Consider the following 53,680-nt stretch of genomic DNA (forward strand, 5'->3'; position numbering starts at 1 on the left):
TGAGTCACGTGATTGTGTCATGTAATTTCTGGAAGGAGTAGTGTTTTGAGAACAAAATCAGTTTTGATCCCCTGACCCCATGATGACCTTTGACCCCAGTTTTGTCATGTAACATGTTGGGGCTGCCTGGGCTACTGACTTTTGAGAAAGTTTGGTTGCAACTTCCGTCAAAATACTTAGAAGCATTAGGGGGCTACGCAACATCACGTTTGTAGTAACTACTGACTGACCGACCGACCCACCGACTGACCGACCGACCCACCGACCGCCCGACCAACCGACCCGACCGGACACTGAATGACTGACTGACTCCCTCACACACTCACTATAACGGACTAACAGAGACATTGTTTGAGCTGCTATCCCATCTTATTTTACCCTTCCATGAGCAATGACGGATTGGTTAAATGGATTTGACCAAATACAATGTATTGGGAATTTTTTATCCATCTTCAAGGGCAGGGGCGTCATCGCTTGTCAAAAGTGGGAGGGGGGGACATACCTTGATCAGAAATAATGCAAGCGCGAAAAAAATCGGATTCTAGATGCTCATGTGGTGTGATCTGAGGCAATTTCTGACCACTTTAACCAATATTTTCTAAGCAAAAGATAATGATTTAAACATCATTTTCGAGGTTGAGTCATTGAATAAGCTATTATATTCTCAGCTAAAGCGTGGGGTTCGGGCCCGCTTAAGGGCCCCGAAAAATCGGATTCTAGATGCTCATGTGGTATGATCTGAGGCAATTTCTGATCACTTTAACCAATATTTTCTAAGCAAAAGATACTGATTTAAACATCATTTTCGAGGTTGAAGTCATTGATAAGCTATTATATTCTTAAGCTAAAGGCGTGGGGTTCGGGGCCTGAGTGGCAAAAAGTGGGGGGGGGGGGACATGTCCCCCCTGTCCCCCCCCCCGTATTGACGCCCATGTTCAAGGTAACTCACGTTGAAGCCAAGACAATCAATTACTCATTTTTTTGCTACAACTTCAGTGGCTATATTTTGTTAAAATGACCCCGTGTCGGGGTTCAGACCGTGTAACATTCCTGCATGGGGAAATCACTGACTAGGTTCATTAAAATAATTTGTTAAGTTGAACAAAGAAATTGCCTGGAGCGGGTTTTGAACCAGGTTCCGTGACGTACTGAGCCATCCAGCCAGGCCTATGTTGGCGGTTCTCCAATTTCAATGTCTTTGTTAGTCAAGGGGCCTACATATTCCTTTTTAGAAAAAAATGTGCTCTGTATTTTTGCTAAATGGTTTCCGATAACATGCACATAATATACAATGTACATCAAATGCGCATGTAAAGAGTGTATTTGCAGACCCTTTCCTGCTAGTGGAAGGTCTTAAACGTTAGGCGTCTTTTGGGCGAGACTTGAATTCCCAACTAACTTTACTTCGTGTACTAGTCATGGATTCTTATTCCTCCATGGTGTAGTAGAGTAACAGTACAGTACAGTTCTTGCATGTTTAGCCAGGCCCGTAAAATCAGTTGGCAGGCAATATTAAGTTTCTTTTCAATGAGGTATTGAAAGAAAATCCATTGTTTTATGCCTGTTTTCCAAGCATGTAGAAAAAGGCAGTATTTTGGTCTCCATACTGCACGAGCAAACGCATTACAAAATAGTGCGACTCAGCATGACTCAGCACTTTAAAAAGATGGCTCCCACGGCCGTCAAAGGCCAGATCTGCGATGCTCCAATATTCACATTTGTTGATATTGGTCTATCTAAATGTGCCATATTTAGTGCTGTTGTCATAAAATGCACAATAGGTTTGTTATGCCGACCACTAGACAGCCGATTTGAGTGATGCAAAATTGCTAAAGCGAGCCCAATTTTCAAGACAGAAAGCTTATCTACCACTCCAATGTATTGCTTGTGGTCTCATGCAGTTTTTAAATTACAAAAAAGTGTGTATCTTAAGAATAAGTATCATTCGAACTCATTTCTGTCCCCAAATAGGGCAAAGAGACAGGATTGGGGGGGGGGGTGTCCTCGATGCAATATACCCCCAGAGAACACGAATGCGGATAAATTTGGGACCAATATATTTTTTCTTGTGTACCCATCCTATCAAGATGGTAAAAAGTTGCAACAGGTCACGCTGGGACCATTTTCGAGAGAGCAGTGGCCATGGGCGTCGCCAGGATTTTTTTCCGGGGGGGGGGGCAAAGCAAATTTTAACCCAAACTTTCTTAACTTTTTCAACATATACAATTTATGATTTTCCGACGACCGTGGGAGGGAACACCCCCCCCCCCAATCAAATTAACAGAAATATGGCTTTTCGCATCTCTTTTTCCTCCCCCCCCCCCTTTTTCATTTTCCGGGGGGGGGGGGGAGAAGCGCCCCCCCCCCCCCCCCCCCCCCCCCCCCCCGCCTCGTGACGGGCATGGCAGTGGCCCAAAATACCATTTTAGCCGTTTCTCAAAAAATAAGCCCCCAAAATAACAGGAAGGCAAAAGTACCGGCTGTGCAACTTAAGAGCACTATTTCAGATGTCCCAATGTAGGCCTATCCAACAACAGAAAATAATTTAAGTCTAATCATACAATAATTTTGCGATTAAACGGCCTTATCCCAGGGACTACTAGCCTTCGCAGTATCGATCAAATGGAGTTAAACAAGGCTGTGTCCTTGCACCAACGCTTTTCAGTGTTAGTTGGCATGCTTCTTGCTTTTCGTGACATCAACATCGGCGTTAAGATGAGATTCAGGACTGATGGAAGAAATTTCATTCGGATGTTTCAAGTAAGTCATTGACACCACGAAGTAGTGCGCACATACAAACCAGTAAAAACGAGCCATCGGAGAAAACGGCATCTAAAGTTGAACGCTTTCTAGAACAACACTTTCCTTCAAAACTGCAGAGTATTTTTCAGTTGGGTTTCTCGTTGTGGACACTAAGTCTTGATGTATTGAATTTATTAAATTTGCTGGGTTTTTTACCCGTTTGTATATTAAATTAACAAGCAATAAGAGAAAAGGGTGAGTGCACTAGTTCGTGAAACCAAAAAATCTGCAAAACTATGAATCTTTATTTCACGAAGTAGTACGCTTCAATGTACATGTATTGTGTGTTGTTTTTATTAACTATTGCTCTGTTCACAGATTTCATAATATTTATTCCGTGTTCCCTTTTAGGATTGGATTGATAGACTTTCGAGTCATAGTGTTTAAGTTCACTTTTATTAATCCTGGCCATCTTAATTTGGGTTTTGTTCTGTTCTTGTTTTGTCCTATTCTGTAACAACCTTGCCTTTTATCGTTGCTGCCTTTATTCATACATGTAGCTCCTTGCTTTTGTTTACACTTATTTGTATTGTTTCATGATTTCTTATACTTGTAATCTTGTCTCCTCTGGAGTTACATTGTCATATTCTCTGTATATGTTTGTTGCAAATCTTGGCCGAATAAATATAATAATAATAATAATAATTACAACACTACGTGGATGCTACTTCGTGAAAACGGAGGTCAGCGCGCGCGCTCATCACGTATCACAAAAGGAGAGTGCTATACTTGGTGAAAACGTTTTGCACGTTTAGCTGTGCGCGCCATGCAAATGGTAAATGGAACTTGAGTACTACTTCGTGAAAACAAAATTGTCACTTTCGCGCAAAAGTTGCCATGGATAATTAGCGTAATTATTAAAGTAAAAGCTCTTGAAGCTTTGAAATTTAATGCAATGGTATAGGTCTTGATGAATAATGTTTAAAAAATGTTTTTTTTTTTTTTATTGAAAACCGAAAAAAAATATGGTTTTACACGTGGAGTGCTACTTCGTGGTGTCACCATTGGATATCATATCCTTCATTCTGTGGACAATTTTAAATGATACTTGGGCAGCACCCTGTCAAGAGAGGTTCACACAGACGACGGAATCGCACTCCGGATATCCAAAGCCAGCTCAGAGTTAGGAAGATTTCGTGATTCTGTGGAATAGGAGAGACATAATCTTGAAAACAAAGCTGTGTGTCTATCAAGCTGCAGTCCTATGACTTCTTAGGCCTTTCCACACTTGACAAATCTCGGTTGACGCGGGTTGACACAGGGTTGAAACTTGCAGCGTCTCACACTTAGCAAAATGTGCAACCCTGAGATTGATTTCAACCCTGGTTGATTTTCAACCCGGGTTGACTCTCTCGCCCTTTGCACGAAACAAGGGTGAAACGATTCGGGCCGGTTGAATGCGGGGTTGCAAAATCAAAAACTCACCCCTGGGTAGCCTTTATTTAGTCAAGTCCCACGCGCCTATACCCGGACCATCCGGACACGTTTGCACCCCGGATGCTGGCACGTAAAGCGGCGAAGCCGCGAGGGCCTTTACTATCTCGTCGAACTAATCATTTATTCACGTAATATAAATGAAGCAATATAAACCAATCATCTAACGGTGGTTTGCGGTTACCAGCAACAGCACGCGCGCCATGGCGCGCGTACTGTCTGGCGCCAGACGACGGCTAATTTACGTTAGTAATTCTGCATTTCCATTGGTCAATTCACAACGGGTAATGCATTATGCATTACGCAACGTGCACACAAGCATTCATTTGCACACAAATACCGCGCCGTGGAAATAGTACTTTGGTTGCCAATGGTATAGTACTTTGGTTGCTACGGGTATAGTACTTTTGGCCGTGCACAGAAAGATAGCAAAATTAGAAAGTAACATGTGACTCGCTCTCGGCCAATCAAGACACAGAATCTGTGGGTGAGGTGTTATAATCTGAATTACTACACCTCATAAATATTCATGATCAAATTGGAGCGCGTCATTGGCCGATTCTGTCGCGCGTCCGGGAAGTAAAAATGATACGCGCCCAGAATGACATCATCCCGGTGAGTATCCAGCTCACTGCCGTGCGGTAGGTTTTTTTCTGGTAGCACCAAAAATTCCCTCTGGAACCCGCCTCGTAGACATTTATTCTATGACATGTAATCTTTATGGAACCAGTCTGTTGTTGAAATCCCTCGCGTCGGGAGGTATAGTCAAGCTGACCTACACCTCGGGACCAGTAATTCCCACCACTTCCCTCAAACCATGCTGTATCTGTATACATGTACTAACAACAGGCAAAAGATCTGCTGGTTGTCAATACAAGCAACACAATATTGCCTTAAAGCAACCATGCAGCAGTGCAACATAAATGAGTAACTGGGAAAACATCATCGGAATAGCATGGCGAATATCAAGGTGCAACAAGCTTCGAAGCCCGCCTCATCAGGGAGGCTAGGCTGAAACGACAGCAACGAAAATCTCGTCAGCTAAATGCTTTCCCACGTGTCCATCCAACACCCACCCCCAGATCTCCACCCCAGATCTAGTGTGTCCACATAGTGACCGCAGCTTCCTGGCTAGAATTGGACTTATTAGCCATCAACGAACACACAACACCAACTACATGTAGTATGGAGATGTTGGCCGTCATCTTCGAGATTCGAAGGACGAACTACATATAAATTCTACAGGCCTTCGCTCGTATCCCCCGCCCTGCAAACAGGACGCTGGGATACGCTGACGAGCTTCACAGAATCTTGTGAAGGAAGTGGCCTATGACCTATGTATGAAGCATCTGGCTGCAGCTAGCTGTTCAAGACCGCAGTTAGGCAATGTGCGCAAATGCTATCCGAAAACTTCCCATAGAAATGCACACGTTCCATACCGGATGTGATTTCTGTTGCATTGCGGACCATGTGGACACAATTTGAGCGTCGCATAATGCAATCCGACCGTTCGTGATTCGAAATGGAGCCTGAGCAAGTGACGGGAATTGTAAATTTACAACACAGATAAGTTTTACAGAATTTCCTACATTATTACGCTTTTCAACGAAAAAAAAATATCTCAAAACTGGAATAAAAGAGTAATGAATCAGTCTTCAACGGCTGTTTCAAACCTTGCAGAGTCATGACCGTGATGACGCGCAGGTCACAGGTCACGCAAAATCCAACCAATTAGAGCGTGAATTCATCAGAGTATCCCAGCGTCCTGTTTGCAGGGCGGGGGGGGGGGGGGTACGAGCGAACTACAGGCCCTGTATTCGCAACCTCGGTCCCAGGTAGTCGAGCAGAATGCTCCCAACACTACCCGCTCTCTGCACCCTGGTATTGGATTATTTGCATATCCAACATTTTTGGTTACGTATGCAAATGAGGAATAGTCTGAAATTATTCAGAATAACATATCTGCCGTAAATATCAGTGTGAAATGGCCATGGTTTTCAAATGACTATAATTATGATTGTGTGCACTTTATCAATTAAAGATGTGCTTAGAGATTTAATATGCTTATTTAAGTATTTAAAGAGTTAATCATAAATTTCATTTTTTTGCAAATGTGATAAACGTAAATGACAGATATACATGTATATGTCGTATTTGAATTAATAAGAAAATTAATAGTATGTATTTAAATGTTCCTCGGTTATTTAATGGGCGCCCGCAGTATATACTACCCTAACATGTTTACTCGTTAGGAGTTAAAAAGAAGCTTTTTTCGATGTTAACATCTGTTCTTAAGGGGAAGACGGTTACAGTCAGGGATTTAAATTCATTTACATGTATCTGGGTCAGGCCAGCAGGTGAGAGATAATCAACTTTAATTCACAGCTTAATCCTCTTGGGCCCGAACCCTCCGAAACATTTTCCTTTGTAGGCCTATTAAACTTTGTATAGACTTAGAATGAACAAGTGGAATGTGCTGACCCACTATAAATTGGGTAGACATTCCCATGCCGAGTCTTCTGTTAGCCATACCACCACGGGCAGGCGGAACGCTGACATCACTGAAGAACCAGCTCTTGTATATTCAAGTCAAGCTACCTGGAGTGGACCCTTTTTGGGCGTGGCCGTTTCTTCCACGCCTTGGCTCTTCGACGTACTCAAGACTCAAGCTCTTCAACACAGTATACTATACAAATATTGAGTGGCGCGGCTCAGAGTGAAATGGGAGGAATATTATCGCAATGTAAAATCTGGACTTTTCCATTTCACGAGGCGAAGCCGAGTGAACTGGAAAAGTCCAGATTTTACTGAGCGATAATATTCCTCCCCTTTCACAATTTAAAGCCACTCAATATTTGTTTTATATAACTGATGGAAATGTATTTCTCTCTCTTCCAAACCACCCCTTCACGAAATGTTTGAACCCCACTCCGTAGCGCTGGCAATCTTTGGAACAATACGCGCTACGCGCACTCGCTGAACGCGCACACCAGCATGCTTTGCACACAACCTCGTCCCCAGGGTGTCGAGCAGTACGCGCCCACCACTACCTGCTCTCTCCCCCTGGTATTGGATCATTTGCATGTGCAAGATTTTTGCACACGTATGCAAATGAGGAACAGTCTGGTGCCTGGATACGCGTTACACATTAGCGTTTGTTTTTGTATGCGGTGTCTGGGGTAAAAACAGAGTCAATTCGTAGCAGCGCGAGCACGGCGTGAGTTACGAAAACACGATTTTTGAAATCAAACTGTTACGATCTTATCGAGACAACATGCAGTATCATATTTCATATTAATATGAGCAAATTGGAAAGGAAATTAGTATTTTCGAGAAGGCGTGGACGAATGATCGCGAAAACACGTACTGCACGTTGTGAATATATAGCACCAAGTACACGATAAAAATCCATTACTAGCCAATTGCGGTATCCAATCAGGATACAGGAAGAAAGTTTCCTATCCAGGGTTTACTATTGGAAACACGGTTGGAAATAAAATAAGCACTGGGGACGAGGTTGGCTTTGCCCAGTACCGCGTCCTGGAACGATCCTAACTGTTCAATAGTATACAAATATTGAGTGGCTCAGCGTGGAATGGGAGGAATATTATCGCAAGGTAAAATCTGGACTTTTTTATTTCACGAGGCGAAGCCGAGTGAACTGGAAAAGTCCAGATTTTACTGAGCGATAATATTCCTCCCATTTCACAATTTAAAGCCACTCAATATTCGTTTTATATAACTGACATATAGTTCCTTGTCATTTGATATATTTGAACTTTTTTTCAATACAAAACTGGAGGAAAATGTATTTCTCTCTTCCAAACCACCCTTTCACGAAAATGTTTGAACCCAACGCTGTAGCGCTGGCTCTTTGGAACAACACGCGCAACGCTGAACGCGCACACCAGCATGCATTTGCACACAAATACCGCGTCATGATCCTAACTGTTGAATAATATTTCCCATCCCCCATGGGCGGATAGTACTTTTTGAGCCGCGGCATGAATGGGAGCAATAACGAATGCCACGTGATGTGAGTTCCACCAATCAAATGACACGGATCTGTATGTCGGTTATATTATACAAATAACGAATGTTTGTGAGTGCGATGGTAAGAATAATTTCATGAGGTGACAGATTGAATGTTCTACGAGGCGAAGCCGAGTGGAATAGAACATTCAATCTGTCACCGAATGAAATTATTCTTTCCATCGCACGAACGTAAAACATTCGTTATTTGTTTTATACAACACCTGAATAAATTCTCGTCATTTGATTGGTAAATTATAAACTACAATTTATTTTGATTTTAAAGATGTTGAACTACCCCTTCACGAAAATGTTTGAACCCAACGCTGTAGCGCTGGCTCTTTGGAACAATACGCGCTACGCTGAACGCGCACACCAGCATGCATTTTGCACGCAAATACCGCGTCATGGAACAAGCGCAAAGTGAAACGGTATAACGCATGGGTATAACGCATGGTCGCACCGTGCATTATACCGAATAATAATATGTCACGTGATCTACAATTCACCAATCAGATGACGGGGATTTATTCAGGTGTTGTATAAAATATTATACAAAATAATACAACACGATTTGAGGGTGGGTTTTTTGTAAATAACTGGTCCCGAAATGTAGGTCAGCTTGACTACCTCCCGACGCGAAGCGGAGGGCTGACCTACACCGAGGGACCAGTAATTCCAACTACTTCCCAGAAATAAACCATGCTGTATTTGTTTACTACAGCTCATAAATATTTAGTAGCCTCACTGCCTTTTTGAGTGGCCTCACTGCCTTGTCGATAACGGCCTTCGTAGATTTTGAATCTTTTTAAGTACAACTTCTACAAGATATTCAAGTTCTTCGTCAGTCAATGAAGTAGTCTGGTGCCAACACTCTTTAATGTGTCTTTACTGCAGTACAACAACAGACTACATGTTCTACGAGGCGGGTTCCAGAGGGAACTTTTTTTTTTACTCTGCAGATTTCTACATACTGCACCTGCACGCATTCACACACACCACAGTGCAACTATACTCATCTTTTGAGGAGTGCACTCTATGGAAGCATAGAGCAAGGACCCAAGGAGTTCGTACTCCAAGACTTCAAAAGTAAAATGATGGTCGCCGCGCTCGAAAGCTACAATAGAAAGCACCTGGCGCCAGCTTGCTCAGTTGCTCACTACGCTAATCTCGACACAATACAGATCCGCGCTCACTAATGCCAAAAAAAGGAGTTTGCATGGCTTCGTAGACAGTACCATGGTAAATACGCATGCGCAGTTGTCATACATCGCTAAAAATGAATGATTTTGAAGTGTTTGTTCGGAGTTGGCTAATACTGGCTAACAATGTGGTCAACATCACTGAAACAATCATTTCATGAAGAACAAAATGCTCTGTACCTTTAGTGTGAAAACTTGTGAATTTTCCAAAAAAACCACAAATTTTCATCAATGATACATTGCCAATTAAAATGTCTGAAAATACATGAAAACTTATCTGAAAGAAATCCAATTTATCTCCAAATTACAGGGACAGATAACGCTTTTTAAGCACCAACAACTGCACATTGCTAACTTGAGTTCATAACTCACATCTAACAACTGCGCAGTTGTAAAAACCTATCTTGTCGTAAAATATATTTTTCAAAAAGAGCAGCGACGTGACATGACTTATTATGCAGCATATAGGGAGGTTGTTGGTTACCAACTAAAAAGGCGGCGACGATCATCGTGTTCAAAGGCCGCTGGCATTCACGCTTTGAATGGTCGAGGCTTGCGGTCACAGTGCTGTAGCTATAGACATTCCCGAGGGATTGGTATGTTATGGTCAAAATGTAATCGCCCAAGAATTCTGACTCCTTGGGTCCTTGCTCTATGATGGAAGGAAGGAAGGAAGGAATTTTTGTACTACCAGAAAAAACTACCGCACGGTAGTTTTTTTCTGGTAGTGAAATCTCTACGGAACCAGTCTGTTGTTGTAGTTCCCCTCCACTCCCGGCAGCAGTCAGAGTTCCTTTCCTACGACCAGGCATCAGCTGATCAGTAGACCACCTTAACCAGCCTCGACTCCATATGGGCGCGTGCGCGTTCCTTGCGCAAGGCATGATGGGAAACAAAATGGCGCAGCGAGATCTCGTACCCATGGAAACGAGGTAGCACCTTAACTCACTGCTTACGCTCTTCCTGGATTCAAATGACATTAATCAATCTTGGGAAGGATTCATGGACATTGTGATTGCTGTGGACATTGTGATTGCTGCTATTCGTGATGCTCTTCCCAGGAAATCAAGGAAGCGGAGAAATTGCCCCTGGGTCAGTGCCGACAAGCTTACAGCATCACGTGGTTTGTTTATCCAAAAGTCTGTCCCACAAAAAAAAAATCGTGCAATGTGTTTGAATAATTCAATCACCTCAGTGGATAAATTAATCACAGAAATGTACATGTATAGGGATGCCTTTTTCAAAAGAAAATAAGACACAATCAGGCTTTATTAAATATCACAAAGACATCTTTAATTTGTCCTCAATACGCGAGAACAATACACCAAATGACAAAATCCATTACCCAACTGAAAAACACACAACTAATTCTCGAGCAAGGACCAGTTACATGTCCTCTGGAATCCCAGATCTTCCCATTCACTATTCACTTGCACCGTCAGAGATTCCAAGCTTTTTGGGGGTCATGCAAAAGACAAGTTCAGTAAAGACACCTTCACTTCCAGTTTATTGCATTCATTTTGTTCATTTGTAGCAATTTTAAATGAACAACATCCGTTCAGACAATCATTTCAGTGGATAAATTATTCACAGAAAGCTACATGTGCATGGCTGCCTACTTCAAAAGAAAATAAAAGACAAGATTATGTCATCATGTCACGGTACGGGTCTACATAATTAATGCAGTAAATGCAATAAACATATTACTTAAGCAATAAACACAATCTGACTGAATGTCAATCCATCCTTATACAAGCCGTCCTATGGTAAACAACTGACAATCAATCCAAGATACACATACGTCATATTGTAACTGTCTCACTCCGACAAAACATCAAAATAGCAAGGCGTACAATCTACATTAAAGTTGAAACAATAAACAAGGAAATACAAGAATTTGATTTTCTAGTATCTATTTGTCAATCTAATAGAAGTATAAACTCATTTCAACTTCATATGTTTACTAATATGGGCAAAGCAATAGATCATGTTACATGTCATGTCTTTTGATGAACGAGCTTTTAATATACATGTTAACTGAATTCCTCAAGGACCAATTAGGTCACCGTGTCTTTTTTCCTAATATAGGTTTTCCCGGCTATTTTAACACTTGTATCACAAGAATTCCCTATATCGATACTTTAATTTCGTCCCCGAACATCGCCAAGCTCAATTCTCAATTTGAATTTCAAAAAGCCACCACTAGATTTAATTTAAGGTGCAGTATTATTCAAATTGTTAGCATTCCGATTCGTCCAAAATCTTTGAAATTCGTCTCGTGAAGCAACGGTGTTGAATTGAAAAAGCAAATTCGTTTCTTGTCATTCGTTTTAATGTTCTTGTCGTTACATTTCGTCTCTGGTGACATAAAACGTTACGATTCAAAATGTGCCAAATCTTTGGACTTGTTTGCGCATTAATTAGATTTTAATTTTTAACAGATATTTCCTTGTAAATGAAAGTATAGCTGTAAGTTTTGAGTTTTCTTTGAAAATTAACATTAAAATCAGAAATTAAACTTTCACAATATGCTCTTTGCTTAGCATATTGAAATTAAGCATTAAGATCAAACACCTTCGTAATGTTGCTCTTTGATATATGTATACAATGTATTAATAAAACAACAGAAATAAGGTATGTCTATCAAAGAACAACATTAAGAAGGTCTTTGAACTTAATGCTTAGTGTCCATGTCATTAGTGCACATTGTGAAATGTCAATTCCTGACTCTAATGTTAATTGTGAAACACAGAAATAAAAATTCATACCTTACAGCTAACTACTTTTATTTATACATATAAGGAAATATATGTTGAATTATCATTGTTTTAATACGCATAATTCTTCAAATAAGTTTTAAGATAGGGCGCATTTTCTAATCGTATACGATTTATTAGTCACCAGGGACGAAATATGTAGGCTAATGACAACAACATGAAAACGAATGACAAAAACGAATTTGCTTTGTCAATTCAACGCCGATTGCTTCACGAGACGAATTTCAAAGATTTTGGACGAATCGGAATGCTAACAATTTGAATTATACTGAACCTTAAATGAAATCTAGTTGTGGCTTTTTGAAATTCAAATTGAGAATTGAGCTTGGCGATGTTCGGGGACGAAATAAAAGTATCGTTATAGGGAATTCGTGTGATACAAGTTTAAAATAACCGGGAAAACCTATAACAAGTACAAAGATCAGTAATCAAATTGTAAAAAAAATGTTTAACTGTTGAAGCTGCGAATGCTCAACTCTTCAGGAAAACAATGAAATACATTTTTACCAATGAAACAACTCCGTTGGCAGCCAAACGCAATTAAAGCATTTGTTTTGTCTGTTGATGAAACAAGGTTAAAATTTGGTTCTGTGTATTTTAAAATAATTTAGTATTTGATTATTTGAACTTGAATTCAACTGAACATTCAAATATTCGAAACAAGCAAATCAAGTTTTAAAGGCGCCTTCATATACATATACAAAATGTACATTAACTGTGAGCACCAGTCGGAATCAAAAGGGCTGCCATCTGATTTTGCGTGCACCTGTCGAAAACTGAAAATGAGCTCAATAAAATATTAAGATCATGTATGTTTGAATAGATTTTTCATTCTAGTTGATATCAGCTGATATTTCATTCTTCACAGAAACTCTCAAATCATGGTTCTAATTAAGTAACTGTTTACAATAATGAGGCATTGACAATCAATAAAACCACGCAACTTTAACTATATTATAGGTTTTCCCGGCGAATTTCCGAATTTTTCTAATCAGTTTCATTATCTGCAATTCAATTTCGCGTGAGTTTTGCACATGTGGTCCAATTGCGGTTTCTTTTTCATTTGGGTTCATTCAATTTCATTTTTAGGCAGCCAAGATTTTGCTGTGAATGTTCGTTTTCGTTTTCGAGCAGCCTATTTCGTCTTGGTGCATTCAAGACTTAACTTGTAGCAGTCTTAAATTAAGTCTTTGCAACCTTTTGACGGTTGACGCATTCAAATTAGCGAACATCAGTGCGCTTAAAACGTATAACCATGCTTTTCGTTTCTTATTCGTTTATGGGCAATCGCTTTCATCGTTTGGTCATTTAAATTAGTAAGATTTTTTAATCAATTTTTTTCCCTATTTTTCTCCGAGGCTCATTCCCCCCCAAAAAAATCTTGATGACTGTAAAAATTTACAATGTTACAAATCAACTGATATGAGGGAAACAAGATGCAACGGAATAATAAATTGAAAGGGACTAAGATAATTTCTTTTTCACTGTTGATCTTTTCTACTCGTTTAAACGTTTGATCAAGGGGCTTGTTTACGTTGACGATTTCTTGACGTGTAAGACATCGAGACACGTATGTTTGGCAATGGTTGTACCGTCGGGAACACTTCTATTGCGTTATTTCTTAAATGTTTTCTTGCGTATGTCTGACCGAACACTTACCATATTCACAGGGCCCATGCAAATATTTCAATGCAAACCTTGAAAATACATCTTTGTGTCACATTTAACCTTATTTGCAAGTTTTATTTTCCATTTTGATGGGTGTTTTTGGTGCCTTCTCCGTTTTTATGCTAATGCAAAGTTTCCTATTCATTAGAAAATACGGCTATTTCAGCAAAAAAAGTTGCTAGAATTTTGGATATTTTGCTGTCATAAATTTCTTTAATTTGGTGATTATATGTGTCAGTACATGGCAGTAAGCCAATTACCAACCCTTTCCCACAAATGTTTTCAATTAGCAAATTTTGGATGAATAATTTGAAAGAAAAACCCTAAACTGAACAGTGTCTTCCTGAAATGACATCACAGTAACAGCATTAGTCCGGAAAAACATGGAAACTTTTAAATGTTTAAAGAAGTGGACATTTGCAATAAGATTAAACCAAAAAGTGTTGTCAAATGTGTAGTTTTTCTAACATTTCACAGAGTTGCGCAAAAAGAATTCATGAGAAAAATTCCTTGCACATACCCTTTAATTAAGAAAGAAAGTCAATCTACGGTTTGAAGTCATCAAATATATGATTTACGCCAAGGAATACGGACACGTATGAAGTCTTAAAAGATGTTTGACAAAATGTAAAACATGTTTGCCCATTAATGAAAACGAATGCCCGATCAATCCCTTACTAATGGTTTAGACGAAATTGAATGAACAACGCGATACTTTTAATATGAATGCATCTTTGATAGGGACGAGTGAAGCTAAAAGGCGATAGAATGCTCAGATAGGGAAATTGAATGATTCTTTTTGATATTCGAATGCCGATCTGCACGATCTTTCAATTTCAATCTAAATCGAATGAGCCAGGCGTTAAATTGAATGAAAACTTGGTGAAATTGGCCGGGAAAACCTATATTAAAATAATGTTAAGGTTGTTTATTTTATTCTTGAGACCAATCACATTTTCAAATCTTGAAATTGGAAACATGCTACATGTATTCGGATATTCAGTGGGTGATTGAATAATGGCATATATTTAGCACAACCCTATTAGATCTAAAAAATTAAGAGTCACATATGAGAACTATTTGATTAAAATGAGGAATTTACAGATTGTATGCAACAACGTAAATGCAGGATGTAACCTGCAAAATGAACAGGCAACCTTAGCACCACCGAAAAAGTTGCTCAGTCATGGCATGCGAGCAAGAACCACTGGGTTAACATTTAACAATCAACCCCAACTCTAACAGTGGAATCATTGCTATGGACAGTCATAAAATAAGCAGCTCTGTTTTTACATAATTTACAATGCTGACAAAGTCATTGACCTCGGCATGGACTGGAAGGTAACAATTTAAACACCGTGGAGTTTAATCTGAGATTCCTTGGCCAATTCACAAGACACAAGGAATTCCTTGACTTTATTTCTCTGGTCTCCTTGCAGCTGGATAACATCTCCAAAATCTTGTTCCGTTTTGTGCACATTCCCATTACAGTTGAAAAACTAAAGGACCGAAAGAATAGTATTTTTATTAAAATGTATTTAAAAAAATGTAAACTGTACCCCGTTAGTGTATGCAAATGCATTCCAAGTCTACAGTAACGTTTAGACTAGATGCAGAACAATAACTTGTTTGTTGTCTCTGATATGAACATTTAAAGAAACAGTTGGAACAGTTCATGTCAGTCCATCTTGAAGAAAACAAAATCTTAGAACATGTACACTATATAAATGCACTTTAAAGGGAATATACATCATTTGCTTTTGCTGTAATTTTCAGACATGGATGGATTAGGGGTTAGTATTTTACAGCAAATATTGTTTAACTGACCTGTTTAAAGTTGTGTTCATAGATGCTGGAAAAAAACCTAGAAAAAAAATGTTGTTCTTGTAGCCTGGTTTCCTGAACGTACTTCATATGAAACAGAGCAATTTATAGACGTCAGGGAATTGTCAGGTCAGGAACCAGACTAGCTGGCTTGCAACGTTCACGGATATGTAACCAATTGCAAACAAAATGTGGAATCACTGAATTCGGTAAGCTGGGGTGGTACTTGAAAAAAGTCAGGGTTTTTTTCCAACGATGGTCGCCTGACCATCCTTGGATATTGATATAAAACTGTCCCTTTTCTTCAAAATGGCAGCACACCAGGTGCCATGATTTCACAGGATGCTTGAGACTATTATTCAGTTCAGGTCAAGAAAGGAATTTTATTACAATTTGGCAGTTTTGTTTTTCAATGTTTGCAAATGTTGTTTATTACCTTTAAACTCTGTCTATTATAAAAGCTAAGGAAGTGTGTTCAAGTTTAGTGCAGCGAACAGTCTGTGTAACATTGGCATTTTTCAATGTACAACTTCAACTGATGGAGGCCTTGTTTAGTTGTTTGTAATCGTGATAAGAACTTTGTGTGTACCAGAAAGGAGTCACGAATAGAGACTGAACTTGGCTCTGCCCTGGAGAATTGATACCAGTCACAATAAATAGTTGATGAACATGACCATGTGTGTGTTTATAACTAATATAGGTGTCGGTAATAAACAGTGGTTGACCTTGGAAGTATGCAAGGCCAAAGCCCACACTGTTCATTAAAGGCCTTTTCACACTGTCCAAAATCTCCGGGTTGAAACCGGTTCCAACACCAAGAATTTTTTCAACCCCTTTCCCACTTCTAAAATTTTAACCCAGTTCTGACCCGGGTAGCGTGCTCTAGCCGGATCGAAATCAACCCTGGGAGGGACCAGGGTTGAAAATCTCAACCCGGATCGAAATCGCATTTTTTCCGTGTCGAAAATGATAGTGTGAACCGCCCCGAGTTGAGTCACTCGCTGCCGATCCGTGTTGAGTTGAGGCCGACATTCTACCGAACATCCGACAAGCCGTGCATATTTCCCTCCACCGTCATCGCCATCACAAACAAAGATCAGAAAACAATCGCTCCCTAATTATCATCCAATAATGTATTGGAGTATCCTTTACTGAGTCTGGGCTTGTATTAGGTCCGCAAAATGTACCCCCAAAAAATTTCCAACGTTACATACAACGAATCATCTAACGAAATGACCTGAGCCATTTTGGAAATACATGTTTTGCACACAGCTGCACTGGTGTCATACGTGGAAATCAGACTCCCATGAAAATCGGATTCCTTTACTCTCTTATTGGTCAAGCCCTCTCATATGACAGGTCCTTCTCCTAATTATCATACTTAGGCATGTGCAATACTATCAATGAGTCTGTATTTCACAGAGTAGTAAATTCACGCTGCTCACCGGCCTGTCCGTTAGCCTCCTCGTGCGTGCAGCCGCGTGCGTCCCAATGCATTATGGGATTGAGAAAATCATCACAGCGCCTCATGCCGAATTCGATCCGTGTTGAGAATTTGTAGTGTGAATACACAGGGGCCGTAGCCGGATTGTACATAACACGGTTCACGTAGCGCCCGTTCCCGTAAAGAACAGTGTGAACGTTGCGTCTCTCCGATCCGTGTCGAAAACAACTCGGGCTGAACCGGGTTGGATTCGGGTTGGTTTCAACACGGTTCGAAACACAGATAGTGTGAAAAGGCCTTTAGATCCAATTCAATGAATATGTACAAACCTTTTTCATTTTCTTGACAATGCGATGCTGTGAATAAATGGGAGAGATACCCTCGACTATCGTGATCATCTTACGGCCATTTCGCTGTTGACATCTGAAAAATATTTGAACATTTTTTTAAAGTGAAGACAACACCAACAACAAAAATTTGTTCTTTTCAATGTAAGGCAAAGATCAACTAAGAACATTTATGAATAATCATAATTTCATTCATATGAGAGCCAGTCACTTCCCTTGAGGTGATTCTTATTTCCATTTCAATCAGTGTGAAACTACTTATTCATGTTTTCATCGTGTGTGACAAGTCGCAGACATCAAATTAAAAAAACAGCGTTGCTGTTGAAACCCCTCAGCCAGAGTCAAGTTATCATCCGGAAACCATTAACCTTTAACTCAACATGGTGACCTTGACCTTTGACCCCAGAACCATTCCCAACATGCCTGTACCAGTGTTGGAGGCCTCGAGGCCGATTTTCATGGCCTCGGCCTTGGCCTCGGAGGTGCAAGGCCTCGGCCTCGGAGCCTTCCGGCCTCGGCGAATTGGTCGAGGCCGGCTCGAGGCCGCCCATTTTGATGTGTTTTCTATTCCGATTAATTTTAATTTTTTACCGTATCAAACCCTCGAGATTCTGCCGCAGTGGGTTCCGTGAAACGAACGCATATATGCAATGAACGCACGAATGAACTGGAAACGGTTGCATTGAACGTACTCACGTACGTAGCATCTTCGCCTAGCCTGCGCTTCAGCTTTCCACGTGCGTGCAAGTGTCATAACTGTTACCGCGTGCCAGACTACATAAGTCTGGCACCAATCCCATTTGCGTACAATAACATGTGGTAGTAGACTAGTCTGGTTGCAGTGTTGTAAACAATTTTCTCGTTTCGCCTCTGTACCCCGACATTTAAAAATGATTTGCGGCAAGGTGCGGCAAGCTTAATCATTTCTTTTTATAGGCCACTGTTTTAGTAAAAAACTGAACTTTCTGGGTACGATCGAGTGTACTAGTCCGTACCCTTTTTTTCTCATAAAGATATGATAAAAACAATTACGATTTATCAAGTAGATTTTATTTGTACACGGTGATTTAAATGAAAGTTCCAGCTCCCACGGTAATGTTTGGCGCAAATGGTCGATATGGAAAGCGCGATTTCAGAATTAGGTTTTTCCATCCAAGTGAATACAAAGTTCTGAATGAATGTTTTAAATAATAGGAGTCAGTATTCCTCGTGGTACCAGGATACTTTTTTTATTTTTAGAGCCATGTTGATACTAATTACATGTACATAAGCACGGCTTGAAATTGACTAATTTTGAGTGGTTACAGATATACGGCCAAAACCTCTGGACTCCCTACCTCTTGTCATGATCTTAAAATTCTTTGAAGCCATTGGATTCAAATCGGATGATCCGATAATTTCATTTTGATGAACTGAGTGATATCATGCACACACGTTCCGTGTTGCCGTGTTCAGGAGCGGGATTGGCCATTGCCAGACTTTGTCTGGTACCGCGGTATTAACAGTGATAATGCGTGGACACTTATCCCGTTGTGTGGAGCGGGATTGGAACTTTGCTTTGCCCGTGCGCGCGTAACGGCGGGCCGTCTGGCATTGTCTGGTCGCATCGCGGTGTTTGCTCGGCGCGCGCCTGGACAAGTGCGAAGGTAAGGGGGGGGGGGGGGTCGTAACTTTTTGGTTATGAGTGGTAAAAACCTGATTCAAAAATCAAGTTGTTGTTTATTTAATGGGGATTCCTATGATATTAAGCATTTTGATAGGTTTTGAAAATAAGATTTATAAAACATGCTAAAAGTAAATGATGTAAATCTTACAGAATAGAAACTCAAAATTTGGCCATTTAAATTGTTGTATCTCCAAAGGGCAAACACCTATGAGCCTGATTCAAACGCCATTGATTTTGTTGTGTAATTTGCTTTCAGTGATACAAAACTTGAGATTTCTTTCTTTCAAAAATAAAATTCGCCGGACTCCCTACAAGAGGAAACCCATTGCAAGCTGTAAATTTAAGCCAGGCACTCCAAAACTCAGTGAATTCAACTAAAAAGATGTTAAAACTCCAACATGATCTTAGCCTTGTTTTAGTGATTTATATGTTATTACGTGTTTTGATAGCTGGCCTCGGCCTCGGCCTCGGAGGTGGTGGCCTCGGCCTTGGCCTCGCGGTTGTGGCCTCAGCCTTGGCCTCGGAGGTTGTGGCCTCGGCCTTGGCCTCGGCCTCGGAGGTTGTGGCCTCGACTACAACACTGGCCTGTACCCATGGGCAACCCCCTACCTAAGTTAGACAGCAAAATCTCATTTCCAACTGAAGTTATCATCCGGAAACCATTTACCTTTAACTCACCATGGTGACCTTGACCTTTGACCTTTTGACCCCAAAACCAATCCCAACTTGCCTGTTCCCAAAGGCAACCCCATACCTAAGTTAGACACCAAAATCTCATTTCTAACTCAAGTTATCATTCGGAAACCATTTACCTTTAACTCACCACGGTGGCCTTGACCTTTGACCCCCAAACCAATCCCAACTTGCCTACTCCCAAGGGCAACCCCCTTCCAAAGTTAGACACCAAAATCTCATTTCTAACTCAAGTTATCATCTGAAAACCATTTACCTTTAATCACTACGGTGACCTTGACCTTTGACCCCAGAACCAATCCCAACATGCCTGTACCCATGGGCAACCCCCTACCTAAGTTAGACAGCAAAATCTCATTTCCAACTGAAGTTATCATCCGGAAACCATTTACCTTTAACTCACCATGGTGACCTTGACCTTTGATCTTTTGACCTCAAAACCAATCCCAACTTGCCTACTCCTAAGGGCAACCCCCTAACGAAGTTACAATCCCAAACAACATTTCTAACTCAAGTTATCATCCGGAAACTAAGCTGCCCGGACGAACGGACGGACGTTCCAGCCAGACGGAATTGTGGGGTGATAGCATTGTGTTCCCATTATCCCTTTTTCTAAAGATTCTCTTCTGGGTGATGTTTTTCTATTGTGAAAATAGTGGGGTGATGTGTCCTGAAAGGAACATCACCCCACAAGGGTGGTATTTTCAGAACGGACACTCCAGCCGGACGGACATACGGACGGACGCCATAGGCAATGACAATACCCCTCGAGCCTCTCGGCCAAGGGGTAAAAAAGGTTGAAACAAATTATGCTATTTCAACAATGCTATTAATTGAGAACTTGTGAACACAATTCTCTCAATGGCAAATATCTGTTTTCTGCTAAAGCTGAAAATCATTGGCTCAAGGTATCTGCATCTCACACATTCAGCTTTGCCTCCCCCCCCCAAAAAAAACCCCATAGCTTCCATTTTAGAAGGAAAAATTCAAATCCCATGTGGTTTGAAAATATGCAATTTTAAAGTTGTCAAAAAAACAAAAAAAACACAAGAGCAGAATGTGCTTTATGAAGCACAAATACCAGCTGGTTGTTGGAAGATTGTAACTGACTACTTGTGGACGACATCAGCTGGAAAAAAGTAGCAAAAGAACCATTTCGAATGTTTTTCATAAAATGACCCCTAGTCCACTATAGCGACCACTGGTGAACTTTGATCCAACTCTACAAGCAGCCATAGTGGGGTTCTCAACTGAGGTACAAAATAACCACCGGTGACTCAAACGGTGACCACCTGAGATAAGATTCGAGCCATGGAAGATCCTGTCCAAATTTCATTGAAATGGGCCACAGCGCTTGGCATATAAAGCATTTATAGGGCCAAACAAAAAAATACTTTTGGTTCGGGTCTCCCGCCCGACCCTATTTTTGAAAGCGATAAAATGCGACCCCACACAATTTCATTGGTTTATTGAAAAACAAATATTACGATACTGACTTCCGATCAAAATTGGTCAAAATCGTTGACAGCCAAAACAATTTATAGGCATTTATCAGTAAGTAATTTTTTTCTTTCTGGTATTATCCGAAAGAAAACATCATGGTCTAACTTCAGTGAGTTTTGCGTGTACTCTAAAAATACGTACGTTGTCATGTAATCGTCATTGCAATGCAGTCCAAAAAGTCTATAATGTTCCTCCGTATGTGTGCGTGCATCATGCATGTTCTGTGCAAGCTGTTTAAAGCAGAGTGGTATTGCATGCCAGGGGAAATCCCCACGGCAATGTCTGTGCCCACCAAGCAATTCTATTGGTTGACCGAGAGTTACACGCCACACAGACTTTCGAGCCTAGGGACAGCAGCCGCCATGCATCTGGAAACCGATTTTCGATGAAATTTTGTTTGAAACAGTGGAAGAAATCACGGAAGCAAAGTGTTCTAATGATTTCTTTTTTTACACTAAACGCTTTTAGGTTGCTAGAAGCAGGGATGTGATTGGTCTGTGACAAAAAAACCAGCAAATTGTATGCATGAAGTGCAAACTCTGGCGAGCGCGAAGCCATTACGGCATGAAGTCCGGGGCCCGCTTAAGGGCCCCGAAAAATTTTTGATTTAAGATGCTCTGTGGTGCAATCTGAGGCAATTACTGGGCACTTTCCTCTGAAATTCTGAAGCAGAATTTGTTTTAATTTTATGAAGAATTTTCCTTTATTTGTTAAAATGCACTCTTGTTCTATTAAAGTTTTTTCTGTACTCAAAGTTGAGAACCATGCTGTTCTCCCCAGGATTTTTTTAAACCTGTGGGGGAATTTTTGTTGTGATACAACAACCTGCGAAGCCACGGCGTGGGTCCGGGGCCCGCTTAAGGGCCCCAAAAAATTTTGAACTTTAGAAGCTTTCTGGTGCATTTTAGAGCATTTCAGAGGAGATCTTGTAATATTTTTGTTAAAAAAATCAAAATTGTAAACTTAAATCACTTCTGCTTCCGATAACACGCCTTTCAAAATAGCGTCGGTAGTATTGTTGGAAAAAAATTATTTCACCATTTCTATATTTGTAGTAAAGCAAGGAATCGTTTACATTTCATGTATTTTGTGCCTGGATTATTCTCATTTGCGCCACAAAAATTATCAAGACTAGCCATCAAAAGTGATTAAAACTTGCCTCACCTAATTAAAATATATCTGAGGTGGGTCATTCCACAATTATGCTTAACGTACATCACGGCCGCTAGCACCGCAAACATTCAGTCTGGCCGGTCGTACATTGCGCTGTACACACGGCCGGCCCGGCGCAGTATCAGTGTGCATTGCTGCACTGTGTACGGCCCATCCCACGTGGCCGAAAATTCTGCAGGACTGCAGAAACACGCTACGATGTTTCTCCACAGGTTCGAATTTTGCAATCTCGTCATTTCAATGGAAAACACATACACAGAAAATGAAGATCACGTTCTGTGAATTAATTTGCAGAAATCCTCTTTTTCCATCGATGGTTGTTTGGTATTTTTACTATTTTTACGATCCAACTTCGGCCGACTACGCACGGAAAACGAACCTGTGAGTACTGAGTACTTGCAGTAGTCACTGGTTCCAGTCCTTCATCATAGCATGGATTCTGTTAGCACGCGAAGGTTACCAGTGTACCATGCTGCACTCGTCTGCACACCTGACCAGCGCAACACTTGCATCTCAAGTACCGACACAGGAACTAGACCTACATAACCACAACCTCGGCCCCGAGCGAAAAATCACATAATCGCACTAATGGCAACGCATGGTCTTCAACTTCATTCTCACATTGGGTGTTCAATATGTGCGTGCAGCATACATATCGATCAACGAAGTTTATGTCCGTAAGTAAATTTCGGATATTTCGGCAAGCAAAACTAATTATGAATAATTAATTAGCACATTCTACCCCCCCCCTATTTTCTCAACGGATTCACACGATTCACGTTGGTGGACTTTTGAGGCCCAAAAAAAACGGATTTCCGGAAAAAAACGGAGTAATCACATCCCTGTAGAAGCAAGTCTTTGTTGACATTGCATCAGCAAATAGAAAAATTCATTATGCGATATTCCACCAACGGCCACGTGTGTTGTAGACTTCACATTGGATCGGACGCCGCACCGTCTTTCATGGCTTTCGTTCGGTCTTCGTGCACACAAGACTGCAATTTGCTCTAGACATTGGAGAATGTGAACATTTTCCAAAAAACAAAAAGGAAATTTCTTCCAAGATGGAAATCTCAAAATGACACTCAGAAAATCCTTTGTGAAAAACCATGGAGAAGTTGACTACGATTTTTCAATTGATATCGCCGCAAGAGGCCAACCTGACGAACCATGGAGAAGCACAAGCGTAGAGTACGTCAACATGACAGTGGTTGAACCATGTTCCTTGCTCTATGGTTGAACTTACGAACTTCTTACGATAAAAAAGGTCTCAAAAATCATCCTAAAACACTTAGATTGTGGACCACTCAAAACGTGTATCGTTCCTCACATGTATTGGCTCCAGAGAAAAAATTAAAGAAATAAAATAAAATGTCATGCCGAACCAAAGGTATATTTTTGTTTGGCCTAGGTATTCATAAGATGAATTTGTGTCAGGGTGATGTAAATCAATATTATCACTGGGGGATTCTGATGGATTCAGGATACCAGCATTTTTTGCATGACAAAATTGGTGGATTTTGGCGGATTCAGGATACTTTCTAGTAAAAGAGCCCCAGGAGTTAGGGTTAATGGATTCGCCGAATTACAAACCAACTACTGATGGAAATTTCCAGAAATGTGTCACTTGATGCATCTTTGGAAATGGCCTTCTTGTATTGTTTTCTTCAAAATGAGAGAATGCCAGAACAACTTCACTGATTATTTATTCAATTAAAATATAAACACTTGCTTGCATAAATCCACCAGATTTGTTGCATAAATTTATAGTGCCACATACCTCACATGAATTAAATTCATTGTGCCATCTTCACTGTTGTCCTGAAAGTCGTCAGCAGCTTGAGAAAAAAAAGAATGGAGACAATCAAAATGTGCTTGCCAAACATTCTGTGCAAGTAAGCACATTAGATGCCTTTAATTCGATCCCATACATGCAAATGCAAGGCAATTTGTATTGAGGCCCAGCTGGATATCACAGGATCAGTCGTGCATCCTTCTGACAATAACGCAAAAATACGCAATGAAGAATATTTACTTTATCCAATAAATGGTGCGTTGTTTTAAACTGACTACTGACAATGACTGAGGAACAGGCTTCTCCAGAGAATGTGTGATCATTATCTCTAGACTGGTTCCAACCCCCAGTCATTCAGTATAATCATCTGTGTGGGCAGGGACCAGGTAATGTCTAGACTGGTTCGTGACTTCATCCACTGTTGTTTGTATTGGGCAGGAACAAGTCGTCGTGTGACAAGGAAAAGGACGTTAACAGGCCAGGCAGGCAAAAAGCACCTTTGGAGATAACCAAGTTGAAAGTTTTTGTGCTGCCATTTCATGATTAAAAATCACGTAAGGTTAAAATTTTGACTGATGACATTCATTAATAATTAAAATAATATTGTGCATTTTTATGTCAAAATATAAATTGTGAAGTTAATTCAATTTTATGCTAACGACCTTTTACCGGGAACTTCCCAAGCCTTAAACGTACGCTTAAGCAGCATGTTAAATCCTTACGTCCTTTGGCCGGGAACAAAATTGGCTTTGCTTGATGCTTACCCACTTGAGTGGGACGTTATCACGCTTCGAACATCTGTTGTTACATTAGCATTACACGTTAACGTCCTTTTGCCAGGCACAAATAATGAAAATCCTCCTTCCGTCTTTTGTTTACTGTTAATTACATCAGAATGACGTAGCCTCTTGAAACAATATGTATATCAAATGAAAGATATTTCCAAGCTCTATCGATTATCCGAAAAATCTGAATTTGACCTTTTGACCCATTTTTCGCCCTTACGATCTTCTTCCAGGCACCCGACGAAGTCTAGATTTTATCATAAGGCCGAAAAAAAATACTTCTGCTTCCGAATCATGCCTTTCAAAAATAGGGTCGGTCGGTCAGAATTATTTTTTTTTGCCAATTTTTTGTATGCAGATTGAATGGGGTATTCAATTATATGCGAAGTTTTAGCCTGAACTATTTCCATTGCACTACGAAAGCTATACACAAAATGGCCACAAAAAGTGAATAAAATCTACCTTAATTATTGTCAATATATTTACGCTCGATAATTCGTAAAAAATCATGGAAAATTCAAGTCGTTCGCACCATATGCACAACGCTAGTCAAGACGGGAAGCTGGCCAAAACTCCGAAGTGTGTGATGCACTGTGCCAACAGACCTCCTTTTTACGGTCGAAAATTTCGGGAAACACGCTGCACTATATCACGTCAAATACGAGTAGTGCGATCTCAAAATGAACTCTTGAACACGGAAAATACATACACAGACAAGCTAGATCAATTCTGTTAATTAACTTGCAAAAATGTTCTTTCTCCATCGGTGTTTTCTTGGGATTTTTACGATGTCGAATCCGACCAGTTAACAGTGCACGTGCCTGCAATGCATAGCCATGCTAGCGCTATCGATCGCATAGCCATGACAGACTGGTTACCGCATTTTCATCATATCCACCTCGTAGCCGGCTACGAGGTCACGGTTGGTTGACCTCAATAAACATTGTCAGCGCTACTTGTATGTACTATGCGTCATGCTCCATTGCACTCCCACTTCGTAACCGCGTAGCCGCCAACAGGCTAGTTGGTTTGGACTTAGAATTTTTTCAGCAACTCCCATTCCTTTTGTGTTGCTCCGTTCTCAAGCATATTCAAGGGGACTCCCACTCCGTATCCGCGTAGCCACCAACAGGGTGGTTGGTTTGGAATTTTTTTCAGCAACTCCCATTCCTTTTGTGTTGCTTCGTTCTCAAATAATGGACCCCCACTCAGTATCCGCGTAGCTGGCATGGACTTGAATTGTTTTTTTCCAGTGATTCCAACCTCGTAAGTCGTAGCCAGAGAATTTTAGGGTGTATTTCCGAGTGGCGGGGTATTCTGCAATTACTCCGAGTAGAGGAGGGAAAGAGGAGGAAATTACCATAAAAATGATAAAGGATGCAACTTTTGGCGCTTGAAAATTAATTGAAAAAAGTGGTGATCCAGTAAGGAAATTTTAAAGGCAGTGTATATTTTGCCGGAGACGGCAAACCTTTAGTAAACGTTAGTTTGCCGGATATGCACTGAACATGCGCAGTTACTGTTTTTTTGTACTTAACATTTTCCGGTGACAAGTTTTAGTCTGGCTCCATGCCAAAATTATCGTTGTTACCTCATATTCACAAGCTGACAAGATGGGATTCAGACCATTTTATAATTTCGGACTTTATTTCCCTTTTAAAAAAAATCCTCCAGAGCCACAAATCTGAAAAAGAAAATGTAATACTCTGCAAAAAATGTTTGAGAAAAAAAAACTTTAAAATGTGGTGCGGTCGGAATCGAACGCGAGTCATACCGCTTACTAGAGCCTTTGCTTAACCATTACACCAAACGTGCTACACAACTTATGGTGGGAATTTAATACATCTTATAATTCAGCCCCTATTTTAAAGAGTACAGCGCCCTCTGTTGATATGGATTGCCGCCGGCAAACCTTTAGTAATCGTTAGTTTGCCGTCATTACCTCCGGCAAAATATCCACTATCAATTTTAAACTACAAACATTAACTAAGGCCACGAGAATGAAAGTTATAGATTTGCGTCCACCGCCCGCATGCCTGAAAAGCTACCGCACGAAAATTTTCATTATTTCAAAAAATTTCTTTATTACAAAAAATTTCATTATAAAAAAAAAAAAACTTTCCAAATCGCGCACAGCGGAAAGACGATCTATTTATCACGTAAATGCAGCTATGAAAACAGTATCATCGCTTTGCCAGTGTCACGGCGTCGTCGGGGTCACAGGTCAAATCGCTCCAACCGCACCGACCAATGGGCACATCGGATTCTCGAAATGTCTCCACGCGCACGCGTGCACGTGCGTTGATACCATGCATTGTTCTCGTGTTTTTGGACGTGCGTGCGGCGGGGCTGTACGTCCAAAAACACGAGGTCATACGTCACAGACTGTTTATGCATTTTCATGAGTTTGCGCGGGCGCGCCTGTATATTGCATACATTACAGCGCGGCCGCCATTTTGAAATCGCATGGGGGATCGCATGGGGGACGATATTTGTGGAATCTGATGACTGAAATTCGTCTTGTGGCCAGATGGATGAAAATATTGAAACCAAACAACGTTTTTTCGAAAAGGTATGAGTTGCTCTACGACTACGAACCGTAACTTTGGAAATTTGTGTCCTGGATGAAAAGATAATCGCGATCGAAAGATGTAGCAAAATCGCTACATCGGCGGCCAACAAAATTCAGTCTCTGTGGAAGCATCGGGCGTCTGGCCGTACTACAGAGCTTGCGATAGTACTGTACGGCCAGACGTAGCCCCATAAATGTGGCCTATTTACTGGACTGCCTCTGTAAACATAGGCCACACATCCACATGTACAAAAATCGTGTCGACGGAGCCAAATTTTGATTTTCACATTTAGGCTTAGTTTGTAGGGTTTTTTTGCTTTAGAAGCATACTCACCCTCTTTACAGGCTAATCAGAAAGTGCTGCCTTTTTCAGATGTCTAATTTTTGTGAAATTTCCAGATTCATTTTTACACGTTTGCGTATCAAAATTTCAACATGAAATTTCACAAAAATTAGACATCTGAAAAAGGCAGCACTTTCTGATTAGCCTGTAAAGAGGGTGAGTATGCTTCTAAAGCAAAAAAAACCTACAAACTAAGCCTAAATGTGAAAATCAAAATTTGGCTCCGTCGACACGATTTTTGTACATGTGGATGTGTGGCCTATGTTTACGGAGGCAGTCCAGTAAATAGGCCACATTTATGGGGCTAGGCCAGACGCAGTCGGGCTAACTATAGGCCTACTATGGTTGTGTAAATATACTACTCCTAGAACTATGAGGCTCCGCGTGATCATAGATCAAGAAGCCCGCAAAATTGCCTGCAGCACAAAACACTAATAAAGTACAAAAACGTCCATCAAAATGCAGCCATTTCACACAGAACCGCTGCACAGTTTGCCCCTATACTCCGTACTTTATCTCTTGACATACTCACTAACATAGGTGGATTCTGTCGGTTTTTCGGCCAAAATGATGAAAAATATGCCCTTTCCGCACTGAGCCAACCTGACACTTGAAACGTGCACGCATATGATCGAGCGATGATTTTCGGTTCGCTCGGAGCGCGCCGCGGGGGGTACGGTACAAGCGAAATGACGTGCTTGTACCGTACCCCCCGCGGCGCGCTCCGAGCGAACCGAAACTCATCGCTCGATCATATGCGTGCACGTTTCAAGTGTATATAAATATATAGCTCTACTGAGTGGAGCGTTGAATTACGGGTACCCCTCCATACAAACGCTCCACCGATTTGCCATACTTTGGTAGCACTTACACGGTCGTCATGATGGTATGCATTTTGTGCATGCCCTCGCGAGGACAAGGCCCAAAAAACCGATAAAGAAAATACAAATGAGGAAGACAGTAACCCTGGATAGATCCACACATTCATGACATTCCATAAGACCCCTCAAATTGTTTCAAACAACCGGTAATTTTGAAAAAAGAACAAAATAGTCTGAACTTACCGCTCACAATTAAATGTGTCTGCCGAGTTGCACAGTCTATTTCACTGACATGACTGATGCATAATTCATTGCGCGCGTGTGTGACGTCACTATTGAAGAAAAACAAGTTGCGCTTACTCAATAGCTGTTTCATGTAGTCATATGTGCCCCGCGCCGTCTGACTGTGGGTTTTTGGTGCGGGGCACATATCAGTACATGAAACAGTCATTGATTAAGCGCGACTTGTTTTTCTTCAATAGTGACGTCACACACGCGCGCAATGAATTATGCATCAGTCATGTCAGTGAAATAGACTGTGCAACTCGGCAGACACATTTAATTGTGAGCGGTATCGGTAAGTTCAGACTATTTTGTTCTTTTTTCAAAATTACCGGTTGTTTGAAACAATTTGAGGGGTCTTATGGAATGTCACGAATGTGTGGATCTATCCAGGGTTACTGTCTTCCTCATTTGTATTTTCTTTATCGGTTTTTTTGGGCCTTGTCCTCGCGAGGGCATGCAAGTCATGACGACCGTGTAAGTGCTACCAAAGTATGGCAAATCGGTGGAGCGTTTGTATGGAGGGGTACCCGTAATTCAACGCTCCACTCAGTAGAGCTAATAAATATACTACATTACCATGATTACATGGTGCAGCATGGGCATGATGGGTGTATCATCAATATACATATAGTATATGGGTATATGTGAAAACTCAGGCTATGCCGCTGCTTGTATTATGTAAAACACCATGGTCAATAATGAATAATGAAAAAAAGCCTCATGTGTTTTCAAAAAAGTCCGGACACAAATCTATAACTTTCATTCTCGTGGCCTAAGCGGAGTAAGCCTAAATGTGAAAATCAAAATTTGAAAAAGTTCTAGGGTGTGTTTTTTGTTCATGTTCCAAGTGTGGCCTTTATTTACGGAGGTAGTCCAGTAAATTGGCCACATTTATGGGGCTACGGATCGAGTTGACCCGAGTTGACCGGCACCTGCCAAAAAACATCTGGCGAAGTGCGATACTGTTAACAATTTTCTTACCCGACGTCTTCTTCAGGTTTTCGATACTCATCTCAACAGCCATGTTGACCTCTTTCTTTGATTAAACGATTTATAAAATAATTCGGCAGTGAAACAAATGTGGGGGATTGATGACGGTGGATATTTTTAAGGCTTAATAATATGAATGCAATGTCTACCGCCGCTAGCTCGAAATAAATTATTATGCGCAATGAACGGAAGTGAGAGGTATTGTGGGAATCGAATATTTGCTGTAATTTTGAAGGGCGCCCACTTTTGACGAGGTGAGCAAGTGCTCTTGTCATTTTTAATCATAGATCTTAGGTACCAGTACAGTATACGAGCTTATCATCCTGCACTTCAGGGTCTGTAGAAATGAACGGTCCCAGCTCTAAACCAGTCTTGGAACTTGGAAAGTGGGTCTATTTTGCAATGGAGTAAAACAGGGATCATTTTCAAAATGGCGATGGACTGGGACCATGCTGCTTTTTTAGTTTGTGGTCAACTTGAGAGGAGGGAACAATTAGCAACAGTCAACCGTCAACCGCCCCCCCCCCCCCTCAGGAAAAAAAGGACCAGAAATTGAAAGAGGGTTAATCAAGCTTTAATTTAATATGTGTCTTGAATATCTCAGAGAGTTGTGAGTATTTCCCTCGATTTTTGAAATGGGTGTATACAATTTATCATTCTACAGGGAATGTATTTACTGATCTGCAACCATATAGGCTGATTCCTGCCTGCTGGCCGGCAGCGACACTCCCTATGGGTGCCGACCAGTAAATAAATTCCCTGCAGACACCAATGATAAATTCCCCCACTGAAAAAAAGAAGTAAGGAAAATATACTCACAACTATCCAAAGTGTTCAAGACACAGGTCAACGGCCTATAAGATTATAAAGCTGCTGCCCTATGATTCGGAACGGAAGCGATAACGGAAAGAAATGTGCCACTCATGCATTTTGATGAAAAATGTGTAATAGGATGAATGTTGTGGCCCCCATTTTTTTGAATTCCTAAGTCCCACAGAGTAAGGTCATGCATTTTTTGTAGAAATGTGTGGGTTGCTTGGCAGCGTGTGTGGGCAGTTGGTAGCAGAACTTGCAGCCAACTACAAGAGTCATTGAGGAGGAACTGTTAAATTCAGTGGCCGGTGAATTCACTTGACCACTGAACTGCAACAGAGACAGGTTGTTAGTAGCACTGCAGCTCCTCTGTTTAACTGTCTCTGTTTCCTAATATTGAACCTGGCATACTTATTCATCTAGGTGAGTTTGATATTACTTTTACTCCTAGGTTAAAGTGTATATTCTTTACTCAAAGTTTAGACCGAACCGTCTCATGTTGTTGTTATTATTACTATTATGTTCATTTCATGCCGTCACTGTATGCTCAGTTCAGATTGTTGTAATAAGCTTAATGAATGAATATTAAGTTCTTATACATTCCAACTTTGGCCAATATCCACTTGAGAAGTTCTTACTGCAGTTGACATTTTTTACGGTTTTGTTGTCATTTTTTGAAGCAAGCACAATCTTCTTTTCGATGTTTGATGATTTAATTTTCACATAACTTGATTTGAGAAGTAACCATGTCCTGCTCTAGGTGAGTTTGATAATTCCATCTTATAATAGAAGTAAACATGTTTTCTGAACAAATTCCAAATTGATCGGTTCCCTAAAATTGTTTTGAGCTTTCTTTGATTTTCTTTGATTGATCTGAAAGTTTTCGTAAAGGTTTGCCATTTCTGTACCAAAGACTTGTGGCGACTCTATTCTAGACGGTGGAACTTTATTTCAAAGAAAGACGAGCTTGTAGGACTACATGTACAAAAATCATGATCTATTCTTGTCAACATCCATGACCATGAATTATCTAGTTACCTTTTGGCATTTTCCAAAAGACAATCAGTATCTTATGGTGTTCCATATGTGCCAACGGCCTCGCATGGGTTTTTTTTGGTCGCATGTTTTTTTTTGGTCGCATGGTTTTTTTTTGGTCGCATGTTTTTTTTTTGGTCGCCTTTTTTTTTTTTGGTCGCATTTTTTTTTTTTGGCGGCGCATTTTTTGGGGCGGCGCATTTTTTTTTTGGCGGATTTTTTTTTGGCGGCGCATTTTATTTTTGGCGTCGCCTTTTTTTTGTTGGCGTCGCCTTTTTTTTTTGGCTGCGCATTTTTTGGGGGGCGGCGCATTGTTGTTTTTTTGCGTCGCCTGAAGAAAAATGTAACAAGCAACTGTTTCAGCTCGGCTCAGCTTACTTCAACAAAACTAATGAAAGTAGACAAAATAATACTGAAGCTTTCAAAAAGTATTACTGTAATTGTTGCTTTACAGAAAATAGCCTGCTGAGCTAAATGTTGCAGTATTCTAATGGAAAGTGATTGTACACAGGGGCAGGTACATAAATAGTTTGCATAGTGGCTGGTTTTGAATAGTGCCCCTATTTTGAAAGATGGTACCAGCCTCCCCCCCCCCCCCCCCCCCCCCCCCCCCCACTATTTGATTTTACGGAGGCCAGGTGTGTCGGTGAAAAAACGCCAACATCAGCAGAAAATGTAGGCCCCCCCAAAAAAGTGTCCCTTTTGGTTGATGCCCCCACCCCCCTTTTTATTACGAGAGCCTTAGAATTTTGAATTCCCCCCCCCCGCACCTGAGTTACACATTTTGCAAGTGGTTACAGCTGCTTTCATGATCATTCCAACCTCTAACTCTTCTAAAGCAGGCTCTGTCTGTGGGCACAGGCGTATTAATAATTGTTTTTGGGTGTCAGAGTAGGGGGGGCGGAGTTAGCGTTATTTTTTTCAGGCATTTCTTTGGAAATGGACATATAGCCCCACTTGTGTGGCCTCCGTATTGCTGAGCTGTACGTTTAGGCCAAACGTCTGGTTTTCCAACAGTACTGAGAGTTTAGTCCAAACACTGGCGCACCCTTTTTGGGTTTTTTTGGCATACCACTTTAGGCTATATAGTTGTATTCTATGATTTCTCAGCTTTTGCCCTCCGGGTAGATTAGGTAATCTTTGTGCCAATTTTTCTGGAAATGTGGGCATCTTCCTGGAGTCCATATGCGCCAGTTTGGACTAAACTCCTCAGTAAGTTGGGAAACCAGACGTGTGGCCTAACGTACATCGCAGCAATACCGAGGCCACACAAGTGGGGCTAGAAATGGACAGAGATGTGGAGTTTGTTTACCCCCCCCCCCCAGCCACGCCTTGAACAAAAGAAATAATATTGCAACCTGAGGCTGCTTTCTTTTATTCATATATCATCTCAATGAAGGTCACTCATTGCAAAAAAAATGATGATATGACATGAATCTGGGACTGAGAAATATTTCCAATTTTGTTAGGAAATAATTAAAACAAATTCTTGACTCTCCAAACACTTTGTACATAATAACTGCTGAAGTAGCGTCACTGCAGGTTGCAGCAGTCTTTCCCATTGCGCGAGTCTGCGGTTCTGCGCGATCAGTCGATAGACGCGATATTATCAGTGGATCCATCGCATCACCGGCTGTCGATTGATCATGATGTATCAGTCGAACCCGCTGCCTCAAGCCGCATACAACAATTTTCTTTCTCATCCTACTACTGTGGACTGGACGCGATCGACCGATCGCGCAGATCTACACTGTAAACCATGTGTTTAGGTTTAGAACACCTAAATAAACACTAATTTGTGACAGTTTTTAAACATGTGATGATGTGACGCAGTTTATCCAATGAACATGTTTAATTTGAAAACATATTTGGTGTTTAAAATCAGCACACTGACGGTGTTTAATCTTTAAACGGAACAGTGTTTAAAATATATACATCAAAGGCGTTTAACATTTAAATACTACTGACGTTTAAAAAGTAAACACACAGTCAAAAAAAAACACGTCAATCTGTTGTAATTTTAAACATGTGACACGTTTATTGCCTGTGACAGATTTTAAACATGTGACGCTATTTATTATTATTTTCAAGTATTTATATTCACAGTGTGTGTTTAGTTTTCGAACAGTATTCCAAATTGCAAGTAAAACTTCAGTCACAATATTAACAACATTGAAATAAACGCATTTAGGGCACTTCACAAAGCTGTCTTCATTTTCACCTATAGGATTGTGGTGAAGGGCCTATTGAGTTCTATCGAATCATGAAAATGGACACAATAAAATACAAATGTATTTTCATGGTCACCCCTAGAGAATATTGTAGGGCTACATCACGACAGCAAAAATAATGTGACATTTATGTGAATATGCCACATGCCTATGAGTATGTTTCCAACAATCCTTTTTTTAAGACCCCAACATTAAGGCCAATTACATTTTTCACAAGTATCAAAACAAAGAAACAAAAACATAAACAAACACAAAAGGGTGAATTTGAAGTAAATGAATATATCTGTAAATAGGGCTAAAACCAATTATTTTCCAATTCAATGAGAGTTAGAAGTAAAACTGCAAATGAATTATACTTGTTTTTTAAAACCTATGAAGGTTTGCGTTATAGTTTGAAGTGGTAAAATAAGTATTGATCTTTAGCTGAGATTTCAACAATATATCCAATTAATTTATACACAAATACCTTGTAGTGAACTGCATGAATTTGCTGGAATCTGCCAGGAAAACTTTTCTCTGATTATGATTTTTTGAAAAGAACTCAAAGCACGTGAAAATACTTTGGATAATCCAAATCAAAGGCATAGTTCCCCAAGCTGGAGAAGAAGCGCATCATTGTACGTGTTGTAGTTCGAGACTTTCTTGATGGTGTCTCCACGTGTAATGTAAACTGTAGTTTTGATGCAGATACTCTGTCTGGTTCAGCAGCATTCTGTGGACATAAACAAGATTTCTGAGTGAGCCATACAAAAACTGATCAACTTTGAAAGTGAAACCATGCTCACAGTAAAAAAAATAATGGAGACCCTAAAATGACAAGTCATTAATAAAGTTTACTCCAGGAAGAATATGAAAACTGATTACAAAATTGGGTTCAAAAGTAAATTGCACAATTGTCGGCCTTTTTGGGACTCACGTCAATATTAACCTTTGTTATCAGAGATAATGTGCACAAAGACTGTAAAGTTACAGCTTGAGCTTGATCATGGATCAAATATTAAAAATAAAATCTGAAGAAAATAGGCAAGCTTTTCACAGTTTCGTACCAATAACTTTGCAGTCATGTAGGTATTTACGGAGACTTTCTATTTAAAATTGTATTTCAAATTGTATTCACCTAGAATGTTATACTTTTTCATTTCATGATGTTTTACCGCCAGAGTAAATTTACAGTGGAAGTTGAAAGGTTCTTATGCAAGATAGAATCTCAGCCAAACATCATCATTCAATGAAATTGAAGATTTGAATAATCTATTTTACAATACAAAATTACCTCATGAATAGTTAGCACTCTCCTCGTCTTCGTACCCTCGCCACGTTCAAACTTGGTGTTCTGCTGAACGTACATGTATGCAATTACATCGAGCGTCTACAGAGGACCCTATATTCAAAACATAACACATGTTCTGTAAAACGAATGGTTTTGAATCCCTGTGAAATACTGCATTGTACCAAAATTGGGGGATCATCTTTTATGTACACGCACTGCGGGTTTTTCAAAAGTTTTAAACACAGCTGATCTTTACAATCACACACTGCACTGCCAAATGACGATCAATGCCAAAAGACACTTACCTTATTTTAAAAGTCAATAGCTTCCTTCATCTGCAAGGGATTAGACACACCCTGAAAATATACAGAAAGAAAATATCAAAACAATATACGCCCATAACATCATGTGAAATGGAAATTATGGTTAAACAATTTGTACCTGACCTTACAAATACTAGAATTTTCTTTTCAAAATCATTCATGCTGGTCCCTTTCAGCTTACATAACTTAGGCAGTGGTGATAACACTAGCATGCTTTTATTGAATAGTTAAATCACGATTTAAAAAAAAAATCCACTTCACTGAATTTTCCAAGATTACAAAGATTTTGACACTGCGTGTTTGCAATTGTAATTTGCCCCATAGGCTTATAGCCTCATATTAAGTATACACTCGACATAGACCACCCCATAATGTGGCTCAAATACAGAACTTCCTTCATAATATTGTGAGCTGCACAGCAGTTATACTGTATAACAGCATCGTCATCCAAGAAAAATAATATGAGGAAATCAAAATCAGGGTTGTTTTTTCCCCTTCATATTCATGTTTTATCACACGATCCTTTTGGCCAATAATTGCTCCCATTAATTCATCTCATCTCATATTTCTAAATCTATCATATTGTATATCGGGATTAATTAAATCAAACAACACAAAAGACAAAACTTACCACCTGTGTGGGAGCTTCCAGAACTGGTTCAAACTACAACCGTCGTACTGCATGCACAGAATACGTTGCATCTGAGTACTCTTGCTGACTTGGCAATATGCATACCAAACTTGACCTCTAGCCTAGGTCATGACCAACTGTTAGTACCTTCTGTGAGACTACATCATACATGTATATTGTTTCATTACCCGATGCAAATTTTGTTACCACGAATGACGATACTAATTCTCGCCATTACATTATTCTATTAGTGTGCCCAGATTATTGTCAGAAAAAAGGCGGTTGTCTTTGTGCCGCGTAATTAACTGGCCCGATTATGCCGCGCCAGCACGCAATCAGATTTAATCCTATTGGTTAAGACCTAACATCACGTGGTCATATTTAAACATCGTGACGTGTACCGTGTTTATTAGGTGTTGAACACAAACAGCTAAATTAATAACTTGAGTTATTATTAGTGTCCTAATTAATTAATAAGCCTTTTTTAACAAGGTGTTATTCTTTGGGAATAAACAAAATGCTAACTAGTGAAATTGAACAGTTAAAACATTTTCTAAAACCGATCTCATAATAAACACCCTATAGCACTGTTGACATTAAACGCTAACTGTTTTGTTTAAAAACACATGATGTGTTTTATTTTGTCACATAGTGTTTAAATCTAAAACACTGCGTTTATTTTATAAACGTGTCACGTGTTCTCGCGTTTTACAGTGTACCGATCCCGCTAGTCCCTACATAACATGAATTACACTTTACAGATCCGGGAGGGAGTATATTTCAGCAGATATATAAAACTATTAAACACTTATTCCACAGCACTTTTCCCCAACAGACTATGAATATATCGTTTTTCCTAATCATTATATTTAAGTCGGATCACAAACAAACCTAAATATCTGCAGGATCTAGGGCACTGGCGTACGGTCCCACCGCTGTGGCTGCAGTGTACCGGGGCACGCCGTATTCCTTCAACGCAGGCGCGGTTCTACGGGTGGGCTAGGGGCTAGGCTGTAGCCCCCCCCCCCCCCATTTTTTTTTTGTCTAGCCCCCCAAAAATAAATTCCGTAAAAAAAAAAATGCATTAGCAAAAAGAAGGATTGTGATGTACATGCGAACAGTCTCCCCCTAAAGAAGAAATAGCCGTGACAAGGGTGCATCAGGTATCACAAGTCCTAAGTTCCCCCCAACATTATTCTTAATTAATGAAATAGAAATGCACGATTTCAACAATATCCCAAATGCAAATGACAGAGGACACTCTTCTGCCCATCTTGTGAGAATATGATAGAAATCCAATCACGCATACCAACACGAAGCTCATTAGAATGAAAAAAGTGGCAATAAAAAAGTTGCAGTAAATAGCGTTGCTCCAATGTACTGGTTTGATCATGCTTTAAAAGGTAGAATGTTAATCCCTTTTGTATCTAATCTAAAAGTAATAGGATTACACAGCATTTTCTTTGTCATCTTTGCATTAAAAGGTCTGCAATGATCTGTTAGATTACCAAGATTGCGTCTTGTTTTAGTTAAACATCCTTTTAAACAAGGAAACTTTTGTAAGGTGAAGTTATTAATTAATGAAAGTCTACCCTGCCTTGCAGGATCACTCAAACCAGTACATTGGAGCGATGCTGTTTACTGCAACTTTTTTTATTGGCACTTTTTTCATTCAAATGAGCTTCGTGTTGGTATGCGTGATTGGATTTCTATCATTTTCTCACAAGATGGGCAGAAGAGTGTCCTCTGTCATTTGCATTTGGGATATTGTTGAAATCGTGCATTTCTATTTCATTAATTAAGAATAATTTTTGGGGGAACTTAGGACTTGTGATACATGTATAGTGTGAATGAGTTTAGGATTTTATTGGCGCTCCCCATTGAAAATATGGCATGATCCCCCCCCCCCCCCCCCCCACTTATTGATTTTCTGAGGCCTAAGTGTCAGGAAAAAAATAACCGGTCCACATTTCAGCACGCCTCCCTGAAAAAATTCTGGATCCACCGTGCTAGCCCCCCCCCCCCCCCCCCAATATTTGTTCTAGAAACGCGCCTGATTCCTTGGTATTCCCAGACATCACATGGGCATCATATGACAGGCACGTAGACACGTGACCCAAAACAAAAAAAAATGCGACGCCTAAAAAAAAATGCGCCGCCCAAAAAAAAAAATGCGCCGCCCAAAAAAAATGCGCCGCCCAAAAAAAATGCGACCAAAAAAAAAAAAATGCGACCAAAAAAAAAAAAATGCGACCAAAAAAAAGAAAATGCGACCAAAAAAAAAAAGCGACCAAAAAAAAAACATGCGACCAAGAAAAAAACATGCGAGGCCGTTGGCACATATGGAACACAATAGTATCTTGTAATCATTCCCAGTTATACTTTTTACTAGAGTAAAAAGATGAATAATTTCCTTAGCCAAAAAAGACGTCTCCGGTTTCTGGTATGGAGCTTGCCCCAATACAAAAGTGGTGCGGTGACGCGGTTTTTTTCCCCTCTTATTTTATTTCTTCAAATGTCGGCTGATGTTACAGGTGACGCTTCGATCCCCTTAAAACTCTCAAATATATCCTTCAGAGTGGAGCTTGAGGTGACCTCTGTCAGGTAATAAGGCTTGAGAATTTTGCACCCACTTATACGATGATCTCGACCGACACGAACAGCCTTCGGGAAATTTGGATCGGACAAAAATCAGAGAAAATGGTAGTAACGTTAGACCATACACATGGGCGTCGCGAGGGGGGCAAGGGGGGGCACTTGCCCCCCCCCCCCCTGGAAAAGCAAAAAAAAAAAAAAAAAAAAAAAGGAAGAAAAAAAAGGGAAAAAAGAAAAGAAAAAGAGGCGCGAAGACAAAGTGGTGTAAATTTAATGAGTTGGGGGGGGGGCAAAATGTCCCCGCCCCCCTCTAAAACTGATAAATCGAGAATGTGTTGAGAAATACAAGCATTTTTTTTGCAAAAAAAATGTTTGCCCCCCTCTAGAAAAAATCCTGGCGACGCCCATGACATGGGCGTCGCGAGGGGGGGGGGGGGCAAGGGGGGCACTTGCCCCCCCCCCCCCCGGAAAAGCAAAAAAAAAAAAAAAAAAAAAAAAAGGAAGAAAAAAAAGGGAAAAAAGAAAAGAAAAAGAGGCGCGAAGACAAAGTGGTGTAAATTTAATGAGTTGGGGGGGGCAAAATGTCCCCGCCCCCCTCTAAAACTGATAAATCGAGAATGTGTTGAGAAATACAAGCATTTTTTGGCAAAAAAAATGTTGCCCCCCTCTAGAAAAAATCCTGGCGACGCCCATGAGCTTGAGAGTTCTTTTCAAGAACCGTTGAATCTGTCGAACACAACTGTTTCCCGTTCCAGCGTCGCCCCGAAGTAGTCCAGGACAACCTACTTGTCGCTCACATTTTCCATGAAATACCCCGCAATAACGCCAGGGTCACTATTCGTCGTAGAGGCTTCAAGCCAGATACCTGTCTTGAATACCCGTCGATACATCCGTTAATACAAACCCCGTGATGCTTTAGCTTGTCAAGAGTCCAGGTGCCACACAAGGTTTGGGCCTCTTCCATGGGCGTAGCGAGGGGGGGCAAGGGGGGGCACTTGCCCCCCCCCCCCCCCCCCGGAAAAGCAAAAAAAAAAAAAAAAAAAAAGGAAGAAAAAGAAAAGAAAAGAAAAGAAAAAGAGGCGCGAAGACAAAGTGGTGTAAATTTAATGAGATGGGGGGGGGGGGTGGGGCAAAATGTCCCTGCCCCCCCTCTAAAACTGATAAATCGAGAATGTGTTGAGAAATACAAGCATTTTTTGGCAAAATTTTATTTTGCCCCCCTCTAGAAAAAATCCTGGCGACGCCCATGACCATACATGCAACATTGACATCGTGCATGAGCTGCCAGACTGCTCCATTACATATTGCGCTAATTGAACTGAAGAAGCCATTCTTTTCTTAGACTTCAGAAAAGCGTTCGATACAATTGAGGTTAACTACATTAAGAAAGCGTTGGAGTTTTTCAACTTTGGTCCGTCTCTATAAAGTGGACAGATGTGTTGTACAGTAACATAGAGAGTTGTGTCACACAAAATGGCTGGTTGTCAAACTCATGATTTCAATGTTACTAGAGGCATCAGACAAGGCTGTCCTCTATCAGCATTATTAATTATAATTGCTGCAGAAATTTTGGCTCTGAAGATTAAAGCTAACGAAAACATCAAGGTATCAAGATAGATCAAGATGGAAACCTAACGGAAATTAAAACCGCCCAATACGCCGATGACACGACCATCTTTTTTAAAGACAAAAACTCCATCATGGGTGTACTAAATGAAGTTGGTATTTTTGAAAAAGTGGCGGGTTTAGAGATTAACCTCAATAAAACAGAAGGTCTATGGCTAGGCAAAGGTAATAATAATTGTGATCTTGCCAGTGTCATATGAAAATCGGACTCGTATGAAAATCTGACTCTTTTTTCCCTTTTATTGGTTAAACCCTCTCACGTGACCGGTCCCTCTCCTAATTATCTATGCATGAGCATGCGCAATACCACCAATGAGTCCGTATTTCATAAAACCTAAATTCATGCTACACCGGTATAAAATGGCCAGTGGACCCTTTTAAGTGATTAGGTGTGTATTTCGGCAGAAGCCAAGAGAAGTTGAGAGAGCAGAATTGGAACAGTAAGGTTACCAAGTTAAAAAGAATTTTGAATGCTTGGAGAACTAGACACCTAAGTTTGGTCGAATTACAATCGTTAAAACACTCGGCGTTTCTCAGATTATGTATAATGCTAGTGTGTTGCATGTACCAGACTCAGTCATCAAAGCTGTAGAACGAATGCTCTATCATTTTGTTTGGAATTCAAAATGTGATAAGGTGAAACGAGACACAATGACGTATGATTGATATTCAGTCTCAAATTAAAGCACTGAAGGATCCTGGGAATGTCTAGCTAAGAAAGTTCTTTCTCCGTATGGAGGAGTTCCGTTAATATTTCAATTTAGCTGTCTTACTGCTGATATTGTTAAAATGTTGGATATATCAAGTTGTTATGTACCTAGGTTCTACACAGATTTGTTATGGTTCTGGTTCGAAATCAAAGATCAAAATATCGGTGTCTTTGGTTTGCAATAATACGTGGGCCTAGTAATGGTAATCCGATTACATGTATCCTCAAACGCTGGATTGAATCAGATATTGTGTTTGTGGGCGACCTTTGTCCTAATGGTTTTGTTCCTTGCAAAGACATTTGGAATCAGCTCATCTGTAAAAGAAACCACATCGCCGAGACTTTTCAGATTAGAAAGGCAATTCCGTACATCTGGATCAAAACTGAAAGCTGCTACTCCACGTCAATTCAATGCTCCGAATACTGATGAAATAGTTGTTAATTCGGAAAATAACACTACCATCCTAAATAAGCTGAAAACCAAGGTAATTTACAACATTTTTGTGAAGAAACAGTGTATGGTTAGCAAAAGTGAAATTTACTGGAAAACTATTTTTCAGCTTCCGCATGACTTTAACTGGAAACAAGTCTGGAGTTTTAAAATTAAAAAAGTGTCGATAAATAAATATAAAGCTTTTTGTTTTAAGGTACTGTACAACATACTTCCTACTAAATCGAATTTATCCAGGTGGAATCTCAACAACTCATGCAACTGCGACATTTGTAATGAGTATGACAATCTAAACCATTTTTTGTTTTCACGCAAACATCTGGTTCATTTTTGGAAACGTGTAAATCACACTATTTTATCTGTTAATTCTAACTTTAAGAAAGACATCAGTTTCAAAGAGATTGTGCTAGGAAATAGCACTAACGACAACAATTTCGATAATGTCAACCTTTTTATAATTATTGCCTCTTTTACTGTTTTCAAATGTAGGGTCATCAACACACATAATTCTAAGACAATTCTTAACCTCGTGTTTCTTTGGATGACATTTGTAAATGAACTTAAATTTACTGAATCCCTCTTACCAAATTTCAATGTATCTGTCTTCTGTGATTTAAGTTTGTAGAGTATTATTTCAATGTGTAACTAAGTGATGTTTTTGTTAATATTTATTGTTAGAGGAATGCGAATAATAAAAGGCCTGGAAAGGGCAAAAGAAAAAAATATATTGCGCTAATTATAAAGCGTTTACAGGTTCCAGAGACACGACCATCACTCCCTCAGTCTGGCTTCCAGTCTCACAATTATAAAATTACAACACCGTCTGCAAAATGGTGCCCGACTAAATTCAGTGCAATTATATGGGAGTCCAGAGAGGCCACATAAAGCTTATACTCGATCGTAACCCCATCTAAAAAATGTGCAGCAGCAGGATTGCAGTCAAACCAGTGCATGCAGTGAGTTTGGCGGTTTTGAGACATCATCTTACATTGAAAAAAAATACTTTTTAATTTGCCGACGCGCATGGCTACGGCGACGCGCGCGCATACCAGAAACCGGAGACTTTTTTTGGCCTAGTATAAATTCTGTGAATTTGTAACAGTTCTCTTTGATTGATCATTTGATAAGTTTATTCGTTTTACTTGATATGTTATAGCCTTTTATCTTAGCTTAGTTTATTCCAGTAGCTAGCCTTTTCTTTATTTTTCTCTATATCCAAGTGTTCAATCTTCTATATTCCTTTTTGTTTTAAGATTAATTTGATTATTCAGGATCTTGGTAATTTTCGTCCTGATTAACTTTTACTTTCTTATTTTGAGTCATTCATATTCCCTGAATTGTTTTAAGTGTTATTATGCAACAGGTGTAACCTTGTCATGCCTGAGGCATTGGTCTTGGTACAATGTCCTTGGGGTGTACTTCTGTGTAAAAAAAAAACACCTACGTAAGCACGCGTACTTGTGGTAGAGGGCATTGACCAGCACTGGTGACCATGACAACGATACGCACAGCCTATTGTTTAAAGAGACTTTCGCTTTGATTATTTGAAGATCCATTTACTTATTATTTTATGAAGTTAATATTTATGTTCACTTGACCACTGAACTGCATCAGAGACAGGTTGTTGGTAGCACCCTGCTCCTCTGTTTTACTGTCTCTGTCTCCTCATAGTTATTGAACCTGCCATTATGTTCATCCTCTGTCCTGCAACAGCACAGACAGCCTTTCGTAGGCCTATACTATACTGGACAGTTGTGAGATTTGGCGTAGCCACGTGCATTCGTCAACTGGCAGCTGGAGAAGGGGTATAGATATATCCTTTTGGACCCCTTTTCGTCAAGTCATCTTCATTCTCATTGTTTACAGCACAGTGAGAGTAAATGTCTTCAAGTTTCCTTCAGCATCAAGTCAACAAATCCCCCTACTCTATTATTTCCGTCAAGTCAAGCCAAGTCACTGAGTCAAGTTTCCAAGTCAAGTCAAGCCAAGTCTACACAACTTCTCATCAAGATAGACCCCTTAATTACCTTCCCTTAAATATTCATTGAATAATTGTATCATTTTGTTTATTATTTTAGAACCCTGGGTTTTCATTTTATAATATAGATATTCTCCATAGTGGGGATATTTATATAAGCATACAGCGTGTGAAAACTGTTCTCTATTTAGCCGGAAAAGAATAAATTCAACTGGTTTTAGCAAATTATAAAAAAGCGTAACTAGTAAAAATTAATTGTGTCGGCGTGTGCACATTGACTAATCATGCCCGCTACAAATGAATAAAGCCAGAGACTTCTGGTTGGATCTCTCTATTTTTTTTTTTTAATTAATATCCAAACTCCAGAATATACTTTTTCTTGAAGGGGGCCATCCTAGTATCGCTCAAATATGACACAGGTCTGTTCACACAACCGTATTGGGATGATGTTCTTACTGCACGGAGTGCATAATAATTGTGCAATGTCCTCTGCCAGTAAATCAGGATATTCATAGAATTAAGATTAAACCAACTTGTGTTCATTACAAACACTGGAGTAACAACGGTGTTTTCTTTGTGTGTAATCTTGAAAGGGAGACTTTCTTACCTTGGTTAAGTTATGACTAAATGTAATGTTAAGAATAATTTTCTTGAATATGGAGGGTAATTAAGGCCATAAAAACTCTTTTGGTACTGCGTTGATAGGTACCAGTAGGGCACATATCTGCTTCCCTTTTAGCTTTCATTCTATTCAATTTTAGGCTACTCTTGGAGGACACAAAGGCTCCAATCAGGCGCGGATCCGGGGGGGGGGGGGGGGGTCAATCCCCCCTCCCAGCTCTGGCAAACTATTTCAAAAATTAAAAATTATGCGAACCCCCCCCCCCCCCCCCGCTCCGACACCCCAAAATTATACTGGTAATAATGTCCGCCTGTGCACAAAATACTGACATAGCCAGCTTGGTTAGGGGTATTTATACACTATCCGCAATATTGTGTTAATAATCGTCAGATTTGAACAGCGCCCCCATTGAAAGTATGGTAGGAGTCCCCCCCCCCCCCCCCTCTCCTATTGATTTCGGGGGCCAAGTGTCCGGAGAAAAACAAACAAAACCTGTCTACATTTCAAACATGATGAAACCCCTCCCCCCTCTTTGCACAAATTCCTGGATCCGCCCCTGCCAATCGCATTTGCAACATCTGCTTAAAAAAGTAGTCTGTATTAATGTATTGCTAAAGTGGGATAATACTTTGTAATAATCAGCGGTACAAGCGACACTACATGGTGTCCCAATAAACAATGTGCATGAAGAAATCGCTGATTTTCTCAAAAGTTGGTCAGACTAGCTAATCAAATTGTATAGCATTTTCAAGCCTATGGTCTGGATTATAATTGGTGAAAAAAATCAAGAAAATGCAACGATGCAAACCGTACCAGAGATATCTTTAATTTGGTAAGGCTATGTATTTTTCAACCTGTACAACGTAACTTCCACACTTAGTATATATTTGCTTGTATACAGCGTGTCTCAATAAACATTGTGCATGAAGAAGTCGCTGATTTGCTCAAAAGGTGGTCATACTAGCAAATCAAATTTTATATTATTTTAAAGCCTATCTTGTTTATAATTGGTGAAAATATAAAGAAAATCCATCAATGCAAACCAGAGATATCGTTGATTTTGTAAGGCTACATTATTTTCCTCCTGCACAATTAGAATCTTGTATTTAAGCATGTTAACACAGAACGTCAAAAGGGTAAGCAACGTTGACGCTCGAGTAATTTGAATGTATAAATTGCTCCGTTTCATCTTAAGTGGGGTCTGGGACCAGACTGCAAAAACATGATTGGTTTTCTTGGTTTTCCAGCATATACAAGCCCAAAACGTGAAAAAGTCAGTTTAACAACAATATTTGCCATTAACATACTAATCCTTCAAATCCATTTATTTCTGAGAATTGCAGCGTTTAAAATGTGATTAAAAGTCCAACCGATGTTTACATGAAGAAGCTTGGCTCGAGCGGGCCACCTTACATTTCAGCACATGTTCCAAAAGTTTGATCACACACTGCTTATAAATGATTTTCTCAAAATAATTCTTGTCTCAAGAAAGTTGAATTTTCGTGTTTCACTCCATGGAAATGGACAGGTCGGTGAGGACATTACTTGCGCTAATGGACAGCGCCATCTATTGACAAAAAAACAGTTCATGTTTGCAGTATATTGTTTGACAGGTGTATCTACACATATGTACATGTATAAGGGCCAACCACGCTCAGCAAACAGCCGTTCACGTGCACAACCGCGGTCGATTTTTACGACTGCTATTCATGGTTTTACGACCCTAAATCCTTCCATTCTGGAATAGAAATGGTTAACAGGCCTGGTCTATGCATTAAGGCAGCTATTAATGCGCAACGTTAGGGAAGCAGCGATTACACTGATCATACCGAAGTTATCCTCCTGATTGTCGAGTTTGTGTGAAAAGTGCACACCAAATATTCATCGTTCTTGTTGTTGTTTTGAGTGGGTGGGGATCACCATCACTCAGTTGCCCGTGTGTGCTGATTTTGAGCACGCACTTCCCCTGATCCAAATTTTGGGCCAATCTACCACAAGCCGGCAGCGTCGGTTTAGATCCCGGTCTACACTCACGTCATCTAGTTGCTGTACCTATCGTACGGAGATGTTTCGACGCCAGAAAGCTCCGCCTGTATGGGTTTGGTTAACAGTGGTGACATGGCTTGCCTACTTGGTAAGTTCTGTTTGCGCTATGCACACTTCAAATTAGCTTCCTATCCTTGTTCGAGATTTGATTTTGAGAGTGCAACAAAATGTGTTCAGTGCTAGGCATGCTGTTAGTTTTGAATACATTGTATATATGAAATACACTTGAGATATTAATTTATTCATCTGGTGAAGAAAAATTATTTTACTTATTTTAGATGGTTGTATTAACTAGTGCCATTATGATTAACGACAACACACCTGGACCCCATTTGAAATTAAAAAAAACAAATATGTTTTTATCGGAACATCCTTACTACACCACGGACCATACACAGAACCGGACCTAAACAATTTTTATAGTGTCCATGTACCATGTATATTTGAATTGTGATTTGATAACGTCCGGACCAGGGTACGGGTGTTGTGTTTACTGTTGCATAACTACAATAGTTTAACCATGGAGGAATAAGAATTCTTATTCCTCCATGGTTTAACTCATCAAGCAATTTTATGGTGGACCTTCCTTATCATCCGACACCCCCCCCCCCCCCACACACACACACACACAAACACCCACACATACACTCCTCTTTCTAAATGGCCGATTTGCTTTCCAAGTACCATGGTACACGTTCATGGAAATGAAATCCAGGGCATGCGGCACCCCAACAAGTGTGCATACTTTTTCTCAATACAGTATCCACTGAGCTGAAACTTTCACAAGTTTGTGCACCCGCCTTGAAATGATTCTATCGGACAATTTTGTATGATTTTTACCTGATTTATTGTTAATTTAAACAAACATGGAAATTGGAAGAATGTTTGCCCAAACGTGCTACAGATGGTTGGTATTACCACCGTTCGGCACAATGGGCAGCCGAGATTGCTCGACGCTGCGACTTAGTCTGGTTCCCCGACTTCAAGATCCCCGACGGTACATTATAATCGTTAGCCATATAGCCGTGTACGTGCATTATAATATTATACTCGAGGCCGTAAACAGATTTTGGGTATATACTGGGCATCACATTTTGTCAGTGTAAACTTCGATTTAAATGAAGTTCAAACTTGTCAAGGACTGATTTACCAAACACGCAGTCATTTCTTTGGAAAATACAACAATGTCACACCTAGTCAATTTTAAAACCGAGCCCTCGCGAACAAATGCGATCGTTGACAGCGAAAGATGCAAGTTTGGAAATTTCTAACATTTTCGGAAGCGAGACTAGACTCTACCCTTTTTGGTGACGAAAATATGCGCCTACTGCACATAGAAGAGTTAAAATCATTAATACAGTTGACATAGTTGCACCTACAATTGTTTCGTTTTAATCGTATGCTCATTCTTTTCGATTAGGTTGGATTGTTTTCAATAAGCATTTTCTGACTGCACTTTGGTAGCTTTCCCCTGATACCACTTGACATCGGTTTGAACTAAATCAACATGCAAAGAAGTGGATAATGTACTCAGTCGGCATGATCAAATACGCAGGACGGCAAATGTTATCCAAAGACCCTGAGGCGTATTCTGCGGCATCAATAATTGCATTACTAGCCTATAGAGAAACAAACGGAGATATTATCCTCAGAGCGCACGCAGCCCTCACACACAATGGACGGAGAAATACTTGCATCCTACGTGGATACGATAGCAGTCAGCGCATACCAAATCAATAGAAAGTTTTATAAACATTCTTTTGTCGGAAAATTTTCTGTGTGCTTTTCATTTATTTCCTAAAAGGATCAGTTCATAGGTCCATGCAATAACAATGTCTGCGATTGGGATGACAAATTCCAGCAACTCCTGCTTACTTTGCGTTGTACTTGCTATATCTTGACCAAGAAAATCGGTATTAAAATGTAATTGAACTATGCATGTAATTACAAATCATTTGGTGCATCTTATCCGTGTCTTAAGCATATTATAAAATGGCTTTTAATCTGACAGCACTACTTTCTCAAAGTTTGTTTTTATAATGTCTGATGGTAATGATAGTCGTACCATTCTTTCACTTATTTTATTCCAATTCTACGTGCTTATTAGTGACGAAGGCGTTCATTTCTTGATGTCAGCTCAGATTATGTCTCGAAAAGTTCCTTCGGCCCCGAGGTCTTCAGTTTATGTCGCTTCAGAGGATTAACCTGGACTGAGAGTACAACATACATGTATAATTAGAATGGTTTTTCTCAACTGGCCCGAAAGTTTGTGAATACAGCAAATGGTGATCATTTTGATTGGATATATCCTTAAGGGGTTCCAAATTGCTGCTATACATGACCCACGGCGGATCCGGGGGGGGGGGCGAAGGGGGTCATGCCCCCTTCGTAAACGAATCCATTTTTGTTTTTATATATAAGTGACGTCGCAAAAAATGGCAGCCAATGCGTACACCACCATCTTTTCCTAAAAATGAAAATTGGTTAAAGTGGTCAGTAATTGCCTCAGATCACACCACAGAGCATCTAGAATCCAACAAATTTCCGGGGCCCCTAACCTAAGCAGGCCGCGCCCCGAACCCGAAGCCGTTAATTTTGGGACCCACTTTTTGGGGGACGGCAATTTTTTTTTTGGCCTCCAAAAATTGTGTTCTGGATCCAGCCTTGTGCTAAAAAGGTTTTTGTTTTTAATGGAATAAAAGCATATTGATCGTTTTAATTATATTTTTCCAGGAAATTGTAGTTTTAAGTCAATGGATGTGATAAAATAACATGTCACAGGTTCCTTAATATTAAGATGTAAATACATCTTAATACATCTTAATACGTCTTAATACGTCTTAATACGTCTTAATCGTATGGCATTTAGGTATAACTTTGATCACAAGTTTGTAGAAATGAAACAAGGCTTATCATAAATGACGATTCAGTTCTTCTTGATGTTGTTTTTGTTTTCACACTCGTTGTGGAGTCAATTTGTGGTTTACTATCCGTGTTTGTCCTTCAGGAGCAAATAATAAGCGATCAAGCGAGCGGCGTGTACACGGGACACCATGCCGGGACAAAAGTGAAACTGTAGCCATTGCTAACTGGAGCTGTGTGCATGGAATGCGTTTTGCAACGAGTTCCTACCAGCAGCTGTCAGTGCTAATTTGACCGCAAGCAGGCAGATGAACTTGCACTTATGCTAGCTCGTTTGATATTGAACTTTGTGGCTTTTCATCAGGCAGGCCCGACGGCTTTTCAATTACTCCAACATGACTCTGTGTCGACCTTCTCAATTTGTTGTTTAGCAGAGTGGGCATTATAGTCTGGGTTAGGCTTGATACAAAAAGAAAATACAAAATGTATATGTGTGTAACTTAAATTTATCACGCAGGTGGAATATGGGTTCGTACATTTTGCTACCTTTATACAATCGAGACAACACGATCTTATTCCTTCGGCTGTAGTATTCATTGGTCGCACAATTAGATCTGCTGTGTGCAGTAACGACTTATACATGGGTATAAACAAAATACAAATATAAAATAGAGGGCAGTTTATGTAAAAAGAGTTGCGGACTTTTTTTGCGGGATCCACTCGAGTTCAAACGATTCTGCTTCCAATTAGATTTGCCTTCATTTTAGTTTGCCACGATAGAACTGTAACGGAAACAGAATATTGGGATGGAAATACCAGACGAAATGGCGAAGTACGAAATGGGCATTGAATGAAATCTTGGATGAGAAAGTTTATGAAAAATGGTGGCCGGACTGTTCAAGCCTTAGTTTGCATGGACCGGGAAATGACACTGTGGGTGCTTAATACCTTCAAAGACCTTGATAAGAAAAATGGATTGTTATACGTGAATTTGTTAGAAGTGAAATAATGGTGATTACTAAAGTCGAACACTGCACAACAGTTGGATATTTCTTTCTGTATTATCCACGTGTCGCGCACGATTATTGTAAAATCGTTACATCGCGTGAACTGCCAAGTTAGCCACTTGACTTGGTTAGTATTGTACAGTAAGAATTGATCGGTATCTCAGCGGGAACTCAGTAGTTGTTGTTTGTATTTTATTTTTCTCATTTAAAAAGAACAACGATGTCCAATAATCGTATACAATTATGTACATACATTATAGCGATAAGGTTGTTTGAGGCCTCATTTAGTATTTGTCTTTTCGGCATATATCGTAGAGAAACAACATGTCCATAATGCGGTGTGTAGGCCTATGTGATAACGTAAGAAGTATATAAACGGTTATTGTCATTTTGTCACTAGCACATTTGATGAGGTATTGCGTGCCACTGTGAAACCCTTGAGGTATTTGGAGCAGATGTGATGAGATTTCAGCGGATAATCTGACCAACTGCAACACCTGCCTTCTCTGGCCAGGCTTTGCGCATAGGCACAATACCTCCATCGTGCAATATTTTTTGGTTGGAAGCTGCATTGAAAAACTTGAGGTCATCGTATGCAGTAGGTTGTGTAAAATTATGTCAATATAACTTTATATATGAAGAGTTATTAAACTTGGGACCAGACGGTTTAGGGTAAAAAAAATAATTCTATTTTTAGCAAGACTTAACTTTCAGAGAATCAGTCGAGTGGAAACTCAGATTGAAAACGCGATGTTTTCGTCTTGTCGCTGGTTTCAGTCGAGTGAACTGTCACTGGAAAAGAGCTCATTGTAACTCTTTGGAAATAAAAGTAGGTTAAGAAGGCGAGAGTATGCATGGTCATCACCGCTCAGTGCGCTAACATGTTGATTTAAATGGCGTTTCTGGCAGGTTGCAAATGTAGCACTCCGTATTCTCTTTTAAAGTTTTAAAATATGGTTTGATTTTGTATCATAATTCATGTGTCTATCATGTACTGCGTGTTCACTCAAGTGTAAGTAAACTTCTTAATAATCATTAGGCGCCACATGTGATATGCAGTCAGTATAGCGTGCACTTCAACTGACGAGTGGCAAGTCACACCACATCAGCTGGGGCCATCATTAGTACCACGGCAGACTCATTATTGAAATTCTGCTGTGAAATCTGGAAAGTGTAAATGGGATAACATTATACTGCTGGGGAAAAACGTAAGTGAGATCATGGAGCTATTGTGAGATCAAAGCAGAAAAATGCACTAGGCCTATAACTTTACATGTGGGCATCCCTTCCATGCAGCACGGAGTCTTAGCTATACAGTAATTAAATACATGTATTCCTATATTCCGTACTGGAAGGGACACTCCTGCAGTAAACTGGATAGGCGTCTCCATTCTGTGGCTGTCATTTCCTTCCCTCTTGCCTCAACTCTCCCCCTAAAATCTCTTCCCAATCTTCTCGCAGCTTTTCTCTGTCTGTTCTCCATTTAAGCGCGATTTATGACATCCTTATCATCGTTCTTCACTGACCCACTCTCTCTGTCTCTCCGCCAATTTCATTTGCCGCGCCTGCTCACTCCGATGAAAAATGAATGAGTTAAATAGATAGCGGCGACTTCAAAGTAGACTAGCCCGCGTTTTCGGTCATAGCCGTAATGAAATCCTCGCTGCGGCTTCCCATAAAAGATGAAAGATGGCGGGTATTTTTTAATCACCCATTGATGAGCGGTCTTTTCACAGCGGTCGTTCTCCCTGGAAAATTCACGAGGATAAGGCTTCGGTGCCGATGTGAATTTTATCTGCAGTTGATATTTTATGATCAAGGTAATGCGAGACATTAAAGGCAGTGAGTCATACTAGACCATGCATATTCCATGGAAATAACCGTCCTTATTGTAACCGTGAACTGAATTTTAAGGCCTTTCTCGTGCGGCACATTGTAGCGAGTCAGCAGTAAATGCTATAGGATTCTATAAAGCTATATAGCTTTCTGTTGGGATGATGCAACGAGACACGTGAGATTCTGTGTCAGAGAAGGGTCATTTTCTGCATCCAGGAAGTAGCATGGCACTTTTCAACGTTGTTTTCTCTTCGAATGCTATCGGCGTGACTAGATTAATATAACTGCCTTTAAAGGTAAATTTTCGTCCGCAGATCGCCAAAATATTATGTTTACTACAAACCCATTTTAAAAGGTCTTGGACACCGTCCACATAATGCCTTACATTTACGGAGAACATGTTGAAAAACCTGTCGCGACAGCAATTTCACCTTATTTAAGTATTTTAAAGTTAAGTGAAGAAAGTCAACATTTTTGGAGCCATTGATTGTGTCAACATAAGAATTTCCTACTTTCAGTGATCTATCCAACTATTATAATCTCGTGGTAAACGCGTTTCAGCCTTAGATCTAGAAGTGCGCATTCTATTGAAAGTGTTCCTCTGCTGTTAGCCCGCATGTCATTCTGCCAAACAAACCCATAATATGCATTACGTCACGGTGATCAAAGAAAATAAACACTTCATTTTACCTTTTCTGTCTGAACTTAAGAGATGTTAAATACACCTTCATTATGAAAGAGAGGCTTCAGTAGTAAACGTATGCCACTCGAATAGATCTTTGCTAAAGTTTGGCAGCCAATCAGTCTAGCTTCTGGGTCGTCCGATACTGCAATTCCATGTAAAATGAAAATACCGTATAAAATCACCACACTGACACATGACATCGCGCTTTTGATAAAAACATAGCAGCTTAATTATCGCTGGATTTATTATTTTTCTATGTTATTGACCTATTAGGCCTATACTGAACAATCACATGTGTATGAGAATCTCTCCGGTTGTTGAGGATAATTTTAATTTTGCTGTTAAAGCCCTGTTACTTTTATGTATACATGACACCATGTCATGTACAGCGAAAAACTGTATTTATGTAGTTCATATAAAGACAAGTTTGTCATATTTTGCTATATTTTTAACGCTGATGTACTGTATTCCCACTCCCATGCAGGTGCACTTGACATGATTAGGCCTAAATCTGGACCGATAATATTGCCTTCACTGTGATTTTACGAGTTTATAAAAAACACAAAAGAGCGTGTCGCCATTGAAAGACAGTATATGGCAGGGTACCTAGTCTGTCCTGGTGTGTAGAGAAACCACGTAGTTATAAATTTGAAGGACTTGTTTGCTTGGGCTAACAGCATTGACAGATCATAACTAATCGCGTTGTGACAGACAACCTAATCCGCTGATGGAGAACCTGGGCCCTGTCGTTCGAGACGTAAATTATTTAAATTCGATGAATGCCAATCGTAACCTTCACCTATA

At 40.1% G+C, this 53,680-nt stretch overlaps 1 protein-coding gene and 1 long non-coding RNA gene across 2 annotated transcripts; both read right to left on the reverse strand.

The window, feature by feature from the left end:
* Window positions 1-14,918: 14,918 nt before the first annotated feature.
* Window positions 14,919-30,359, reverse strand: LOC119722613 (eukaryotic translation initiation factor 1-like). The gene is made up of 4 exons (XM_038192817.1): window positions 30,148-30,359; window positions 24,346-24,403; window positions 17,513-17,606; window positions 14,919-15,414 (listed from the first exon to the last, which is right to left on the reverse strand). Exons 1-4 carry the CDS (start codon window positions 30,188-30,190, stop codon window positions 15,265-15,267), a joined length of 345 nt encoding a protein of 114 aa, XP_038048745.1. The 5' UTR covers window positions 30,191-30,359; the 3' UTR covers window positions 14,919-15,264.
* A 3,669-nt stretch (window positions 30,360-34,028) lies between these two features.
* On the reverse strand, window positions 34,029-36,716 carry LOC119722614. The gene is made up of 4 exons (XR_005270458.1): window positions 36,460-36,716; window positions 35,811-35,861; window positions 35,509-35,616; window positions 34,029-34,947 (listed from the first exon to the last, which is right to left on the reverse strand). It is a non-coding gene; the product is annotated as an uncharacterized LOC119722614 (long non-coding RNA).
* Between the last annotated feature and the right edge of the window lie 16,964 nt (window positions 36,717-53,680).

Source organism: Patiria miniata, unplaced genomic scaffold, assembly GCF_015706575.1.
Source record: "Patiria miniata isolate m_02_andy unplaced genomic scaffold, ASM1570657v1 HiC_scaffold_16, whole genome shotgun sequence".
Classification (NCBI taxonomy): domain Eukaryota; kingdom Metazoa; phylum Echinodermata; class Asteroidea; order Valvatida; family Asterinidae; genus Patiria; species Patiria miniata.

Coding starts and splice junctions, on each gene's coding strand:
- LOC119722613 (XM_038192817.1), bottom strand. CDS start 30,190: ATGGCTGTTGAGATGAGTATCGAAAACCTGAAGAAGACGTCGG. Junction 17,607..24,345: donor ATGAATTTAATTCATGTGAG/GTATGTGGCACT, acceptor AATATTTTTCAG/ATGTCAACAGCGAAATGGCC. Junction 15,415..17,512: donor TTGTCAAGAAAATGAAAAAG/GTTTGTACATAT, acceptor TCGGTCCTTTAG/TTTTTCAACTGTAATGGGAA.